Source organism: Xyrauchen texanus, chromosome 23 (genome assembly GCF_025860055.1).
Source record: "Xyrauchen texanus isolate HMW12.3.18 chromosome 23, RBS_HiC_50CHRs, whole genome shotgun sequence".
Lineage (NCBI taxonomy): Eukaryota > Metazoa > Chordata > Actinopteri > Cypriniformes > Catostomidae > Xyrauchen > Xyrauchen texanus.
Genome location: NC_068298.1, coordinates 32220851 through 32292939, shown reverse-complemented (window position 1 = coordinate 32292939; position 72089 = coordinate 32220851). Strand labels below are relative to the sequence as shown.

The following is a 72089-nucleotide window of genomic DNA, read 5'->3' as shown; positions in this document are numbered from 1 at the left end:
AAAATGCCATTCCAGTGTGGATGAGTGGCATCAACTCAGCAAAAATGTATTAGAGTGAAGGTGGCCTAAATAAAACAACAAAGATCTCATTTAAGTCTCGAGTACTATAAATAAGCATCCTCTGTGTAAAACAATTGTGCCTGCTTATAATATGATGATTTTTTTATTTCAGGTACATTGCCATCGTACATCCGACATCAGAAAAGAGGACCATTCAATGGACCATCATCATCAACATTATGGTGTGGATGGGCAGCTTCCTTCTGAGTATCCCTGTCATGATATATGCTAAAGTGGTTTCTAAAAAACACCTGGACATGTGTATGATATACCTAGATGGGCCAAAGGATATGTACTGGTATACGCTTTACCAGTCCACATTGGGTTTCATTGTCCCCTTGATTATTATCAGCACATTTTACACTCTCACATTGTACCACGTGTTCCGCTCCATTCGAAGGGTCAAGCGCAAGCAGTCCGTGTGGGCCAAACGGGCCACTAAGACAGTGCTGATGGTGATCGCCCTGTTCATGGTCTGCTGGTCCCCCTACCACGTCATCCAGGTCATCAACCTCAGCATAAAACAGCCCACCAGCGCATTTGTTTACGCATACAACATCAGCATCTGCTTAAGCTATTCCCACAGCTGCATCAACCCTCTCATGCTGCTCGTCTTCGCCCAGAACTACCGCGATCGCATCTGCCGCCGCAAGGAACTGCGCTCCCAGACCAGCATGTCCAAGACCACCGTTAAAACCGACGGAAGCTCAAGCGTCAGCCCAAACACCAGTCATCGATGCACTGTTATCTAATGGCCACCAAGCCCCACTTGACGTGCTAACTGAGAAAAACAAGAGAAAAGTGGAGGCCTGCATTTCAACACTAGATCCTAGACTCTGGACTGTTTTTCAAAGGGGAAATCTGTGAATGCCACAGTGAACAGAACTTTCAGGAGGGATGTTGAAGTGAATCAGCGGAGTGACTGAAGAGCCAATGAGCTGACAATTGAATCGACTGTATTTGTGGTATGTGGCACTCTGGAAAACTGACTGTATTGTCCTGGTACTGTAGTACTGTTCATTGATCTGTTGTTTAAAACCTGCCTGATGTCATGAATTTTATTTGACTGTTGCAGTACATTATATTACATGGTTCAATACATTTATCGCAGCAGTTTTTAAGGTTATTGTTCGAGTTTTCAATTGATCAATTTTTAAATAAAAAAACCTAACCACCTTCATACTCCAAACCTTAACCGATAGTGTCATAAAAGCAAATGTTAGATGAAAAACACAATTTCTGAAGCAACCATGTCATTTTGTGGCGCTTCTATGGTGCTTTAGGCTCGCGCGTCAACTCGTATGCTCCTCTGAACTAATTTTTCGTTTGAGCTGCTACAATTAGCTTGTGCATGTAGTTGGTTATGTAATGCAAACGTTAAAATGCATCGAATGTGCGATAGTAAAAGAGTTTAGATGTCAAAATATAGCATTGTGTGAGGAACAGGTTGAAAAGTAAGTGTTTCTGAACTGATAATCTGATATTTCACTCATGATTTGTGTGAAAATGAATAAAAGTCATTGTTGTTGTAGTGCCTCTAGTGTTCATTACACCTGCCGTTGTAATGAAAGGCTACGATCAAAGGCCATGTAAAAAATATTTATCAAAAATATACATTGTATACTGTATACAGAATTATACAAATTGTGTTTTCTTAAAGATCAAATGAGTAAACCATCTGACATGTTGCATCCTGCAGTAAATTTATATAAATATCCTTGATAAATGTACTTAAGAGGCAAAATTTTGTAAGCTAATAAGTCTTGTTGTCAGAGAATATATCCTATGTTATTGACTTTATTTTTCTTTCACCATTGGCAAACAGTTTTCAGTATAAACCTCACTAAATTTCGTTACATTTATGCTTAAAAGAAAAAGAAGGAAAAATGTGCCTTTAATTTCAATTTGCCAATGGGATAGGTCAAATATGTAGAATTAAAAGGAATATTTTCCAAAAATAAGTCTTAAAACTTTATGCAATCTTGCATCTAAAGTCAATAATATTTTAAGTATGTTTAAATTTTTTTACTGGAAAACAAGGCAAAAATACTAATTACGATTGTTATGTCACAATATGTAGCTTTCAAAAATAAACTGTCATTGTAATAATACATAATATCAGTGTTTTTATGGATATGTCTGGTGTTGAAAAAGTTCATTTGTGTCAGAGAAGAATAAACAAATATGCTGATTGCCCTAACTGTGCATTTAATCATTAAAGGGTAATGGTAAATGATTTCCATTCTGATATTATCCTGCACTCAAGTTCATTTGTGGATTTGTGAAAACTCCCATCTGTCTCTTTTGGCATGATCATGAATATGGCATTCCACTTTATATTTGTGCAAAAAGAACACATTTCTTGTGACTTATCTTTAAAGCATTTTACAGCATATATTACGCCTTTAGATGTCTACATTTGAAATGTTTCCAGATGTTATTGGAAAGCATCCATTGTGACCTCACATGAAGTCTTGGTGTCATACGCATAGAACTGTCTCTATAATCTTCGCTTGGAAATTTTTAAAAGATAAAATATCCTTGAGTGTAGAGCTCTCAGTGTTTTATTATGTGTATTCACAAAGATGTCCAGTGTGAAATGCCCCATGTTGCTCTGTTTTCCCCCTCATTCAGAGAAGCCCCTGCGGTCCCTTAAGAGAACAGATACAGTATGTTCACTGTTAATGTGTGACATTTCAACTATGTGTGACTGGTCACATTTCAGTCTTGCCACCCTCAATCAATACATCAGAATGATTGGCAAACAAACAAAGAACTGGGTATAAATGTTTACATCTTTCCTTTTACTGCCCTCATGAATTATAGGAAGGAATGATTTGGACTGACAAATGCTTCTCTTGGGGAACGCTGAGGGAAAGATAAGACTGAGCTGCTGTTTTCTGTGATATTCTGTTTGAAAATGGATCTCACTCAAATGAGGTACAAATGACTCCAAGATCAGTCGCTTTTCAGGGAAAACTCTGTATGCTTTATAATCTCCGATTGAACATTTACCTCCTGTTTTGAAACCTGTCATTGAGTACTGTTCTGTATGCTTTTGTCACTTCTGTGCTATGAATGTACAAAATAAATGCTAAAAAAGCAACACACCTTTTGTTTTACTATTTTAATGTAAAATCATGTAGTTCTTGTATCGTGTTCATATACACTCATTAATAAATCACTCTAAAATAAATGATTATGTAGTCTATTATGAGTCATTGTGTACTCTTCATGTTTTCAACAAATTATCACAAAACTTTTTTTTCTGTTGAACACAAAAGGACAAAATTTGTAGCTCTATCGTAGTCATTTTTCAACTCATTGCCTATATTTAGGCTTATATTTGATACTCTGTTGCTTTTTCTACTGTAACACATGGTGGGGTATCCATAAATATATAGGCAGCCAATTTCAGCCTCATTATGTTTGATAATTGCTCTGTATAATCATGGAACAGACATTTTACAGTGCCAGGTGCACCCTATATTGTAAACAGTCTTCACTCATAATGTTACCATATTCCAACATGATAATGCCCTCATAAAAATGGCTGAATGAATTCAAGAGTGGTTTAATGGACACTAGGATGAAGTGAGACAACTCCCCAGTCTAACATATTTAAACATCATTGAACCTTTATGGAAAGTTCAGGATCTCAGAGTGCAAAATAGATTTGCACCACCTTGATAGCACAAATAACTGGAGGCGTTTCTTCCTAAAAAATCAACCTTCTTATTTGTGAGCTTTGGAAAAAAAGTGTCAGCTAACTGATTAAATGTTGTCATAAATGTGGTCACATGTGGTGTGTATTACCTGACTGTACACAGTTCAGAATTGGTATGACCTCACAAGAAGAACTGAAGCAATGGGCGAGCACTTCACCTTAAGATTCCTTGGAATTACCCAGACAGTTCCCCCCAATAATCAGGTATGGCCAAATCCACCCCCTCCCCCCAATAATTGATATCCTTGTTGCTGTTCTGCTGCAGTCCATTATGCACTGCTGTCTAATTGTCATTAAGTTGTTGCAGGAATAACATCATGGTTTTAAAAAAGTTACATGTTTAGCGTGCTCACTAGCCTAACACGCCTGTCAATGGAATTTGAGATAGCAATCAAATCGATGAAGGCGGGAGTCACAGGACTCTAGTTTAAGAAGCTAACCGGGAAGCTGGAACACCATGGATTATTCCAGCTCCACGCATCAGCAATCAGTTCATTAGAAGAGTGTTAGTGTCATGTAAGATTTACATTTATCTAACTAAACATGCAATAGTTGCCCACTGTTTTATGATTTAAATGTTGTACCTTCCGACAGTCATTTCCAAGGGTGCAAAGTATTCTCTATTTGGATAAATTCGCCATTTCAAATTGAAAACATATAATGTACAGGACTATCAGCATATCAGGTTTAAGACAAAGAGTGTGTAGATGGTAAAGGAATTGAATGAATGTGGTAATCTGGGAGGCTTTTGAAGAAGCTTTTTAGAAAATTAACTTGACATTGTCCAAGAAAATGACCTATAAAACACAAAGTAGAGCTTTATCATCCATAGATAAGAACTAGAACATGTAAGACCTGCTACTTTTGGCTTCAATTGAGTAAGTATATTGTGGCAAGGACAGTGTCATATATTTTTAAATGCAAATACTGTATTATATAAGATTAGATAAGATTTTCTAAAGAATTTCTTGGTCTTTAATTCATTGTGAATTTTGTACAGCATCTCCTAAAAGTCTTCTTTTATTAGAGACCGTTTTATTTTGAGTATGTCCTTGTAAGGTCTGTGCTCCAAAAATTATCCACCAATTAAAGGAGCCGTTCACCTAAAAATGAAAAACGTACTTTTACTCACTAATTTACTCAACCTTATGATGTTCAAAACTCAAATGCTGTTACTTTTCTTGGTAAATAAAACATTATATTTTAAGCAGCTCTATTCCATAGAACAACAGTTTATCGTGAGCAGGAGCTGTCAAGTTTAATAAAGGACTGTGACAGGGCGGTGGGCGGGGACGGGTCGTGATTTTACACACCTGGCCCCAAATCAGGCTAATCAAGCCTCCGAGAGGGATAAAGGCCGACTGCAGATGGTGGTGCAACAGAAAGAGAACATTTACAGGCAGCTGTCCGTCCTATGTGTGTGTTTGTGTTTTTTTTTTTTTTGTCAAGCTGGTTCTCACCTCCTCCTTGCCCGTCTAAACTTCTTTACACTGGTGCCAAAAACCCGGGAACGAGGAGGGATATGCCGTAGTGGAGTTATCGCCGCTACCATCCTCCCCAACGGAGGAGCCCGGCCACCTGGAAGTGGAGGAACGGCCGCCGACCGCGAGGGGAGAAGGGGCGGAGGAGACCCCTACCGGCCGCTGACACACAGTGGGGTCTGAGACCACTGACCACGAGCGGGGAGGGGCTCACTGCCGACCGCCTGGAGCAGGAAAACAGGGGTGGGGGAGACCAATTCTGTTCCCCGAGAACACAGCGGGGCATTCCGTCCACTAGGGGCTGGAGGACTGCCTCCGATCCACCCGGGGAGGTGCGGCTCCCGTCCGTTAGAGGGTGGAGGAGTGGCCGAGGACCAAGCTATGGTGAATCGGAGAACTGGCAAGTAAGTGTTTTTTTTTTCTCTCTCTCCCACTGCCGCTCCACGTTGGCCTTTTCCCTCGCTTTAAAATGTAAAAAAAATTTTGTTGGACTGCGCTGTTACAGGGAATTCGGCCCCTATTTTTCATTATTGTTTCCCTCCCCCTGTCCCCTCCCAGATACAGGAAGGTGGGGATGACCTACCGGCAGACAGGGTATAAGGCACGCCCTCCCCCAGGGAAAGGGGAGGGGGTGTACGTTTACATTTACAGGCAGCTGTCCGTCCTGTGTGTGTGTTTGTGTTTTTCGTTCAGTTTGTTATTAAAACTATTATTTATATTGTCAAGCCGGTTCTAAATATAAAACTTAGCATAACGTAACATATTATATTATAATTTATAACATAACACAACGTAACAACACAAAAAATCATCACTTAACAAGTCAAAACATAACATATAATGTATAAAATAACCTAACATAAAAACTTATAACATAACATATAACGTAACATAACTTATAATTTATAACATAAAATACAATAACATGTAATGTTACTTAACATAACACACCTTATAACGTTATTTAACAATTTATAACGTAACAACATAAAGTATAACGTAACATATCATATAAAAACCTATAACACATAATTTACCATATAATATAATGTTACTTATAAAAGTAACATCACCAAACAACTTATAACATATAATGTAACATAACATCTAAAGTAACATATAACGTTACATAATGTAACAGTATATAACATAAACATTTCTAAAATAACATTATATAATATAACGTAACATAACAATGTATAAGATAATATTATACTAGTTACATAATCTTATGGTTATAAACTTGGATACAGGTATAATATGTAATCTTACAAAATGTAAGGTGTATGTCCATTAATGTGTTCTTATGTTGTCGTCAGTTATTTCATTATTATTACATACCTTAACAGCAGACAATAATAAAAAAAAAGAACACAGATGTTTACCTTTTTTATTGACAGAATAGTACTGAGATGGTAGGAAATGATTAGGAGAGGAAAGGATCAGGAAATGGCATAATCAGGAATTTGAACTCAAGTTCATGAGCGCTATGGCTCAATGGGTCAGAACATGTGCTCTAACCACTAAGTAATGGTTCTGACCATTGCGCCCTTTAAACTGGCATCTAGTTACAGTTCTTCCCATAATGTCTTATCTCACTGTTAAAAAGATAATATAGTTAAAATAAGACCAAAAGTGTATTTGAACATTGTAACTGCATTGAAATCCACAACAAGCTGTGCCTTGCCCCTCTCCATATAATACAGCCTGTAGTCCCTAAATTAAATTAGGAACAGACACAAAGATTATGATAAGATTATGATGATCTTGTGATGGTTTAATGTCTTTATAAATGTAAGTGCTGCATCAGTGATGCTCTGCTAAGAATCACACAAATTAATCACTTGACCGATGAAGCACGAATACATCTCGGAGGTTCTGCATCATCCCAAGTGTAATAAAAATATCAGAATTGGTTTATGACAAATTTTTAGCATTGGATAAAAGTGCCGATCTGTATCCTGTTCTTACTTCCAGGACAGATCTAAAGTAAATCTGCTCAGATGCACCCACACAATGATACAGTAATTACTGTAGTTTCATAAATCTAAATCGTTTCCACAAAGCAAAACATCAAACAAATTGAATAAAGGCCTTTTATCAAAAGGCCAAAAAAAGTTGTCTCCAATCTAAGAGTACACAATGGCCTGCATTGAACGGTTTAAAATATCTAACCACTGGCCTGGTGATAAAGATAAAAAAAATGGCAAACAAAGCATCTCTTTGCATGTCCTCATGCAATCCCACTACAAAAACCCTGCAGGGTATCATCAGCTAAAAAGAAATATATTTTTCATGTTTTCCATGACTATCCTTTAGAGACATAAGTTTGAGAGAATGGTTGCATGATAGAGATTTCTTGGAAATGTAGAACAATGAAAGCTGATAAAATTGTGAAAAACTGTAACCCGCACACACACACACAAGACGAGACAGTCACAATGTCGGAGGAAAAACTGCTTTAATAAAAATAAAGCAGGCAAAAGTACATAACAGGGTAAATCCAGAGGGAGAATCGTCGAGGGAAGCGTAGGGTCAAAAGCCGGGGAATCAAAGTATAAACAAGGGGCAAATCCAATGAGAATGGTCGAGGGAAGCGAGGGTCAAAGCCAGGGTAATCAGAATAGAGTAGCGGGAAGGACTAAACAGGGGAGCTAGGGGAACAAGAGAGCTGGCAAGCTAAGGGGTAACGAATCAAAGGGGGGTCAAAACTAGACGAGACTAGCGGGGGGCAAAGACACGGGAATCTAAATACAATAACCAACACCCGTGAAACGGATGTGCTGTGGTATTTATAGGGGAAGGTGCAGGTGTAAACAATGAAAGGTGATGAGATGAGTGCAGGTAAATCTAAAGTGCAGGAGGATTGGAAGCGCGTGAGAAACTCGAGGAAGGGAGATAACCTACGAGCATGTGAGCGAGTAGGAGCAAAGTGGGCGTGAGGGCTCGAGCGAGCAAAAAGAGCGTGAAAAGCTCGAGGGGGCGGAGCCAGGGAGTGAGGTCGAGGGAGTGAGTGTGTGTGCGACGAAGCGGGGATGGGGCAGAGGAGCGGGGTTCGTGACAAAAACAGAAAGCAATCCCACAAACCCTTGAGCTCCTTTCACCTCCTCAGCTGGAAGTTAGAGGAGGATGAAAAGGACAAAAGACAAGCACGGTCTCAGGTGAAAAAAAAACATCTCTCAAAGTAATTCAAGGTCACATGCAATGCAGCTTTGTCATGCTCAGTGGTCCTCCAGTGAGAGGGAATGTGTATTGACCTCTCCTTGGAATATTAATAATTTTTCAGTGACTCTTTATTTAACCGCTTGCTAAACCAAAACTCATTCCCTCATGGCAGAGACGAGGGTTGATTTCTGTGGTGTTAGATACTAATGCACTTTGAAAAATACAGGGCTGGCTGGTGGATACAATCTGTGGGGATTTTCATAAGGAGACAGACATCATCAACCAAACAGAGCTTATTCTGTATCCATTTTAGTAATCACCAATTTGCTATTTTTTATATAAAAGAGGGACGAGTTGGAATTATTTTCTGTGGTAATCAATATAATGCCACAACTGCTGTTGATTGAGCTTAACTTGTATTGAAAGCAAAACATTCCTTTAAAAGTCAACATGAAATCAAAAAACTGACCCTACTTACTTTCTTAATGCATACTCCTGATCTTAATGTGTACGATATATCAGTGCGTGTTAGTCCAAAATAAAAATACAAAGTTTTTGTAATCTTTATATACTGCATATATACACCAGTGGCGGCTGCTGGTCTTTCAAAGAGGGGAAGCTCATTTTCGGCCTACATTATAAACTTATTTACCCTATTTTTTGCACTAAATCAATCTTAGGTGTTGATCTGCCCTGCTGTTTAATTCTAATTTTTTCTTCGTAAGGAAGACTTTCAAATGGCTTCGCCAAAATCAGGTCGACAATATTAGCACCATCTGCCATCGTGCGCAGTTTCACCCGTACGACGCTAGCCTAGCCTACTGTATGAATGAATGAACGAACGAACGAATGAACGAACGAACGAACGAACGAACAAATGAACGCTCTAAAACAAAATATATTAAACTTGGTAAAACTGAAACAAGGAATGTGGTGTATAATTGTGTGAAATGTATTATGCAAATTGACTAGCAATTTCGCCAAACAAATATAAAGAAATAGGTTGCAGCAGTTTGTCTTTCGACTACACTTGAGAAATCCGCGATGGGACTGAGCGCGAAATAGCTTCAGTGACTTCTTATAGTACAGATTCGCTGTCAATCAAAAGGAGATGCAGTCTTTCGACAGATCCTCCAATCATCACGCGGAAGCCCGGAGTCCGGGCCAGCCCACTCCTCATTCACTTCCAGAGACGCTGAGCGTCCGTGGGCGGGACATAATCGCAGCATTTATCCAATGACCGTCTATTTTCGGAGCACTGAAAAAAACTGTTCAGAGCAGCCCCATTGAAGTCAATGGACGCTCAGCTTCAACAGGGAAATGCACTGACGCTACGGGAATGTATGAGAAGTAAATCGAGTCAGCCGACCTGCTGTATGTAATGTAGCTGATTCTGAACGAACTCGTCTTCGAGATGAACGTGTTCTAACGCATTTTTAGTCAATAAATTGTTTACACAATAGTACATATTTGACCATTATTTTTTTGACATTATAGGGGAAGCTGAGCTTCCCTTGCAGTCTTAAAGAAATCCCCACTGATATACACTGGTGGCCAAAAGTTTGCGATTATATACAGATTTTGCTCTTATGGAAATAAATTGTTACTTTTATTCACCAAAGTGGCATTCAACTGATCACAATGTATAATCAGGACATTAATAACGTGAAAAATTACACTTACAATTTGAAACAAATGTTCAGAACCTCTTAAACTACTTCAAAGATTTCTCATGCTGCAAGTCCACGTGTCAAGATACTCAGGTGACGCTTCACCCCCACACTTCCTGTAGCACTTGCCATAGATGTGTCTGTCTGTCGGGCACTTCTCACACACCTTACAGTCTAGCTGATCCCACAAAATCTCAATGGGGTTAAGATCCATAACACTCATTTCCAATTATCTGTTGTCCAATGTCTGTGTTTCTCTGCCCACTGTAAACTTTTCTTTTTCTGTTTCAAAAGTGGCTTTTTCTTTGCAATTCTTCCCATGAGGCCTGCACCCCTGAGTCTTCTCTTTACTGTTGTACATGAAACTGGTGTTGAGCGGGTAGAATTCAATGAAGCTGTCAGCTGAAGACATGTGAGGTGTCTATTTCTCAAACTAGAGACTCTGATGTACTTATCCTCTTGTTTATTTGTACATCTGGCCCTTTCACATCGCTTTCTGTTCTTGTTAGAGCCAGTTGTCCTTTGACTTTGAAGACTGTAGTGTACACCTTTTTATGAAATCTTCAATTTTATGGCAATTTCAAGCATTTTATAGCCTTCATTCCTCAAAACAATGATTGACTGACAGTTTCTAGAGAAAACTGTTTGTTTTCTTCCATTTTTGACCTAATATTGACCTTAAGACATGCCAGTCTAGTGCATACTGTGTCAACTTAAAAACAAAAACAGAGACAATGTTAAGCTTCATTTAACAAACCAAATAGTTTTCAACTGTGTTTGATATAATGGCAAGTTATTTTCTAGTAACAAATTAGCAATTTAGCATGATTACTCAAGGATAAGGTTTTGGGTGATGGCTGCTGGAAATGGGGTCTGTCTAGATTTGGTAAAAAATGAAATTTTTCAAATAGTGATGGTGCTGTTTTTTACATCAGTAATGTCCTGACTATACTTTGTGATCAGTTGAATGCCATTTTGGTGAATTAAAGTACCAATTTCCTTCCAAAACAGCTAAATCTGTACATTATTCCAAACTTTTGGCCACCAGTGTATATATAAATTAATATAGTTAAATTAATATAGTAGCCTACTCTTGTGTGGTGTATAGAGTTCCTGCCAACATAGGTTGCTCAACAACAGACAATTATTAAATTCCATTTCAGGTAGACTGCCTATGCTATGCCTATATAGGAAGCTGACAGCAAAACAGAAGGAGAAAGCAAAAGAGAGATGGAATGACTAATCTGAGAGATGATCAGGCCGCACATAGAGTCAATCCCTTCCTCTTCACACCTCTCAACAGGAAGCCACCATAATGTGATATAACACTTCAAAGAAAAATGCACTCTCAAAATGTAATTCTAGTCCAAGGGAACAATTTCAAGCTAAGAGCACTGAAGAGGCATAGATATTTTTTTTCTTTTCTCACTAGATGGCTTCATACTGAGAAGAATCCCACAGAGATGAGCAGTGTCATACATGAATGAACACGGCACTTTGACCTAAATCTGTGAAAAAAAATATTCCTTTAGCACCAAGTTTATAAAAAAACTTCTTCTTGAAACAGCCCACAGTTGTTTTGAAGAAATTTCAATAAATCTTCTTTAAATGTAGTTTAATGTAGTTAGGTGCTTGTTAGTAGCTTGACTGTAGTTTAAGTACTTTTAGTTATAAGTAGCTTGTATTTCGGGAGGCTGCAGTTTCAAAGTAGCTTCCCCAACACTGCAGTTCTACTAAATACTGTATGTGCACTCTTGGAAGGCCACTTTGTCCAATCAGATCAGAGGACCAGAACTTACTGTCGTTTAAGGTACAGTAAATAGCAAACCACTGGAAATCAAAGTTGAAAAATTCTGGCTTGAATATTAATGATATAAAAGAACAGACTATCTTTGCAGACAGTGAAAGGTAAAATCAGTTATCCACAGCCATCAAAGCTATTCATAACTTCATAACTCACTGAAAAGTGATGTTGGAGCAATTTAGTTGTCAAATGCTAGTACAATTCTTTTAACAGAGCTATTGAAAGGTCAGAGGAAAAGAGAAATGTTCACGAATAAAAGTGTAAGGACTTAAAGCTCTTCATAAGAAGCCGTAATGTTTCGAAACAATCCAAAATGCACTAAAATTAAGGACCTCTTTTCCTTCATAATGGACAATGCTCTTACCTTGTATAATACAAGGACATTCAGAGATAAATTTGCAATCTTTCCTTAAGTGAGCCCATTTCATACTCAAATGAAATTCCAATAAACCTTATCATTTGAATAATAGGTTGCTGAGCATACAATCCTTCACCAAGTTTCTTACTCGTTTTATTTGATGTACTAATTATTTAACATCCCTATTGAAAAGACCAGTATATATTGTGTTACATATATGGTATATGTGGTAAAACTGTATATGTGGGTCCCCATGGGATACTTTTGTCCTGGGCCTCATTTCCAAAAAGTATTGTAAGCCAAAGTAGATCTTGGAATCCATTGTACAATTCATCATAGTTTTGCTGCCCAATTTCCAAAAGCATCGTAACTTATGTAGAACTTGAAAATGCTCGTACATTTACGAGTGCTCTGGAGTAATTGTATAGCGCTAAGAACACCGTAAGCACATAGACTTATGCAGACACCTGCAGGACAAATGAGAAATTACACCTGATACAATTTAAACACCTACAGGTACAGCTACACTTTATGCTAAAACTATAATATCAGGATGTTTTATCTATTTTTATTTTAACAGATAAGTATTATAATAATAATAATAATAATAATAAAAGGAACAGAAGATTTGTGCCAAACGATTTGCTAATGTCTCCAGCCTTTGCTCGCAAACTGTTCATGTGTAATATTTAACTGTTTTTAAGTCAATAAAATGCGGTTACCACTTAAATTTAACCAAGGAACCGTGTTCATGAATCATTAAAGATTTGACACCATTTGCAAAACCCATTTAACCTAAAACAATGAACTAAAAGCCATTTACTTGTACTTTCATACTTAAGTACATATAATATCAGTTACTTTAATACTTAGATTAACTGAGGTTTTAAAGTTTTTGTATCTTAATAAAATGTATTATCTTTATTATTCTGACACATACAATAAATATGTCTGTGTGACAGGGCAGAGGGCGGGGCCGGGACGTGATGCTACACACCCAGCCCCTAATCAGGCTAATCAAGCCTCAGAGAGGGATAAAGACCAACTGGAGACTGCAGTGGGACACAGAGAGAGATTTAAGGGCAGCTGTCCGACACCTTTGTGTGTTTGTCTTTATGTTTAGTTTTTCATTAAACTATTATTTATATCGTCAAGCCGGTTCTCGCCTCCTCCTTTCCATTAATCACTTTACAGTCTGTCTCAACCAGGGTGAGAAATTAAGAGGGGCTCGGTGCAAAAATGCAACCAAAAATGATAAAAATACTCCAGAAATTCAAAATTGTGGGGGCAAAAAAAAAATGGCACTCATAAGGTTTGTTTGTTTGTTTGTTTTTGTATTATAACACCTGACAGTTCTTAATATTCCATTATAGTCCTAGTTAGACATTTTGTGTTATAAACTATGAGTTGATGTTCATTTAATTTTAGGTAGGGAGGCATTTTCAATCTTTAGAATTTCTATTAATGAATTGATTAAGCTGAAGTCAATGGATGAGACAGTTTGAAAAGGTTAGAAAAAAAAAGCCATCTTAAAGGTAAAATAATGCCCCTAAAATCAAATCCAGGGGCAAATACTGGCCTTTAATACAAAATTATTTTCTGACACTGGTTTTGACAGTTTGTATGCTAACTGTTGCAAACTGTTGAGCGTAGATATACTGTATAACAAAACTCAAACTATCATGCAAAGCACAAGAAGATAATACCCACATTCTCCTCCTCGTTGTCTATCCACAGCAAACAGAGAGAAGGGCAGATTAAATAAGAGGCAGTTGAATTAACTGCTGAAACTATCACTGCTGAAAGAGCTATCTCTGTTCCTGAAGCTAATCGAACCTCTCTTACTGTCTTCTGGCATGTTTTTGATAAGGAAGCCAGATTCTTCTGGCAGAGGAGATCTGCTATAATCAGTGTATTCAAGGAGAAAGACTTTTAGCATGTATAAGAACATTCCCAGCTTGGAGCACTAATGTGATTCCTGACCCTATTGAAGGTTCATCTGAGGTCAGCCACTGATCAGAAAATAGTGAAAAGTTGATTTGCTTAGCTAAGTATACATGTTTGTCACAAGATGCTCTTTATCTTCATTATGATATTCTTAAAACTAGTCAGAAGTCAAATAGAGGGCGTCATAAAATAAAACTCACATCAAAGTATTTTAGACAATATTCCCCAGCGCCCAAATCTTCCATTATTCTCCCCCCAACTATAGATTATGGACCTGCTCCATCACTGTAAAAACTCTTTGCCCGGTTCAAAACTGACAAAGGGAGGTTTATACACAGGCTTTTACAAGTTTAACATAATGTTCTTTCACATGAGAATGCCTTTGGGCCTAATTTGAAAACTGAAAGTAGAGCTGCATTAGTCAACAAGCTGCTGTCGTGAATTAGGAAAACATATTAATGTAGGAAGCCGAGCTGTTGTCCGCTGAGAGAAGAGCAGCCACAAAAACACACTGACAAAAAAGTACCAAAAAGTACCATGCTTCTACCATGATTTTTGGATATGGTACCATTATAAGATGACTACAAGATTTGTATGAGTCATTTAACATGGCAACATCAGTTTTTCAGTTACAATGTATCATGTCAAATCTATAGTACATGCATATTGTATTCAGTACAGTACCACTACTATTTATTATCTCTGATTACTCTATACTATACTTTATACTAAATGAAATAAAGATTATTAATAATAAACAATGACTAGGTGTTATCAATCTTGTACAGTATATGGGTCATTGACAAACATGTTTGTCCGAGATGATAATTTTTTTTTAAAGATCCAGTAAGAAATGTTTGTGTTGTTTCATATGTGTTTGAAAAAATCTGTAGAATCTTCTATAAAACAAATAAAAATATATATAAAATAATGACTTTACAAATGTGAAGTGGTTTCTTTTCACCTTGAATGAACAACCTAATAATTAATAACAAATAAAAAAACATACTTCAAAGTGAAAATTATATAAATTATTTGCATTTATATATTTGTTCAATTTTTTCAAGGAAATGATTTAACAAATATGTTCTTTTTAGTCATACATTATAAAAAAAGTTACTCAGTTTGACGTAAACAAAATAAGCCTTTTCATAAATATTGATACTTGATATTCATACATTATCTAATACATTATTAATGAGTATGCGTACCTGCATGCTACTTAGTTACACCACACTGACTTTAATGTTTTTCAAATATTAATTAAATTTTAAAACGAAATTGTTTCAAAGCTTATAAATATATATATATATATACACACACACACATACAGGGTTGGGAGGGTACATTTTGAAATGTATTGCACTACAGATTACATGTTGTAAAATGTAATTTGGAACGTACTCCATTAGATTACTCAAGGTCAGTAACGTATTCTAAATACTTCAGATTACTTCTTCAGCACTGGTAGATTTTTTTCACAGTTTTGACTATAAAATCTCTGCCAGTACAGTAAGACAAAATACACATGTTAAAAATACATTCCCTGAAAAACCTAAATATCATATTCAGTGTTGTTTCTAAAACAAGATAAATCAAATAGATCTTGTTTTAAAGATTTTTAGATATTTTTATAGGAAACCAATAAAAAAAAAATGATTATCAAGAATATGACTTTTGCCCTAATATCAAAGGTCTTAATAGAAAAAAGAAATTATGATCCAACGTGCATTTTGTTGATAATAAAATATGATTGTGTCTGGTAACATGTGCATGTAAAATGGCTAGAAATAGCATTTTAGCTTAGCGTATTCTAATTACCAATGATTTAAAATGTAACTGCAGTGGAATACGGTTACTTATATTTTGTATTTTAAATACATAATCCCATAACATGTATTCCGTTACTCCCCAACACTGTATATATATATATACTGTATATACACTACCGGTAAAAGTTTTGAAACACACTCATTCTTTATTATAATAATTTTTTTTTAAATGTTTTCACATTTTAGAATAATAGTAAAGTCATCAAAACTATGGAATAACATAAATGGAACTATAGGAATTATGTTGTGACTAAACCAAATCCAAAATAAATCAAAACTGTGTTATATTTTAGCATCTTCAAAGTAGTCACCCTTTACCTAGAATTTACAGACATGAACTCTTGATATTTTCTCAACCGACTTCTTGAGGTACAAGCCATCCATTTCAAAAAACTTTTTTTATATAAATTTTAGTTTTATAATGAAATAAATTAATATTAATATTAATATTTTTGTCTACAAAACTAATTTCAAACATTTAAGTGTATATCTTAAGATCAAAAGATTTTTAAGATTATGAGAAACATTTCAGTCAAGTGTTTCAAAACTTTTGACCGGTAGTGTGTATATATGTATGTATATATATATATATATATATATTGATTAAAATACCAAAAATACATTTTGAAAACAAAAAAACAGCTTTTAATAATACCAGACAGTTACACCACTTAAACATTGACCTTAAGCCCCAGGGGGAAATGTTTACTTTGCAATGAAATTGAAAGCATGTTCATCACAGTAGAGGTGCATTCAAGTAATGAATGATTTTGTATGAACAGCATTTTTCTGTATTTTTAAATAACTTAATATATCTGGACAAAAATAAATGTGCATCACGTCATTGACCAATATATATTTAAATGCCATAGAATTACCATCTAAGTACCCTGGTATTTTGCACAAAACTTATTTTCAAAGGTCAAAGAACACAAGAGTACAACAACAATCTCAATCCAGTGTGGCAAATGAGAAATACCCATAAACATGTGAAATCACATTGCATAAAGCCTCACAAGCTTGCTGTAAAATTGTAAAGGGCATCCATATAAAACAGACATAATGTTAAATGCACAAGCTGTAAACAATGACCCAATGTGCGCAACATTACATGTGAAAATATTTTCGGTTTACTAAAAGCTTGTGATAAAAAGAGGCGTAATTAGAGCTGCAAGAGCAACACTTAAATGGAAAAGAACCTTTTACATAAGGTAACGAGTGCACTGAATCAAAACCCCTCTTTTCATCTGTATTTACCAGAGATTGCAAAACTAGATTTTATGTAATCATGCTCCATTCATATCTTGAATTGCATAATTTTATTTTCCTATTTGCCATATCTTGCATGAAAAATAAAAACACAGAAGTACAGTTGGCATGAGATTCATTCAGTGGCGTAGATTCCAAGGGTGATGGGGAAAGGTACACCCCCCCCGCCGTTCAAGCCAAATCTACACCCTTGGATTCATTGGCTGTGTTCCCAAAAACGCTTTGATGGCAGTGTAAACACTCTGTACACATCAATAGTCTCTAGTATATATCAAGATGAAGTATCATACTGTGAAGCATCATCACCATCATTGAAATAAGAATATGTTAAGAACAGCAAAGCTCTCAATCACATTAACTAATCTTCCCATTAATTGAACAGCACTCTGATTCAATTGATTAAAGCTTCCTGGCAGCCACTGGAAATCCAATTGAATTATTCAATCTTCCAATTCCTCCATCCAAAATGTTGGACGGAGGAATCTCACACTAGAGGTAGAATAGCGTGAAATGTGTTGGAGATGAGATTCAAATCTGTAGGTCCATACAATGCAAGTGAATGGTGACCAGACCTTTGTAGCTCCAAAATTCAAATAAAGGAAACACAAAAGTAATTCATATGACTCCTGGGTTTAAATCAATGTCTTCACAAGCGATATAATCTGTGGGTAAGAAACAGATAAAAATGTAAGTCCTTTTTTTTTTTTTTTACTCTAAATCTCCACTTTCACTTTCACATCTGAAAGTCAAATGTGATGCCTGTTCAGTTTCACTTCACATCTGAAACTGAAAGTTAAATTGGAAATTTAGAGTAAAAAAAGGACTTAAATTTTGATCTTCTTCTCACCCACACCTATTATATCACTTCTAAAGAAATGTATTACTTTCATTTTTCCTTTACAAAGGTCTGACCACCATTCACTTGTATTTTGTGGACCTCCAGAGCATATTTTTCTAAAAATCTTCATTTGTGTTAAGCAGAAGAAAGAAAGATATAGACATCTGGGATGGCATGACGGCGAGTAAATTATGAGAGAATTGTCATTTTTTTGGGTGAACTATCCCTTTAAATTATAGATTATATAAATTGATAGTTCTATATTTTGTATGATATTGCCCCATTAAAGACCCCATGAAATTGCTTGACAAGAGCTGTTGTCTGGCGGCCTGATGATATCCCAGCTGTCAATATGTTGCGAGAGTCTTGTTACATAGGTTATGTTTAGGGTTAGATTTCAGGGTAGGGTTTCTGTGGGACACCAAATAAACACAGCGTTTGAACATTCCATACGGCTCTCACAAGATTTAGGGTTACATTCTAGACACTGCCTTTATCTATTGTGTTAATCTATTTTCTATTTAAACAGAAGTTTTGGGTGGGACATATCAAAGTAGTGATGCCTTTGCTTTCAAATAACCACTAGGCTTTAGCTATGCCACAGCCATGAACCGTGAATTGTTACTTTCTAGTGGGACGGAAATCTGTGAAGTGAAATATGAACCATTGACAGACTGTTAAAAAGGTAATTTTGTCTGCATTTAAGAGTACGCTAGCATATAGAAGGTCTCAAAGCTAACACTCATGGACAAGCAGTCACAAAGCGACAATGTTGATTTCATGGGGTCTTTAAATGGGTAGCCTGAGTGTAGTTTATCTACATTAAATTATGAGTAGCATGTAGCATTGGGAAATACAGTTTTAAAGCTTTCCCAGCACTGCACCAAACCAAGTGTTAAACAAAACATGTGGCTTTGTCTTAAAGATACATTCCTCTTGTCGTAGGGCAGTGTTGAAAACCCAAGCTCTCTCTGCTTTTCCCCTTCTGGCCGGTTACAGAGATAAAAGAGTTTCTCAGATAGCACACACATGAAAAGGCAAGGAGCTAAGCGCCGTCATGTGATGCCTCCTTCTTCTAGTCAAATGACGCAGCTTTTGACGCCATCACTGGCTGAATGGAGGCCTTTGTATCTGCCAAGCAAATGTGGCTCATATGGTTCATAAATAATCAATAATGAATGTGGGATTATTTTCAGATCAACACTATGACAATGATCACATTTGCTGTCTCACTTGACAGACTCATGAGCTGGTGCCACACGTGTAATAATTCACATTGAATTAACACACAAGTCTTACACAAGGGTTGCTTATCGGTTAGATGCAATTACATCAGACTTACACCTCGATAAAAATGTTAAAATAAGTATTTTAAAGCAAAGCTTACAGTATCTGGTGGGTGTCTTTTTCAGGATCGATGACAGCTGAGAGAATGTGTCTATTTAAATTCAAGAGACATTTAGAAACCAAACACTCAATAACTGTGCAGCTCATGGTCATGAGAATATGTTCACTGTTTTCTTTCAAGGACACATCTGTTTGCTTTGCATAATAAGCAATTTTATACTGTGTTGGGTCACCTCTTGATGTTGAATATAAAATCTTGGGCCTGATGCAAAACTACTTGAGCACTACAGTTCTACAGAATTTGTCCTTTTAAATGAAAATAAAGCTGCTCTTTTGAATTACACACATAAAACATATCTTATATAAAACCTTCACATAAAATAATGTTTTAAGGGCAGACATGATATGAACATTCTGGTTTCAATACAAGTTAAGCTCAATCTACAGCATTTGTGGCATAATGTTAAAAACAATTTAAGCAAAAAACATTTTGACTTCTCCCTCCTTTTCTTAAATTAAACAAATAAAATGAAATGAAAAAAAAAACTGGGTTACAGTGAGGCACTTACAATGGAAGTGAATGGAGTCATAAAGAATATGCGTGATAACATGATTTTAGTGTGATGAGATTGTTTACTACCTTTTCTGTGCAAATTATATCCAATTTTACAACTGCATTGCCATGACAACACAACACCTTCAACCCTACTGAAAAACTCCCCACAACTGCACAGCTCCAACAACTAATTTAAGTGCTTTTATAAAATTATAAGCTTGACATTTCTTTCTTAAAACCCTCCAAATGGCCCCATTTATTTCCATTGTACAGTAAGTGCCTCATTGTAATTTGCTTTTTAAGAAAAAGTGACAGGTTTAATTATATTATATATATATATATATATATATATATATATATATATATATATACTCACCTAAAGGATTATTAGGAACACCTGTTCAATTTCTCATTAATGCAATTATCTAATCAACCAATCACATGGCAGTTGCTTCAATGCATTTAGGGGTGTGGTCCTGGTCAAGACAATCTCCTGAACTCCAAACTGAATGTCAGAATGGTAAAGAAAGGTGATTTAAGCAATTTTGAGCGTGGCATGGTTGTTGGTGCCAGACGGGCCGGTCTGAGTATTTCACAATCTGCTCAGTTACTGGGATTTTCACGCACAACCATTTCTAGGGTTTACAAAGAATGGTGTGAAAAGGGAAAAACATCCAGTATGCGGCAGTCCTGTGGGCGAAAAAGCCTTGTTGATGCTAGAGGTCAGAGGAGAATGGGCCGACTGATTCAAGCTGTTAAAAGAGCAACTTTGCCTGAAATAACCACTCGTTACAACCGAGGTATGCAGCAAAGCATTTGTGAAGCCACAACACGCACAACCTTGAGGCGGATGGGCTACAACAGCAGAAGACCCCACCGGGTACCAGTCATCTCCACTACAAATAGGAAAAAGAGGCTACAATTTGCAAGAGCTCACCAAAATTGGACAGTTGATGACTGGAAAAATGTTGCCTGGTCTGATGAGTCTCGATTTCTGTTGAGACATTCAGATGGTAGAGTCAGAATTTGGCGTAAACAGAATGAGAACATGGATCCATCATGCCTTGTTACCACTGTGCAGGCTGGTGGTGGTGGTGTAATGGTGTGGGGGATGTTTTCTTGGCACACTTTAGGCCCCTTAGTGCCAATTGGGCATCGTTTAAATGCCACGGCCTACCTGAGCATTGTTTCTGACCATGTCCATCCCTTTATGGCCACCATGTACCCATCCTCTGATGGCTACTTCCAGCAGGATAATGCACCATGTCACAAAGCTCGAATCATTTCAAATTGGTTTCTTGAACATGACAATGAGTTCACTGTACTAAAATGGCCCCCACAGTCACCAGACCTCAACCCAATAGAGCATCTTTGGGATGAGGTGGAAAGGGAGCTTCGTGCCCTGGATGTGCATCCCACAAATCTCCATCAACTGCAAGATGCTATCCTATAAATATGGGCCAACATTTCTAAAGAATGCTTTCAGCACCTTGTTGAATCAATGCCACGTAGAATTAAGGCAGTTCTGAAGGCGAAAGGGGGTCAAACACAGTATTAGTATGGTGTTCCTAATAATCCTTTAGGTGAGTGTATATATAAAAAAATCTACATTATGCCACAAATGCTGTTGATTGAGCTTGATTTTGGGTTCATGTTAATATATGTCCTTTTGTTTATAAAAAAAAATTAAAATCTATTATTTACCTATAATACATTTTTGGATGGTTTAAACGTAGAAATGTGAAGCTTAGAATTTTATAAAAGCACTTACATTCATTCTTCTGTAAAACTTGTGTATTATTTGAGCTGTAAAGTTGTTTACATCAACACCTTTACAGTCATTTTAGGGTTTATGTCATTACATCGTCATGGCAATTTTCAAAGTTGTAAAATTGGCTATAAATTTACACAGAAAAGGTTAGCAAATAATTTTATCACACTACAATCACATATTGTTTACAGCTTTTAGCTATACTTTTGAATTAGTAAATATTTTAATATTTACGGATTGGCCCATAAAAAATTTAGAAAATGTATCCCTTTTTCTCCCAATTTGGAATGCCCAATTCCCACTACTTAGTAGGACCTCGTGGTTGCGCGGTTACTCACCTCAATCCGGGTGGCGGAAGACAAGTCTCAGTTGCCTCACCGCTTCTGAGACCATCAATCCACGCTTCTTATCACGTGGCTTGTTGTGCATGACACTGTGGAGACTAACAGCATGTGGAGGCTCATGCTACTCTCTGCGAACCACACACAAATTACCACATGCCCCACTGAGAGAGAGAACCACTAATCGCGACCACAAAGAGGTTACCCCATGTGACTCTACCCTCCCTAGTAACTGGGCCAATTTGGTGGCTTAGGAGACCTGGCTGGAGTCAGTCAGCACACCCTGGAGTCACAAGTTTGAATCCAGGGTGTGCTGACTGACTCCAGCCAGGTCTCCTAAGCCACCAAATTGGCCCAGTTACTAGGGAGGGTAGAGTCACATGGGGTAACCTCTTTGTGGTCGCGATTAGTGGTCTTTTTAGTTTTTTAAGAAAACAATTATTTAATCAACATTATGCCATAAACACTGTCGATTGAGCTTAACTTGAACTCAGAATATTCCTTTAAAAGAAGATGTGAGGGAATCAGTTTGTTGGTTCATTTGAGTTGAATAAGTTCTTTGGTGCATAACAAAAGCTCCCTGTCACATGTAATGTCATAATTGTAAGAGTAAAAGCCTGTTTTGGTGATACAGAACAAATAAAAGCATTTTCCCCCAATTTTGTCATATACAGACAAAATGATTGCTAAAAATCTTGCCTTCAAGAAAGTTGTGTAACTACTACTACTGATAAACAATATCATCTTTGAGAGAACATTAAAAAAAGTCGATGCAGAATGAGTCACTACAAAAATGTGCAGACATCCGGCCGGTTTCAGAAAGCAATCTATCACCAAACCATGTTATCTTTAAGGTTATAGACCACCTTCGAATATTGGACATCTTAAAGTCCCATCGAAATGTCACATCTCGGCTTTGAGACCGAGTAATCCAGTCAGGGTTCAGCCATATGTTGAAAGGGCACAAGGCACATGGGAAAGCAGATCAGAAGCTTTCTATGGAGAAAAAAAGGCTACAAAGAATCTCCCTGCTTCCAGGCAACACTGTGATTCACCTCCAATCTGCTGATCCTATCAAACATCCTCTCTGGAGAATATCAAATTCAGAAACTGAGACGAGACAGGCAGACACTGACAGGCGCAACCCTCACCCCCTGCCATTTAATTCAATATTTCATCATTATTTGACTCAATATTATTTGGTGGACAATGGAGGGGAAGCAGTATGGAATCTAATTGTAGCCATTTATCCATGTGTGGTGTGGTTATAAGGAGGTCTTTATAATTCCACTATACCGCTTACTAACATTCACAGCTTGATAGCACCTACAAAAAAGCATTAAAAGAATGCTAAAAGCACATTAGTTCCAGTGCTAAAACATACTGTACAGACAACTATAACCCATCAAAGGTGTACAAATAAACCAAACACAGCACAAACAAATATGCTTCATGAACACTAGCAGATGGTGGACACAGTATTTAATGCTGCATGTGGAGAGAGCCCTTGTCAAAAGAGCGAGTAAAGTGCATGAAGCATCTGGTAAATTATGCTCATGAAGTGTTTCTGCTTTACTCATGTCAGCAATACACATTATTGTACCATAGATTGAGAAGAACATGGCAGATCATAAAGATGATGATTAGGTAAATATCTATGGGAACTGCTATTTGAAATGGTGAAGGTTTGTCACCATCTAGTGGTCATAGTTAAAATGATCTGTATTTCATGTAATGTATGTGGCAACCGTACAATTGCAGTGGCAGATTCTGTACACAATTCCTACAACAGCTCTACTGTATAACTTATGTCACACAATAACTTCAACAGCAACTCGGAATAATATGAATCATTCTTGTAAGTTTTTTTTTTTTACTTGAAAGTCTCTAATATAGGCTACATCCACACTAATTTGTTTTAAGTTTAATAAAAACTCTGTTTTCATTTTCCTAACGCCATCTGTTTCCAATACATGCATTTATGGAGAGCATTTTTGAAAGTCTCGGTGGAGGAAAATACAATACTTTTGTGGATGAGAAACGTACCAAAGTTATTGAGTTTCAAACAACCCGGTTTTTGTTTGAAAATTTTGATTTCAGTTTCCAAACATCATTGTTTTTCATAGTATGCAGACATGGTTTTCCTGGAGGAAAATGTTGTTCCACTTTAGAAGAGAGCAGTAAAGGTACCACGTCCACACCAGGGTTTCCGTTGGGTTTTGACTGTTAAAACATTCCAATGTCCAACAACTATTAAGAAAAATTTGTCTGACAAAATTTTACCACGAAGCGTCAGAAAACCCTTTAGTTGATGCCACAAGTACACAGTGTGATGCATCTCAATGTTGTCAGTGCTTCTCTGCCACTGAGGGTTAAACTTTCCCTACAGCTTCCAAAGTTCTAATCCACGACTTCAGCAGATAGGGTATGTGGTTATGGTTATGGTGTTGTGGTATGTAAGGTAGTGTAGGCTAGGGTTAGGTAGGTAGGATACGGTAGGGTATGGTGTTATGGTATGTAGGGTAGTGTAGGCTAGGGTTAGGTAGGTAGGATACGGTAGGGTATGGTGTTATGGTATGTAGGGTAGTGTAGGCTAGGGTTAGGTAGGTAGGATACGGTAGGGTATGGTGTTATGGTATGTAAGGTAGTGTAGGCTAGGGTTAGGTAGGTAGGATACAGTAGGGTATGGTGTTATGGTATGCAAGGTAGTGTAGGCTGGGGTTAGGTAGGTAGGATACGGTAGGGTATGGTGTTATGGTATGCAGGGTAGTGTAGGCTAGGGTTAGGTAGGTAGGATACGGTAGGGTATGGTGTTATGGTATGTAAGGTAGTGTAGGCTAGGGTTAGGTAGGTAGGATACGGTAGGGTATGGTGTTATGGTATGTAGGGTAGTGTAGGCTAGGGTTAGGTCAGTAGGATACGGTAGGGTATGGTGTTATGGTATGTACGGTAGTGTAGGCTAGGGTTAGGTCGGTAGGATACGGTAGGGTATGGTGTTATGGTATGTAAGGTAGTGTAGGCTAGGGTTAGGTAGGTAGGATACGGTAGGGTATGGTGTTATGGTATGTAAGGTAGTGTAGGCTAGGGTTAGGTAGGTAGGATACGGTAGGGTATGGTGTTATGGTATGTAAGGTAGTGTAGGCTAGGGTTAGGTAGGTAGGATGCGGTAGGGTATGGTGTTATGGTATGTAAGGTAGTGTAGGCTAGGGTTAGGTAGGTAGGATGCGGTAGGGTATGGTGTTATGGTATGTAAGGTAGTGTAGGCTAGGGTTAGGTAGGTAGGATGCGGTAGGGTATGGTGTTATGGTATGTAAGGTAGTGTAGGCTAGGGTTAGGTAGGTAGGAAACGGTAGGGTATGGTGTTATGGTATGTAGGGTAGTGTAGGCTAGGCTTAGGTAGGTTTATTTTGATATTATTTTGATATTTCTTGGTGAATGAAAGATTTGTTGCAAATTGCAGTTTAGGGTTTTGCTATTTGTCCTGTTTTTTGTTTTGAATGTTAATTTTGTATTATTTATAGACTCTAATTTAATGGAAAATGTATTAATGGAAACTCTGGTCCACCACTGAAAACAGTGTGTCACAAATGCACTGCATTACTGTTAGCTTTGGAAAACGATGATGTAATGAAACACAAAACAGTGTTTCAAACAGCAACATTACCACATACTTTGAAAATACTTTGAAAAACAACAAAGTTAGGAACCTGAACATATGTTGACGTGGCTGTAGCGAGGTACATACAAATGCCTTTTCGTTTGAAAATGCATTCAATTGCTACTTCAGTCATGGCTACACAATATTACTATAGTAAAACCATGTTTACTATATGGCAACTACAATATTCCTACATAAAACACCATGGTTAATTGTATAAAAAAACATGATTTCTGCAATAAGAAAACAATGTTGACAACAAGGTGCATTTCAAACTCAACTCAATGTATATTCAACATTCAGAAGCTGCACATCACTTTAGAAGAAACAAACGTGCTATTAAAATGAATGCGAGCAAAAAGCAACTCAAGTATTTTAATCATATGTGGAAATTCTGCATCTTCATCAGGGTAGGGCAACATAACTTTGGCTATGAACACCTGAAGCACTATAGTTATTGTTTCATGTCGGTCCGATCTAGCACCGAGTGCCTGCATAAAGATGGAAGGGTTTGCGTCTGTGTGCAGTTTTGGGCTCACCTGCGGCTCTGTGTGCACCGTGCGCTAGCCTATATATCCTCGGGTGATGTCAGTGTAAATAGCTAATCAAATATCACTGTATTACCAGTATACAACACTCACGTCGAGCAATGTCTGCAAACAGTGCCTGTTTTGTAAAGGTTTTATGACCATCTCTGTTTTAATTGACAGCATAAAGAAAAAGTTCCCAGACAGGAGACTTAAATGACACGGGGGCTTCTCTCTTGTGGCTTGTTTTCTCCACTTGTCATTTTACCAACTATCGCATGCAGAACTGTGATGTCATCAACTAATTTAAAATACTAACAGTTAATAGGACAGCTTCTCTCTGTAGAAAGTTGACCCACGTGAAACACAGGCGTAGTGTGTCCATCTACAGAGCCATACAAGTGCATTAGCGGAGGTTATAACTGCGCATGTCTATTTACAGCCAAACTGTATGATCCAGATGCGTTATTAAACTAGAGGTGAACAGTGATGCAAATGATTACCGAACCATGGTTGTCAAACCGTACGGTTCTTTTTTTTTTTTTTTTTACCGAGAACTGTTACACTCCTAATATTTTCCTTTGTTTAAAATAGAATTTGTTGTAAAATAAATGTCCAAATGTTACATTTTCATATTAGGGAAAATAACCTTTTACTGCAGTGGATATTTCTAAGTATGGGTCAATTCTGTATAGGCACAAACCTTAAAGTCTTGACTACAAAAAAATCTATTGAACATACCGTTATTGCCCACAAAACAAGATAAATTTAATTTAATATCCAAACAGTGGGGAATGTTATCACTTTACATGGGGCGGAGTTATCGGGAACCTGCCTTCCTTTATATAGACTATTATTGCCTTACTGTAAAAGCCTACTTTATAATTACTGAGATATAGCCCTTGTAAACACCTCCCGTGTAACAATTTTTGAAGATTTGAGTCACATTGTTGGTAGTTTCTATAAAAACATTTTTAATTAAGTGATATTAAGATTAATGCAACCTTTATCTTTTAATGCCTTCCATGTCATTTAATCCTGAAATGCATCAGTGTCAAAAGAACAGGCCAACCGGTCAATTACATTTTAAAATCCTACAATTGTATGACCTTGAGTAAAATGAGAAAGAAGATAAATTAAATAATAAACATTAGGTTTACTGTATGATTGATGAGTTTAATTTTAGAAAACTTCAGCTGGCAATGCCACCACAACTGTAGAATGACCCATCCGTGCCACTGCATTTTCAATTAAATGTTTGAAAGATCTTAGATAAATGAGATTGAACCCAGAAAGTCATAAATCAATTTTATTTATTATGAAAAAGCATATCTTGTAACATAGTCTACAGTGTAACAGACCATCTCCCACAAGAAAATCCATTCATTGATGTTAAACGGAACTTTGGACAAGAGTTACAAAATACAACAACGTCAAAACAAAACTAAAGAAAACAAGTGGCATTGCTAAAATATTTCCAAACACATTCTTAATCCATGATCTTAACTTTCAAAAAAAAAAAGTGAGAAAAAACCTTATTAATTATGAGTGTTATTATGTTAGTACAATCATAGAATCATATAAATGGAGAGCAGAGAAAACGCTTTAGGTCCGCAAGTGCAAAATTCATTATCCAGTTCAAGAGGGTATTTTGGGTTGCAAATGTTGTGTTTTTAGAAAAAGAACGGCAAGTCAATAAACCAGTTAAAGCTCTGAATTTGACAGGACATCTGATTACTGGTAATGGCCTGTTTGCAAAAGAGTTCTAAAAAAGTGCTGCCCATAATAGTAACGGATCTGCTATAACAAACAATCCGTATTAAAATACACTAAAACCTTAGAAAGTGTCATACACCATTCAAATAACAAATCCACGTTTGCATTTTTCATTCCATGTTTTGTTTTTCAGCTTTCAGAGTATAGCTAAATAAACTGCCGAGATTGTAAGAGAAGAACTAGTTTTGTGTAGTTTATATGTGGTTTGTGACAAACTAAAGTTTTAGGTTTTCTAAAGAATGTTCACAACAGCTGCAATGGAGTTATGACTCCCACAATATTAATTTCTCCATGATGAGGTAGAATCCAAAGATTTCTGTTAAGACAGTTTGATAATTAGAATGGGAATGTAAACAAACAAAAAACATCATCTTAAAGGCTTTTGCAAATCCTATTTCAAAGCACATAAAAGTGGCAAGTGAGATCAAGACTACAGCTTGTTTAATCATTCAGAAAAAATGTGGATGCATTCACCGATCACACAATGTTCATCATTTTCGCAGTATTAACCTTTACGTTTTGTACAACAGTTCTGAATGTTGATTGGTTGACACACATTTAATGTGAAGTCAGCTCCTCTGATATAACTGTGCTTACATATTTGCAAACATTTCAAATCCTTGTAATGTAAAAAACTATCACAGCTGGTACAGAGAGAATCCAGTGGAAAAGGCTCACTGGTTTGAACACCCTCATCAAAAGCTGTTTATGATGAACCAGCACAAAAAAAATGCTTAAATGCACTTCATACAATGAAGTCAATGCATGCACAAGGAATGTCTATTTCACTTCACAAACACAGATTTGCAATGTTTTTCAGTTGTGTGCCTACAGTCAGACAAACATTAACTTTATTCACGTCAGTTTGAGCATTGCACTTTAAAGCATAAGTTATATATGACATAGCATTATTAAGAGGTGATCTATACATTCATGATATGCATGAGCTCCCCAAAGGGAATGTTGGGGTCTTTGTTAAAAAAACATTTAAATAAAAGTTAGAGACAGAAAAAGGCCATTGAAAAATAAAGAGAGAGAGACACAATGAGGGAGTGTGAGAGAGAGAGAGACACTGAGGGAGCGTGAGAGAGAGAGAGACTCGGGGAAGAACATAAATACCATATTTGGGTGAATCTCACAAAAACATATTCAGATCTTCACCCCAAAATTTAAATATATATATTTTGCAATTAAAGACAATAGAAAAAAAAAATATATATATATATATATATATAGTATTTTTACATTATTTTCATGAGCACTCTTCCCGTAATTCATCTAGATATTTCTCAGTGGTGATTCTCATAACTTTACACAGTAACTGTCTACTGTATTACTGTAAAATGTGCAATACAATGATGTTGAATAATTATTTAAATCAACAAAATAATACAACAAATACCAGCATGACATATAAATATTATATTTGATACATGAAATATTATAATTTTTTTATTATTTTGTATTACATAATGGGAATGACTTATATTTAGCATTTCGGTCATATTAATTCATTTATTTTGCCTTTGGTCATAAGAATGATTTTGAATTACGGTAATGAAAGTGATTTTTATTTTGCATTATGGTAATGACAATGGTTTGGTTTTCTTTTGGTTACTTTAATGAGAATTAATTTTATTTTACGTTACAGTAATGAGAGTGATTTTTATGTAGCATTACGGTAATAAGAACCATATTTATTTTGCGTAAAGGTAATGAGAGTGATTTGTAATTAGTATTACGGTAATGAGATCTTTCCGTAGTAAAAATAACTTATTTTTCATTTCAGTCACAAGAATTATTTTTATTTAGCATTACGGTAATCAGAATGACGGTCATTTTGTGTTACACTAATCACAATGATTTGCATTTTGTGATAGGTAATGAGAATGATTTTGTTTTGCATCAACAGTAATGAGAACTGGGGAGACAGAGATGTAATTCTTGTCATGAAAATAATCCTAAAAATAGGATTCATCTTCAAAATATAATTATTTACTCCTTTCTTTTATTTTTTAGATTGATATAAGAAAATAATATGAATATGAAAAATGTTTTTGTGAGATTCATCCATTTGGGGCAAAGAATAACAAAGGGGGATAAACATCATTTATAGCATGTAATCTGTCTTTTATATGCAATAAAAATATTTGCCTGCAAAATTCATAGGAGATGGAGTCAGCAACCCCTCTCCCAGCAAGACCACAGAAAAGAAACATCACATTTTAATTTTCACTTTGACACTTAACACAGATAATAATCTGATCTTATTAAACAGGCCTGAATCAGATCAGCCTGACATGCATGACACTCCACTGCGAAAACCTCCCGAGCATGTTCAACATATAGCACACCGGCCGTATATCGGCTATCTTTTTTGTACATTATTAGTGTTAAGGTCACGGCTCAATATAGACAACATTTGAATGTAGGGAGATAACACAGCTAAGTCAAAACTCAATGGTATGGTAGTGGCAGTGTGATGAATACACATCCACACACATATGCACATGTGTGCACATGTTCAAAGAGGTCTGCATTGCCATGCATTTGTTATAGCTGATAGCATGCAGCTCTCTTGCCTATGGCGTAGAGAGAGAGAGAAAGAAAGAGAGAGAGAATAGTAAATAAAGCTGTTTGAAAGGACATTTGGGTGACCATGTGCTCTGTTACTGCCACAGGCTTCTTCTATCATCTCAATAGGGCTCAATAAGGCATGTGATCATATGCACAGTCTGTCGATTTCATGTGCATTCACGTCATATTTATTTCACAAAGCTAAGTGTTTGTGCGTGATCTGAAGTGTGTTCCCTGAAGGGAAATGTACACTTCTCATGGTGTCTATAGAAAGTTCAGGTGGTTAGTATAGTGATGTATGTTTTCTATGAGTTAAAGCAGCATCATATTTATAATCAATTTTTAGTGTCACTACAGCATATTACTACACTCTAGCAGACTAGTGAAAATAACTAAATTCTAAAGCGAGTCAGGGACACTGGTCCTTTTAAGACACAGAGACAAAAAAACAAAAACAAAAGCTATACAGAGAAATAACAGCCTGTTTCTAAACATCCCTAACAGTAGTGGCAGAACTCACATAAATGAATGCATTACATGTAATTATCAAGTAGATTCTGATTGGCTGCCTCTGCGCAACAGATGGCAAATCAGAGGTAAGATTCAGGTTGTCCATCAACTCGACTGGCCGACAGACAGAACGCTGTGTAAAAGCTGAACCCACCCGAGCGAATAAAGAAATGCACCACAGTAAGGCTTTGTTTAGTTCATGGCTCCTCTGTTTAAAGTCTCAGTGGTTGATTTGTGTCATTTTCCATAAGCAAGTTGTCCACAGGTTAAAAAAAAAAAAACACCACCCGCTCTACATTATTCCCCAAGGTGAAAGAGAGTCTGGTGGCTGTTATAATGATGAGTTTCATCAAGAGACGTCTGCGATTTCATGAATAGATTGAACTGAGCGCGTCACCTCAATCTCTGCTTCTGAGAAGCTACCATAAGAACTTGTTTTCAGGAAAGACACCACAAAAAGAACAAATTATAGATGGAGTGTCCCTTTCATAAAGTCAGCTCACATCAAACGTCCACAGATTTAAACAGGGCGGAACTTCCCAGCTCAACTGCATGTAAACAGTGTTCTTTTGCAATTAACTCTCGGCTATAATCTCACAAGGGGGTGATGGTAAACTCTCCGCCTCAGCAAAAAGTCACCAATTGGCTTTGACTGCTCTGATGTCACTCACCAAGTTTTGAGCCAGACATATCCCGAAAATCTGCAACATATTACAAAAAATAAAAATCAGACACCATAGAGGAGAAATGGAAACTAAACAGAAAAGAATCAATATTTGCCTTCAAAGTGCTCTCATTTTCAATTGAACTGCTTGTGAAGCTAAAATATGGGCAACAGCCATTCACTATGCAGGCGCTTCAGATAAAGCTGAATTTTGAATGTTTAACCAGAAGGTGGCAGTGATACATCACATACATATGAGGCCATTTGAACAGTTTGGCAATCAGGCAAAGCGGTGCATACAGTACATAACTATATCTTTGAAGTAAACGTATGTGATTTAAAATTCGTTTAAGGCATTTCTATGAAAATTATAATTACCTGTAATAATGCAATGCCGACAAAAATCCCAGCTACAATGATCAGATTGTCCTGAAGCCACTTTTCAAACTGTCCCACACAGCCCTTGGTGTAAATGTACATCTGCTGATCCAACTCCTATTAAAAAGATCATTTGAATTAAGAAATGTACATTTAGGGCCATTTTGTACCACCTCCTTCTCAAAAAAAATAAAAAAAATAAATATATATTTAAAAACAATACAGAAATAATGCAAATGTACAACAATAAAATATACAAAACAAAATGTAAATAATAATACAATTTCCCAATCCACCATCGATGTCAGTGGATAAAGTTTCAGAAGGAAGCAGCATCTCTTGCCTAATGTGCCTTAATAAAAGACGTAATGCTGGATTAGTGTGAAAGTCACGTGAAAGAAGGCAGCACTGTCTAGTAGATTCAGAAAATCAGTCTAAAATGAGTCAAATTGGTGGAAATGGATGGACTGATTACAGAGTAAACAACTCAACTGAGACATCACAACTGTAGGTCACATCAGAATGGAAATTAGATAAAAATCTGAGTCAGTTTTTAAGTGGTCAAAATAAAGTTGCAGAAAATAAATGTATAACTGCATCCCTCAAAATATAGGCTTATTTATTTACCATATACCCTGAAAAAGGCTCATTACAGCAGTGTTTAACAAGGACTTGCTAATTATTAAAGTTAAAAGAACGTGACACTTAAGAATAATATTAGTGGAACAACAGTAGCAGAAACAGATAAAAGATACAAAATGTGAACATTACTGTTTTGAAGCAATAATAAAAAATAAAAAAATGCTAAGTTAGGTATAATGTACCTGGTTATTGCAAAATAAAACCTGACAGAGTGATCAGGACCATGAAGCGAACTTGTAGAGATCGCACAATGTTCCGAGAAGTAGGAACGGTGACTCGCAATACGGTTGTTACTTACAGATTTCAGACCACTAGATGGCGCCATTGCCCAATCAGAATTGAGTTTTGCAGAGACTTGTGTAATAACATGGGACTATCCATGCAATTTGTGTATCATATTCCAGGTTTTCTAAAGCATACTGTACAATAGGTTTCACTAAAAATCTTGAGATCCATTGCATTCATGAGTGCCCGACAGAAGCTCATTCACAGTGGCAGATGTGTTCATACAAGAACTTGTGTTTTTAGCAGTATGCTGATGAAAATTTGTCTAACATTCCTTTTTGGGTGAACTATTAAAAAAAAAATGTATGATACTTTGATGTGACTATTTTTATTTTTATACATATATATAACATACAAAAATATGATAGTTTTGGTTGTTTCTTAAAAGTCCCAAGTGTAAGGTATATTTAGATCCATAAGCCTTTAATTCAGAATCTGTGTAAACAGCAACTGGAACTGTAAATTAATTGATACTTGAAAAACATTTAAGGCACTTTGCCTCCTTATTCCAGAAGTTTCAGAATACACTTGTTTAAAAAGTCTAAAAAGTAACAAAATCTTCAAGTGCACGATGTACAGCATATTGGTTTTATCTCACTGAGCTGACCTTTAATCTTCAAACATGTCCAGGAAAGACAATTAGGCAGACCTGCGCATGAACTCTTTCCCCGCCAGCGTTTTTAAAAAAAAGTTGCCAGCCACCGCCAGGTTTTTTGACGATTTTCGCTAAACTTTAATGGCCCGCAGAATATTTTCTTCCATGAATATATGAAGATGCTATATATCAAAATAAAGATCTGGGCCTCTGCTTTTAGGCAAAAAATTATTTTATTTTATCTTCATTTGTTCTTTTTTTATTGCCACTTGAACAGAGGTAGGTTTTGTCAAAAACAACATTTCGGACAAAAAGCTGAGAAAAAGGCATTTTTATCAAACAAGTGCTTTAGTATTAGTATGGTGTTCCACTTCACGTTTGAGACGATCGCAGTCTGTTTCTTTGATCAAAGAGTTGCGTACTCTTTCAGAACATGCGTGCAGGTCTTCCTTACCGTATACCACCTAAAACACGGATACCCGGAAAATTCCGTGTTTGGCGGGGAAAGAGTTAATCTATTTGTGGACAAATTTCCTCTCTGGAATGAAGGCGGTACTCACTCCTGCTCCAAGTAGAAGAAATGTCACCCTGATATAGCACAGCTCAGCACATACAAGCTAATATACAGAGAAGACCCAGTTTGTATTACACACAAATTTAAGAATATCTTCAACTACTGTACTGTCTATCTCATTCTGGGGAGGAAGGGTGATGAAAAGGTGTAATTTGGGTTTGACTGTGACATTTGAAGGTGCAGAAAGACAAAACCGCACAAACCAGCTTTGGTGAACTATACAAACATGTTCTCTATACACTCTTTTGTCGCTCCAGGGAAGAAGACAGAAAAGACTTTGGAAATGTAACTCCAGACTAGTTGAAATTTGGAGGGATTCAGAGAAAGCCAGTGAAAGGCGATTCATCTCAGCTCTTTTAACTATCTTTCAGTTTCACTCCACACCCTTTCCAAACTTCCTCCAGAGGTTGAATACAGAAATTCAGTGTATTCCAGACACTTGAATACAGAGTACTGAAAAGCAAAATCCTTTGAGTAAAAGTTTGTGTGGAGTAGGGTTGGGCGAGACATTGAAAATGCACCATAAATGCACAATGAATTTGCTGCCGCTATAAAATTATACAACATAGTGAATATAAATACAATTTTAATGTTTAAATATTTCTTTTCTGTGAAAAACATGCCTGGATTTATTGATTTTTTTACTGTATTTTATGTCTTGTATAAAAATTTTGAATCAACTTACAACAGCTACAAATACACACACACACACACACACACACACACACACACACACACACACACACACACACACACACACACACACAGCCACAACATTAAAACCACCTGCCTAATATTGTGTAGGTCCCACTCGAGTCGCAAAAACAGCATTCTGAGATTATATTCTTCTCACCACAATTGAACAGAGCATTTGTATGAGTTACCATAAACTTTCAGTTTGTTTCTCTGTTGGGAGTAATCAAAATAAACTTGTTTCTCAACATCAACCATTCAATTTTAAAACAAAACTTAATAATAATAATATTATTATCACCTTTACAGGCTTAAACTGTTATTAAGAAGCAGAACAAGAGGAACTCAAATGCTCTCACAATCTCTCAAGCACATAACCCTTCTGTGCTCCCTGCTGAGGGTGGTCTGAACACCATCTTCTAGTCTTTCTCTACACAATTTATACACTATTACATGATTTGTTTTACCATTAAAGCATGTGTTACGGATATGTGCAATTGTAAAGCTTCAAACTAACCAAGTATTAAAACACTTACCCCTTGAAGCCGAACATCATAGCCACACTGTGTATTCAGGACATCCTCCTAGAAAGAGTACAAGAAAATATAGATTATAGTGGAATAGAATAGAACAGAATTGTAAAGAATTGCAGAGGACAGAATTGAGTATTTTTTTAAGAACATAACAGAATCTTTAGGATAAACCAGAACAAAGTAGAATCTTCAGAGCAAAACACAATCTATAGACTAGACCAGAACAGATTCTTTAAAACGGAACAGAATCTTTAAACAAAACAGAATCTTTGGGATAGACCAGAACAAAACGTTTAGAGTGGAATCTTTAGAACAGATCAGAATATTTAGGATAGAGCAGAATAGAATGTTCAGAACAGAATCTTTAGAAAAGAACAGAATATTTAGGATAGAGCAGAATAGAATGTTTAGAACAGAATCTTTAGAAAAGAACAGAATATTGAGGATAGAGCAGAATAGAATGTTTAGAACAGAATCTTTAGAAAAGAACAGAATATTTAGGATAGAGCAGAATAGAATGTTCAGAACAGAATCTTTAGAAAAGAACAGAATATTTAGGATAGAGCAGAATAGAATGTTTAGAACAGAATCTTTAGAAAAGAACAGAATATTTAGGATAGAGCAGAATAGAATGTTTAGAACAGAATCTTTAGGATAAACCAGAACAGAGCAGAATCTTCTGAGCAAAACACAATCTTTAGACTAGACCAGAACAGATTCTTTAGAACAGATCAGAATCTTTAAAATGGAACAGAATCTTTAGACCGGAACAGAATCTTTAAATAAAACAGAATCTTTGGGATAGATCAGAACAAAACATTTAGAGCTGAATCTTTAGAACAGATCAGAATATTTAGGATAGAGCAGAATAGAATGTTTAGAACAGAATCTTTAGAAAAGAACAGAATATTTGAAACAGATCAGTGCTCAGTTGCATAAAACACCTTAAGTTTTTCCCTTAACAATAACACTTAAAGGCATGATTTCCCATTACCAGAGGGTGTTGCATCTAATCCCTTAGATACTTCTTTTAGGTAAGGGAAACCATTAAGGTATTTACTACAGTGCCCTTTTGAGAAAGACACTTTTGAAAGACTGCCTGGTAAGCGTTGGATTAGAGGTGCAAGACGTTACTTGTATAACTGTGCAGAGAACTGAATGCCATCCCAAATTAAGAACATTAGTGGCAGTCACTTCAAGTGTGCGATATATATACAAATTTGCGATATATCGCAAATTAACTTGCGGTAAGATTTGAATGCATCCATTCATACAGTTTATAAATAGGCAGAGAGCAGATAATACTGGGCACACTTCTGGTTTGTGTGTGTTCGTATTAGATTGCCCTCCAGCTTGTTGGCGATTACTCATATTGCGTGACCATCAAATCTGTGCTCCTTCAACAGTTTTTCACCACAAAAATTGTCTAAACTGGGTTCTGCCTATTGCAAAAACATTGTCTAGGCACACTATACTCTTCAGTTGGTTATATAAAGGTAGCTATTTTATTCATTTTTAGAAACCTTGTAACTCTTAACCTATACTTAAGGTGAAGTTTTCCTAACCTTAGGAAATACGTTGGAAACAGGCAGTTAAGTTTCTCTATGCAACACTAAATGGTTTTCAAAGGCACACTTAAGTAAATAATTCATACTTAAAGCTGCACTATGTAAACATTTTTGGTTAAACAAATTGCCATTATTGATTAAGTTCATAAATAATCAGTGTTCAAAACAATGTCCTTAACCTTACCCACGATTTACTTCGGTAAGCCAATAGAAATGATTTGTATTTTGAGCTGTCGGGTCGGATTTGGCATGAAATTCATTGATTCAATTTGGCTTATGTCATTCCACCTTGCATTATTACGTCATGCCCATAAACATAGGAATGAAGTGATGGCTGTCTCATGTTCTATATGAGGACCCTGTTCAGTTCAGTCACAATCACACAGTTCAGACACCATCGCTGCAGTCTGGATGGATGTTTACCTGTTATCCGTTGACAAAGACGTTTACCTGCTGTAATGCTTGGATACAGTATGTTGTCTGGTAGGGCTGTCATGCTTTTATTAATCTAACATTAGGCTACCCAGCCGTGTGTTTATCGATCACGATGTATCTACGTTGTGCCGTGAAGTTACTGTGCATGTTTACTAATATGTATGTACTTCTGAAATTGACTTCTTGAAATTGTTATATTCAGGGTTCCCACTCTTTCAAGGCACAATTTTCCAGGACATTTTATGCACCCAACAAGGGTGATATTTAAGCAAAAACACATGCATCCATTTAAATCAAACTTTTATTTTGCCGTTTTTGACAGTAGTTTCTCACCTCCAGATATTGTCAAAATATGTCATATTCCATGACATTCTGGGTTTTATTGCGAAGGCCATTTTTATGACTAGATTCTGTATTTTCTGCATAATACATGTGGTATAAGCTAACTCTAATTGATGAATTATTGAAAATTAAATTTACATCCAGAGGTATTAAGCCCAAAATCAACATGCAACCAACCCAGTTTGAATTAATAAAAAATAAAAAAAATCAGTGGTCCGCCTGTTATTGTTGTCTAAAGTTTATAACTCACAGGGAGGCAAACTCATGAGAGGCGAAAACGTTGAGACAATCACTGATCCATGATTCACAAACATGTCCGGGGTTATTTTAGAATAAGAATACACTAAAAGCACCAACTTGAAGCTAATGATTCAAGTATAGAAAATTATCTGCACAATTGTGCAGAATTAGCTAACAAATAAAGGGTATTTTGGTGTGGCTTGCTTCTGTTTCACAAATTTGTTTCATTAATTGACCAGTTTAGTGACCACTTCTGGAGATACCAGTAGGTGGTCTCAAATGAGCATCTTATCTGCTTTGAGTGAGTTGAATCATTTTGAGGTGTTCATCTGCCAAGAGACTTTATATACATTATAAGAACAAAGCAGATCTATAGTTTTCCATCTGTTTGTGAACTGTCGAGCATGACTTTTCATCCAAAAAGACAACAATAATAGTCAAATAATATTAATAACTACCAATAACGTCCTTTCCTTCTCCTTTTTAAAATTTGCATGTCAAATCTAATGACTTTAGAAGATTTACTGTATAATTTTCCTACAGCATTTAAACTGCTGAGCATGAACTTTATCAGAAAATACAACAATAATAACCAAATGATAATCATTGTGAGTTTCGATAATGTCCTTTCTTCATTTTAAATCACATTTCACAGCGTCAAGGGCACTTTGCCCTCCACATGACAAGCGTTGCAGAAAGCATAATGGAGGGGTGAATTTATGAGCTTGCCACGCAAGAAAGCAGGAGGTGTGCACAATAAACATTTAAACATTTATTTGGAATATGGCAATTGATTTGATTGCAGAAAATAAAAAGGACTCGACCTGTTGATGTTTAGGTCTTAGCGTTTTATGTTCTTTTTTTTGTATCTGGATACTCAGAAACGATAAGGTAATAATTAATTAAAATAAATTATGAGATATTCAATATCTCTTTATAAATTTGGACAGTTTTTAAATATTTATTGTAGCTTTATACTCTCAAAGACATCATCTGTACATGTGTAAAAACCCTTCGGTTGGAACCGAGGATGCACTGACACGTCACTTCATAGACTTCAATGTATTTGGCGGCACTGACGGGAGTCGTGTGAAAGCCCCTAAACACGTATAAACATCAGTTATTTTTACGCATTAATAGCTCTTCTGCCCTTTTCTCTCCGTTATGAACAAGGTAGACAAACAACATACCCTTCTCATTCAGTCGGTTGATACATGTATAACCAGACCAAGAGAAAAAGGTCAGATGAATATAAACTAAAAAAAGAAGGATTAGGATAAATCAACGAGGCTTTTCTGCAGTGAAGAGACCTCCGAGAGGTAAAAGGAATAAAGACAGATGCAGAAGTTGCTCTTTTTCTTCTCGATAGGTGGGTAACATAAATGTTGCTATGTTTCACAGAACCCATATATACTGTTGTTGTGATGCTGGTGTGCGTAAAACCGTCTTGCGTGCATGAATTTTGGGGGGCGGAGCTTCAAAAGGCACACTGAAGGGAGGGGTGTGTTTGTTTTGGCAGCTGAGTTCGAATATCAACAGTTTCTCAGGAATCGCTGAGTGCACCTTTAAGGTGCTTAAGGTGAACAGAACAGATTTTTTTTTAGGATATACCGGAATAGAATCTTTAGAACAGAACAGAATATCTAGGATCGATAAGAACAGAATGTTTAGAACAGAACAGAATATCTAGGATCGATAAGAACAGAATGTTTAGAACAGAACAGAATATCTAGGAACAATAAGAACAGAATGTTTAGAACAGAACAGAATATCAAGGATCGATAAGAACAGAATGTTTAGAACAGAACAGAATATCTAGGATCGATAAGAACAGAATGTTTAGAACAGATCAGAATATCTAGGATCGATAAGAACAGAATGTTTAGAACAGATCAGAATATCTAGGATCGATAAGAACAGAATGTTTAGAACAGATCAGAATGTTTAGGTTATATTTTATGCATTTAAAGCTACACTATGTAACTTTTGCCCCTCTAGTGGTTAAAAAATAAACCTGCATGCATCTTGCGGAAGAACATTGTTTTGATAATGACGCAAGTTGTGCTTCGGCTCTGTTCCTCTACGTGGATGAATGTGGTTAGAGGCACCGTTGTACACATGAATACAGGACATCTTATCAGAGCGAATGGACAAATAATTAATATAATAAAGAAAAGAAAAGACGGATATCCAAAAACATGTCATTTGAGCAGGTAAGTGCCATATCTTATGCTGTTGTTTTGACTTATTGGAAACATTGATGTTTTTAAATACATTATGTTACAAAAGTTAGGCAACATTCGTTAACTTTTGGCATAACGATTGCTAGTCTGATAAGGTCAAACGTTGTAAAGTTTTTATAACTGCAGGATATTCTGGCCAAACAGACCACGGTACTAACTAATTTATAGATCGTCATTGTTAAAAACCAGAAAAAAATGCCATCTCTGGGCCGCTTTTAAATCCTTTCAGATCTCGGAGTTGTCGCCACCTCTGAAAAGCCAAGCCAATGTTAATTAGGGATTCTGTCGCTTTCCCTTTTTGCTTGTATACTCTGCTCTATTCAGGATTTCTTTGTTTTTACAAAGTGGTTCCCTGGAAGTTTGCGGTTTTGAATGATTCATGGTCAGTTATTCTTGTTCGTTTTGACACCAAACTTTCAGCTTCACGCCATTCCCATACACACTACAGTAGCCGGAACTTATTTTCTCTGTGTATGGATATGACGTCAACATGCACGGCTGAGTGCATGACCGCAAAATCTGTCCTGACAGCTCTAAAATATCATTATTATATGTTTATCAAAGTGTATTTGGGTAAAGTAAATGCATGGTTTGGAAGATGGATTTCATTAATATAATTTTGTCATTTTTTAACAAAAAGTTATAGTGTAGCTTAAATATTAAATATATTTAGGATATTTACATTTAGGATAAATATCTTTAGTATAGAATATTTCGATCAGAACAGAATTTTTGAGGATATACAAGAACTGAATCTTTAGAATAGAATCTTTCGAACAAAACAGAATCTCTTTAAACCAGCCCCAAAAGCAAACATGCAGGGAATTAAACCCGGGCTTCATACATTAAATGTACGTGTTTAACAACTGAGCTACATCCCCAAGCTGTGTTCCGTTTTCTCTGACACACAGTCAGCGGCTCATGCTAAAGCTCCAGTATAGAGGAAAACAAGCTAAATAAGTGTTTTAACTACACAATTAAACTGCTGGAACAGGACCATAAAAGAGCACATGTTAAACAGATGAAGTGATCGGCACTGGCACTCACAGCAGGGTCTTTAACGCAGCAGGAGAAGGGAACGCCACACCTCTCGCGGCTGGGGTTAAAGTCAGTGCAGTTGAAATAGATGTTCAGGTTCCAGTCGTTCGGCCCGTGAGCACCACAACACGACCACTGACATAATATATGACATCAGAGGAGAGATTATAATGATCATCAACACCATCAGCTTTAATTTTACATCATTGCACTAGTTTTCCATATAAAGAATGTGTCATAAACTGATGAGTTATCACATATCTTCTCATGTTAAGTGTACATTTATATTTTTATTTATATTTTGCATTCAAAACTATATACAATGCTTATATATAGTATATATATAATATGTTCAATAGCACATGAGAAAATGAGAGTAGAAGACAAATGGTGACTCACATATTCTTGAGCAAAGTCTATGAGGTTCTGGAGGTCTATGTCATCCCGATATGCTTTAACATTGTTGTTGATGAAGAAGTTCAGTTGGTCTTTGATCCAATCTTTAAATACAAAGGCTAAAATGCCAGCTGTGAGCTCCAGGAAAAATATTAGGCCCAAAAACACTGAAAACTAGAAGGGAAAACACAGAAAATGCAGTTAGAAAGTGATTACCCTTTACATCCAGGTAAATATCTCAACTGACTACAAGCTATTTTGTTAGCCAAGTTGCTATTAAGGGGACAGTTCACGCACAAATGTAATTTAAGTCTTTATTTACTCACCCTCTTGTTCAGCAGAATGTTGACACTGCTCTTTTCCATATAATGAAAGTAAATGGTAACCAGAGCCTGTCAAGCTCCAAACAAAGACTAAATACTCTAAGGAATTTGTTCTTATGACTCATGCACTATATCCCCAAGACTTCTGAAGCCATTCAACAGCTTAGAGTGAGTTAAAGACCAAAACTGAAGTCCTTATTCACTGATAATCTTTTGCTGCATCTCTCAAATCTCATTGTTCATGCATATTGAAATAGGTGTCAAGACTTGCATCTTAAGGACCTACTGAGCCAAGATATTTTTCTATTTTTCATCAAATGTGTTCTGCAGAAGAAAGTAAGTCATACACACCTGGGATATCATGAAGGTGAGTAAATATTTAGATAATTTTCATATTTAAGTGAACTAACCCTTTAAGTGATATGGACAACTGTTTTGGTGCTTTTTTGTCATTTTTAGAGCTTGAAAGCCACTGGTCACCATTCACTTCCACTGTATGAAAAATAGCAGTGTAAACAACACCTTCTGTGTTCCATGGAAGAAAGACATATATGTTTGGAATGACATAAGGGTGAGTAAATGATGATTGGTGGGCAAACTCTCTTGATGTGTTTTAATGCAATGTCTAATTTATTTAAACATCCATATCTGGGAACAAATAAACCTTGAAGAGAGGAAAACAGACTGGATAATTGGGAGGAAGAGCAGTCAGGCAGGTGGTACTGGATGGAACTCACAAATTTGAGCAGGAACGTGTTCTCCCGTAGCGCACCGATGCAGCCAGCAAATCCGAGGATGAACATTACCCCCCCTACCACGATGAAGAGCCAGACAGGATCGAAGCCACCCAGATCTGTGATGGAGGAAATGTTTGACAGCACTCCCTGTGGGCCAGACACATCAGAAGAATGTTGCAATTTCACATCCTGACCTTAAAATCCTCCACCACCTGTCAGTCCGCCGAATTGACGGTGTTTGTGCAACTCTCCCCCAGGGAGTCATGCCTTCCAAGTTTGGCTCTTCACACCAGGATGAAATCTATGTGACCCCATGACGAAAGACAGGCTTTTGACCATGTGAACACTGCATACAAACAAGGTTCTGTTTTGTGTTTGTGTTCCTCCCTGGTTTGTTTTGATGGTGTTAAGACGAGAGGCCCTTGAAATCTTCTTGAACGATTATTTAAAATAAACGTAATTTCCACAGATCAAATTCAATGATGCCAGTCTAATTCGTAACGCTTGATTTCCATGATTCACATTTAGCAAATGAAACATCAACCACTTTATTAATTATGTACATCGTGTTAAGGTGTTTCTTAATTGCATGACATGAATACAACGTGCCATAATCTCTACATATGTCCTTTATCAGAGCAATCAATGACTGAACTGGAGCAATTTCCAGGTTAATAATCAGCCAATTGACTTCTAGATTCATTATGTCACATTGAATTAGTGTGAAGAAATTACTTTCACCTTTCATGTGTGAATACATAACAGTGAACCTGACCTTTTGAGAAGTACGACAAATCTGAAAAATAGTCACAATAAAAACAAATCCTAACAGTTTGTGAGACAGAGTGTTACGGGTCTGACACCAGAACATAACTGAAATTAAGCTGCCATGGAAATAAAGGATGCCACCAATATGCTCACAAATGTCATGGTTTAAGAGTATTAGAGGGAAACTAGACATCAAAAGAAAGAAAGTATAATGTGGAGTCACAGAACAGCTTTAATCTATTTCAAGGCAAAAAAGCAACAACCATCAAATCTCATAGATAAAATTTAAAGCCTAACAAGCATACAACAAAAACTAAAGAGAAGAGAAGACGAGATGAGAGGAGATTTTGAATTACAAGTTACTTATAACAGACTGATTGCCCGTGTTGTCCATAGATGTTGGACTCTGAGAGTACAGATGTTTATTCATTCTTTTTAACAGTTTTTATCAATTTCTTTGTGTGAACAAATTACTAAAATGTGATGACAAAACAGAATCAAGAAGCTAATATCTACAGTACCATCTAAAACATACAAAAATCCTTATTTTTACAGATTTCTTGTCTTTACTTCAGGTTTTTGTAATATATTCTAAAATATTTTAAATTTTCATGAAAAAACTAAATTCAGCAATTTCAAGTACGTCATTTTAAATATGGCAAACTGTGTGATAATTATATTGACAATATATTGGGCATCAGCCACACTTTCTAGATATAGGCATCAGCATTTCAAAATCCCATATCAGTCGACCACTTCATAGATAGATTCTTTCGAGTGTTGTAGGATAGTGCGGAATAACATGGAATAGAATATTTAGAGAAGATTTGAATTCAATAGAACAAAACAGAACAAAATAAAAAAAATAGTTAGAACAGAACAGGAAAGAACCTTTCAAAGTGAATAGAATAAAATATGAATAGAATAGAACAGAATCAAGGCAGAATAGAATCTAATGACACTTTTAGTGCCATAAAATGAGAAACAGGAATAGACCATCATTAGGATAGAATATAACTTAATATTTATAATAGAATATACTCTTTGTGATGGAACAATTAGAAATGGGTCTTAAGAATAGAACAGAACGAAACAGAATAGAGGCAGAAAAGCATCTGATTTATCTATTAGTGCCATACAATGTGAAACCTAAAAGGAACAGAATATCTTTAGGATAGAATATAACGTAATCTTTAGAAGAGAATATACTCACTGTGATAGGACAAATAGAAATGGGACTTTATACAATAGAATAATATACAATAGAACCTTACAATAGAAAAAGTACAGAATTTGCCAAAACTTTAGTATAACAGAAAGAATACATTTGATTCAAAGGAGAAAAGAAAATCATATCTCTTCTAGTGCCATAAAATGTGAAACCTAACAGGATAGAATAAAACTCAATATTTAGAACAGTAAATACTGTTTGTGGTAGAACAGAACTGAGTCTTTTGGAATATACTAGAGAAAGTACAGAATAAACCAGAAATTAGACTAAAATAGAACAGAAAATAATTAAATAGAATCTTAAGGACAATATATATATATATAATATATGTTTAAAGTAATAACATGACGTGCCACAATGGCTTGAGGTGGTCTACACCATGAGCATCGAAGTGAACATACTAAATGAACTTCCGAGAAAAATTATAAAATAGATATATATATATAAAATATAAATAATACATTATTTAGAATAGAATCTTAGAACATTGCGCACGGAATAGAACAAAAACGTTAGAAAACAATAATTAGAATAGGTTTAAAATGTGTTTGTTCCAAGGCAAAAAGCATCTCATTTCTATTTTAGTACAATAAAACATGAAGCCCAACAGGAAGAGACATTAACTATTAATTCAGCTGTTTTATCAGACAGACTGCATGACAACAGGGTACTTGTGTGTTAAAGAGTGCCGTTGTCTTTGCATCTGTTTACATCAATGAGCATGTTGCTTAAGCAACAACACAGATAGTAAAATTAGGAATCTGAAGCATGTCACTGATCACTGTGTATTTGTGTTTCCAACTTGCCTTCTCTGCCCATGCCCAAAGTCCAATACCCAGGAATGCGGCTCCCAGTAACTGCAACACACAAGCACATAACAGAATCACAAATCACATTTAAACCACTTACACAATTCATTACTGCTCCAGAATGGCAAGAGGTTACATATGTGCAGACTACCATGCTCTCTTTATCTGAGGGCAACTGGAAAAAATGTTTCATTCAAAGATCCGGAAAGCGGAGATTTCCCTGCATGCACTGCCATCTTTGGCCTAAACACTTGGAAGGAAGACAAGACTTGTTTGTACCTGAGAGACAACACTTGGAGGGGTTGCAACAACGGCTTACAAGAGCAAGTTATTTTATTTTATTTTATTTTTTGCAGAGGTTTATGGTACAATTAAATGTGCTGTTTAAGATGTGTGCATCGAGTCAGAAAGTGTTTGAAAGATCAGAGGCAAATCAAACTCTGTCTACACTATTAAACTTAAGGAATAGCTCACTCAGAAATACATTTTCTATTATTGTTTACTCTGCTTTAAAAGGACCTTTGGGCACGACTGAGACAGTTCTTTTGAAACTACTGCGTGAAACATTCAGCACACCAAGAGTAGTCTGACAGAATTGTCTATAAAAGCATTGTTAATAGAACCATTAAGGAACTGTTCATTATGGGTGTTTTCACACTGGCAGTTTAGTTCAAAACAGAGCACATTTCGCATGAAAAATCAGTAATGTGAAAGCTGTCATGTGGGTGTGCGCACCACGGTACCGAACCCGAAACTACCTGTAGGAGGTGGTCTGAGTTTGGTTGCAATGGAACTGTAGCGTGATTCGCATGAATGTGAAAGCAACTCCGACTCGGGTGCGCACTCAAGTAAAGTAAAAGAAAAGGAAGTAAAGACATCATTAGTTTCGACAAAACAAGAGGATCCACACGTTCCTGAAAGTCCCAAAAATTTTATGACACCACAATGACATACAAGTACAATCAACACTATAAATACTCTCTGTTTGTCTGTCTATACGCCTTATAAATACTATATATAAATACTATTATAGGTTATAAATATAGGGTATAATAGGAGATGACAGTGCAGATAACTTAACCTTGGACACGAGCGTAAGCGTACAGTGTAAACAGAGGTGCAAATGAATTCCTTGCATTCGGCCCTCTCCTCAAAAACATTGTTTGCGAGCAGCAGCAAGCAGCCTTCCCCTGGACATCTGAGGAGTTACACATGAAGCGCACATATATGCAGTTGTCGTTCACTCTGCTGTGGCTAATGGCACCAAAATAACAAAAAATATGAGGAGTCGTGTTGTGTTCACCATGCGTGTTTGTGATGACGTAAGATGAACGCAAATGGACCGGGTTTCGATAGAATCAAGTGAGTGTTAAACCAGACCAACGGAACAGGCAACAAACGCACTCTGAATCGAACCGCTTCAAACGTGCCCAGTGTTAAAGCCCCCCAAGAGGAATCAGCATCAGTAAATTCTGGGGGCATCAGAAAATGGTTTGAGTTCCAGTGCTGAGAAAGAATGAAAGTAACATTGCTAATACCATTCTACATTACAGAGAAATACTAAACAGTAATAATGAGCCTTTAAAATATAAATTTTACAAGCGCACACACGAAGCGTGCCACAGCGGCACCAGAAAAGCGGTAATGATTCTGAATGTGTCGGAAAAACCAGCAAGGACACTGTCTGAACATTTAGTTAATTTATAGAGAGAAATGCACATATATATATAAATTTTATTCACTTCATTATTTTAATTGCTTTTTTGTTTGGAGTGCAATTTCAATTTAGAAATTTATTCGATTCAATTTTTCATTTTTTAAATAAATGTATTTAATTTTCAATGCAAAATCATTAAATCAAGAATATTCACGATCCCTCAGCCCGGGTGTTGCTGGTGTAATTGGATATTGCGATATATATATATACACACACACACACACACACACACACACACACACACACACACACACACACACACACACACACACTGAAATACCCGACGGGTAGAGAATGCACAGATGAGATTTTAATTGCAATTTTTCCCCAGTTTCATTTGAATCTTTAGTTCAAATAAATAAAAAAATTAATTCAAAGTTTTAAATCAAGGTGTCTTGCTTTATTGTGTAGGCTTAACGCTAAACCTGCTTAATGAAAATTACCCCATAGTACCTCCTAGAGCAGTGGTTTTCAAAGTGGGGGCCGCGGCCCCCTTGGGGGCCACCAGGGGGCGCCAGGGGGGCCGCAGCAAGTTGGAAGGATTTTTTTTTAATACATTTTATAAATATTTTTAAAATATTAAAAAAACATATATATATAAAAATATTTATATTATTATGAGTATTGTTATGAAATAGCATTATAATAATTTGTCGCGTATCTAAACATTAAACTTTTAATGCTAATCTTTCTGAATGGTTGGTACACCACATGTAATCTGTCAGTGTAGCCTTGGTAACAACCGCCAGTGCTCAGCTATTTATTTAGTTAGCTGGCTAGCTCTATCAAAATGGATAGATTTTTAAAAAGCCAGCTATCGAAACCTCAGATAAAAAAAATAAGAAAACGAACTCCTGGCCAAGTAAGACTCGTAGGTATGAGGCAGCATACATAAAGTATGGATTTACCTGTGTCACGCAGAAGAATGGACATGAGTGCCCCAAATGCGTTCTATGCTTTGAGATCCTCTCCAACGAATGCTTAAAACCATCTAAACTTCAACGTCAACCTGAACCAGAAGCATCCAGCAGTGGCCGAAAAACCAGTCGACTTTTTTAAAAGAAAGGAAGAACATTTGACCAGGCAGTCAGCAACATTCGTGCAGCAAGCTACTGTCCCTGAGAGAGCATTGAGGGCATCGTTTTTGGCTTCCTTTCACATTGCGCGAGCTAAAAATTCACACACAATTGGGGAGGATTTGATACTACCAGCTACCAAAGACATTGTTAAAGAGCTACTGGGTGAGGATGCTGCCATTTCTCCACTGATACAATCCCACCTGGAGCACCTCCAGGGATATTTCAGAGACTATTTCCCTGACCTTGACAGCACCCATCTAAACTGGGTAAGGAACCCATTTGCCCCTGATGTAGGCTCTTGTCTGGACTTAAAAATCACAGGAGGAGCTGATTGAGATGACTACTTCATGGGCTCTTTCCCTCTCTAACTACTGGATGTATGTAAGAAATGACTTTCCCATCCTAGCTGAGAGTGCTCTGAAATGCCTTCTTCCTTTTGCAGCCACTTATTTGTGTGAGTCTGGTTTTTCAACTTTAAAAGTAATTAAAACAAAACACAGAGCACATCTAAATGTGGAGAGTGACATGCGTGTTGCACTGACAGACATAAAGCCCAGGCTTGACAAACTGTGCCACCAGGCCCACCCATCCCATTAATATGCTCTCTCACACACACACACACACACACACACACACACACACACACACACACACACACACACACACACACACACACACACACACACACACACACACACACACACACACACTTGTTGAATGTTGCAACCAGGCCCAGCCCTCCCATTGATATTCTCTCTCTCTCTCACACACACACACACACCCTCTCGTTAAGATCTCTCTCTTTTTCCATTCACTGACACACAAAGAAACAATGTTGCATGTTGAAATTACTGTACCAGATTTGAAGATGTTGAAATTACTTTACCATATATGAAGATCTGACATACAAATGTTATTATTACAACACCAATAAAGGTTAATGGATGTTCACCTAAATGTTTTATTTATTTCTACATTTGCCGTAGTATTGTCGATGGATTTAATACCACATCATGGAAAAGGGGGGGCCTTGGCCAGAACCTAATGGTATTTGGGGGGCCTTGTCATGGAAAAGTTTGGGAACCCCTGACCTAGAGTCCAACCAGTAGTTTATTCTGCTACCAACCAACAAATCAAAAATTGGTCGACCACGACTGTTCCCATTGACTAACGTTTGGTCGACTATCAGGTGGCAGCCCTATAATGAACACATTTAGTGATTTTTAACCTAAATAATAAAAAACAAGAAATTTTGTTTCTCAAAGTCTTCTATGAAGTCTCAATTGAAGCCCCTTTCAGTGCTCAACTGACAGTTATTTTCCATGGCAACATGCAATGTAAACAAAAGTTGGCCTAAGGGGTATGCATTTTGGTCTTAAATTGACCGATCTTTGTTTTTATGCAACTGACTGAAAAGTTAAGACCAAATTTTAGACGACTAACTAGTAAGAATAGTCTAAAAAAGTTAAACAACCTGTCCCTGGAGGTTTCTTAGAGGTGTGTGTTTGATGCAAGCAGCACATGAGAGCAGATGGTGAGAGCCTAAGGTTGGGTATCAGCAGCCACAAATCCCATAATTCAATTTCCCTGTGGTCTCCACTAATCCCATTGGACAGTAGGTACAAAGCTAAGGGCCACTGCCCACACTTTCTGTCTCTCTCTCTCTCTCAATAAAGATGTACTGAATCCCACTTATCCTATCATGAAAGACCTCAGCCCACCTTCTCCAATCCTCTCATTCTTGATCTGCAGGGGAGTAGAAGGGGAGGCCGGGGTTGTCACATACACTTGGATATCGGGATTAGAAGAATTTAAGCATTACAGAGCCCTACAACAGCTTGTTTAGTTATTCTGGCCAATCAGAGGACAGCTGCTATCTCACAGAGTGGAATGATTATACGTACCCTTTCTCTATTTGCACAAACAGTAGCCAAATAAACTATTGGCTTAAACTCTCAGCTCTGTGACAGTAAGCAGAACCACTTTTTCCACCAGCTGTTACTTCAATAAGAACAGTTTTGCTTAAGCCTTCTGACTTCTTTATCTTTCCTTTGTGAAAGAATTGCTGCATCACCATGGAAACGTATGCTTTGGAAAGTCTGAGCACATACTAGTGATCTGGCTTTATTAGTGGTTGTTGCCAAGGCATTATTGTCCCTCTTACTTGGGCAAATACCCTAACTCTGAGGCCAGAAACATCCTTTACGCAAATATGCATACATAGATGCAAGGGTTTGGCCAAGGTACTGCTAACACACAGTCAGGCTGAACATGCTTAAAGTGCGTTCTTGTGTTTAGGCGCAGTCACACATACCTTCGAATAGCAAAATTTCACAGCCGGAGAAATCATGGGTGGATGTTGAGCATGTGTGATATAAACAAAAAGCAACCTCTTTTGATGCTGCACTAAATACTCTGGGAGAGTAAAGTTAAAAATAAACTCACCGCTAAAATTATATCCTTGTCCATGGTGAATATTCAGTGTAGTTGTGTATGAAACAGAGGTCGACCAATATATTGGATTTACCAATTAATCGAGGCCGATAGTTGCGTTTTTTTAATATTGGTTATCGGAAACAAATCAACTCCGATAGTTTCTGATATTTTTGGATTGATTTCTCCGTGACCGGCATTGCAGGGTTCTATAATCTAAATTCCTTCTAAAGTATAACACCCCCCTCTAGAGGTTAAAAGAAAAACAATCACTGACTGCATGGAGTTTGTTGTGCAACTTGGCTAGGCTATTCATACAGACGGATGCTTTAAAAGCAGATTTAAAATGTCGACAGAGAAAAGCCAAGGTAATACAATACACGTTATTATTGTCATAGAACAATAAATCAATCTTTTAACTCATCCAATGATGGTTTTATAATTAATTAATACACAGGAGAATTTAATTTAATAAATTTAATATATTGAATAAAATAAATTTGTGCAGATCCGTTGCGTTTTTGTCAAGTCAGGTTATAAACATGAGCGCTCCGAAGAGATTTTGTTTCTAAGTGAATTTATACATTAATTATCAGTAGTAAATCAATCATTAATGCCAAACATCACATGCTTCAGAAGACTAAGCACGAACACAGTGCATTGTGTGAATGCACAGAAACAGTTTTATAGTTTTATATTTTTTTAACTATAAAGTTTCCCAAACTTTTCTCAGTTTTGACTAAATGAACTTTTGTCCATGCTTTTTAATTTTATGATGTAGTTATACAAAATAAAATGTAAGAGCATGGTAAAATATATATACATTTGAAATTTGTAAGAGGGCACACTGTTATATAACAGACAATGCCATTGTAAAATTACTGTTATAAAGACTTGATTTTATTTTATTTATTTTGTTTTCTCCCCCTTTACTAACATAATTCATTTGTGGACATTGGTTCCACGCTATGAAATTGAGCAGTCTTAACATGATATTAAACTGTAGGCTCAACTCAAATACTTTGTGTAGCAAAAAACATAAATTAACTGAGTTCACCTAACTTAAAATTGAACTGTTCAAATAACTATGGAATGTGCAGCTTGTTGCTAACTAGCATCAAACACATTCGCATATGATATACAGGTGAAACTCGAAAAATTAGAATATCGTGCAAAAGTTCATTAATTTCAGTAATTCAACTTAAAAGGTGAAACTAATATATTATATAGACTCATTACAAGCAAAGTAAGATATTTCAAGCCTTTATTTGATATAATTTTGATGATTATGGCTTACAGCTTATGAAAACCCCAAATTCAGAATCTCAGAAAATTAGAATATTACATGAAATCAATAAAAAAAAAGGATTTTAAATACAGAAATGTCGGCCCTCTGAGAAGTATAATCATGCATATGTACTCAGTACTTGGTTTGGGCTCCTTTTGCATTAATTACTGCCTCAATGCAGCGTGGCATGATGCTATCAGCCTGTGGCACTGCTGAGGTGTTATGGAAAACATGCTTCAATAGCGGCCTTCAGCTCTTCTGCATTGTTTGGTCTCATGTCTCTCATCTTTCTCTTGGCAATGCCCCATAGATTCTCTATGGGGTTCAGGTCAGGCGAGTTTGCTGGCCAATCAAGCACAGTAATACCATGGTCATTGAACCAGGTTTTGGTACTTTTGGCAGTGTGGGCAGGTGCCAAGTCCTGCTGGAAAATGAAGTCAGCATCTCCATAAAGCTTGTCTGCTGAAGGAAGCATGAAGTGCTCTAAAATGTCCCGGTAGACGGCTGCGTTGACTCTGGACTTAATAAAGCACAGTGGACCAACACCAGCCGATGACATGGCTCCCCAAACCAACACAGACTGTGGAAACTTCACACTGGACTTCAAACATCTTGGATTGTGTGCCTCTCCATTCTTCCTCCAGACTCTGGGACCTTGGTTTCCAAATGAGATGCAAAATTTGCTCTCATCAGAAAAGAGGACTTTGGACCACTGAGCAACAGACCAGTTCTTTTTTCTTTAGCCCAGGTAAGGCGTTTGACATTTGAAGCCCATGTCCAGGACCCGTCTGTGTGTGGTGGCTCTTGATGCAGTAACTCCAGCCTCAGTCCACTCCTTGTGAAGCTCCCCACACATTTGAATGGCCTTTTCCTGACAATCCTCTCCAGGCTACGGTCATCCCTGCTGCTTGTGCACCTTTTTCTTCCACACTTTTCCCTTCCACTTAACTTTCTATTAATGTGCTTTGATACAGCACTTTGAGAACATCCAACTTCTTTTGCAATTACCTTTTGAGGCTTTCCCTCCTTGTGGAGGGTGTCAATGATGGTTTTCTGCACAACTGTCAGGTCAGCAGTCTTCCCCATGATTGTGAATTCAACTGAACCAGACTGAGAGACCATTTAAAGGCTCAGGAACCCTTTGCAGGTGTTTAGCTGATTTGTTATGTGACACTTTGAGCCTACAATACTGAACCTTTTCACAATATTCTAATTTTCTGAGATTCTGAATTTGGGGTTTTCATAAGCTGTAAGCCATAATCATCAAAATTATATCAAATAAAGGCTTGAAATATCTTACTTTGCTTGTAATGAGTCTATATAATATATTAGTTTCACCTTTTAAGTTGAATTACAGAAATTAATGAACTTTTGCACGATATTCTAATTTTTCGAGTTTCACCTGTATATAAAAAATTGAATTTGGTACTTCAATTCACCAAACAGGCATTCAACTGATCGCAAAGTATTGTCTGGACATTACTGATGTAAAAAGGTATTCCTGCCAATAAGCCAAAAAACAGTTCAGGATGTTTGCTTTGACGCATCCAGTGTAGACACCCTTAAGCCGTTGTGGCACGTCATGTTTATGGATGCACCCGGTGAAGACAATTTTGGAGCTGGGCAATAAAACAATATAGATATTTATAGAAAAAATGACATTCTGATAACGATGATAATTATTTGAAAAGGGCTGAAATGATTAGTCGATGTTAACGACAACTTTGACTATAAAAAATTGTCGACAAAAATGATCGTTGTTGAATAGTCGTTTGATCTAATATAACATAAAATGAGATCACATTAAACTGTAATGATGAGAGCAGCACTGCAGCTCACATCTGAATGAGGAGAGGAAGAATTACGTAGCTCACAGTCCAGATGAATTCTAAACTTTCCAAACAGCTTCAGGTGATGCAGATTGCAAAGAATGAGGGAATTATAATGCAAAAATACTAAGTAAGTAAATACAGAAGCACTCTCATTGTGGAATAAATGGAGCTGCCGATCCGCTGAAGCAAAACTTGCGTGTCGAGCGTCTTTAAACCCCGACGTTAAACATTTAATGCAGTTATATTTAATGCCTTATAACTTTATTAAATTTCAAATAATACGGAAGCAGATCATGTAAATAACTACAAACTCCGAAAATGGCAGTTTTCTCTGCAGTCAGCACCTCTTCTATGAGTTCCACGAACGTTGTGAACTAAGGGGAGAGATTGAAACTGCACCCGGCTGATGCACACACTGTTTCAAAAGCCACAACTTGTTTGTTAGATCCTATACCAACTTAGCTCTTAAAAGCGGTATCTCCTGTAATCTCAGAACCTCTTCTTAATATCATTAACTCCTCGCTATGCTTAGGACATGTCCCAAGAAACTTTAAAATGGCAGTTATCAAACCGCTTATTAAGAAGCCACAACTTGATCCTGGAGAACTTGCTAATTATAGACCGATTTCAAATCTCCTGTTTATGTCAAAAATACTAGAAAAGGTAGTATCCTCCCAAATATGTTCATTTCTACAGAGAAATAGTATATATGAAGAATTTCAATCAGGATTTAGGCCTCATCACAGTACAGAGACTTCTTGCTCTTATCATCTGATCGCGGCTGTATTTCTCTTCTAGTGCTTTTAGATCTAAGTGCTGCATTCGACATAATAGATCATGACATTCTCTTGAATAGGCTAGAAAGTTATGTTGGCATCTGTGGAGTTGCATTAGCATGGTTTAGGTCATATTTAGCAGACCGCTACCACTTTGTCTATGTAAATGAGGAATTGTCAAACCAAACAAAAGTAAAATATGGAGTGCCACAGGGATCAGTTTTAGGACCTCTGATTTTCTCCATGTATATGCTTCCCCTGGGAGATATTATCAGGAATCGTGGAATAAGTTTCCACTGCTATGCTGACGATACACAACTTTATATTTCTTCAAAACCTGATGAGATTTCACAATTCTCAAAATTAGCAGAGTGTATCAATGAAATAAAAGATTGGATGGCCAGAAATTTCCTTCTACTCAATTCTCACAAAACAGAGGTATTAATTATTGGACCAAAAAACTCTAAAAACAAGCCGCTAAAATATAATTTGACTCTAGATGGATGTACTGTTACATCATCTTCAACGGCGAAGAACTTATGTGTTATATTTGATACCAATCTGTTCTTTGAAAATCAAATTACAAATGTTTGTAGAACAGCATTCTTCCACCTAAGAAATATTGCTAAATTAAGGCATATGCTCTCTGTTGCTGATGCCGAAAGACTGTCATTAATGAAAAATTTAATTAATCTTACAGTTCAAACACAATCGATGTTTGAACACTGACCCTTAACCCTTACTTAGTTTAATCATTTTAAACCATGACTTTAACTATACATAAGTAATATTTACATTACATTCATAATGTTAGCCAGAGGGGAACTGGTCCCCACAGTGAGTCTGGTTTCTCCCAAGGTTATTTTTCTCCATTAATCTACATCTTATGGAGTTTTGTGTTCCTTGCCACAGTCGTCTACAGCTTGCTCACTGGGGTTATTAATACAATTTTTATTTAATTATTTTTAAACATGATTAAGAATCGTATTTTATCTAAATTGCACAATTATGATTCATCGACTTTATAGACATAACAGTTTTATCATCTGTTAATGCCTGATCTTCTGTAAAGCTGATTTGAGATGATGTGTGTTGTGAAAGGCGCTATACAAATAAACTTGACTTGACTTGACTGTTGCGGGGACTCTCGTCCCTCAAGCTCACACGCTTATTGCAGCTAGATTATAACGTGATGGCTCGTGACTTATTGAATCATAAAATATGTCACTGCATTTCTTATCGTGAAGAAAATTGGCAATATGCAGCTTTATTAATAATAGAAAGTTTGGTTTTTAGTGAGTTAAAGATGGATTGAAATGAACAGAGAGAAGAGAGAGATAGTATTTACCCCATTATACACTGCAACAAAATATGTTTTTGATTTGTTTTGGCTTTGTTTTGCAGTGAATTTCTTTACTGAATTAAACTTAATACAGTATTTTTTCCCTTTAATTCAGTGAATGTCATTTAGAAGTATTTTTAAAAGATGATTTTGTCCTCTTATTGTTAGTAAGCACGTTTAATACAACCTTTTAAGTCAGGACACAAGCAGAATAATCGTTTAAGAGCTAATGAAGCTCAGTGCAATAATCGCCGAATGATCATTCTAATAATCACTAGATTAATCTATTATAAAAAATAATCATTAGTTGCAGCCCTACTTTTGACAAATTTTCGATATAGCCAATGTTCTACACCTAGATGATTGGATCAAATACGTGTTAAAATTGCAAGCAGTTTGGTAATTTATACACACAACTAGCTAACCGAATCACAGTCACTGAAATCAAACTGTTCAGAAGTACAAGCAGGCTAGGGACTACCTCACCCTGTTGTCATGGAAACCAGAAATGAGGCTTGGTAGCCAGTAGCTAGCTATCCATCTAATATGATAACATTGTGTATGAAAAAAGACAAAACTGACGAGGCAATATACTGCTATCGACTGAACACACCAGCAACTCTGATTTCATTACCGAGCTGGAGTGCGGAGCATCACAAGAAAGTATTTCAGTGAAGTCAAACGTCTGCTGAGGATAATAAAATTGTCACAATTTAATCAAAAAGAGGTAACACATATTATATAGTATTAAATCCTAAACAGAGCACAAATTCTTTAAAAAAGAGAGAAAAATCCAAGGCACTCACGTGGTATGAATTAACAAGCCTTTATTTAATCGGGCTACAACATCTACTGTAAAACAAATATTATGGCCAACGCATTTCAGCAAAAAAAGCCTTCATCTAGAGCATACTTTAAAGTCATGCTGCACAATTAATCAGAAAACTAATTGTGATTACCACCGTCACGATCATGTAATCATGATAACTGACAATTACAGCGCTCAATTTAAGTCTGCTCCTGTTACATCAATGGTTTCTATTTACAACGTGTTTTTGCAGTGGTTGAGTATTCTAACCAATCACAGACATGTCCGTTGAGCAGTGAAACCACAATGGCCAGAGAAGCTTAAATTAGTCCTCTGTCCTATCAGTAATGAGAACTGATCCTAATGTGTTGCCATTACACGATGGATTAAAGTAGAGCTGAAATGATTTGACAAAAAATTGTCGACAAAAATGTTTGTTTTCTAATAGTTGCTTGATTTCATTTAACACAACATGAGATCATTTGAAACGCTAATGATGATGCGGGAGAGCAGCGGAAAGAACAGCTCATAGTCCAGACGCTTTTCAAACAGATTAAGGTGATGTAGATCGCAGAGTATTATAATACAAAAATGCTAAATAAGTAAATACAGAAGAAATGTCTTCGTGATTTATAAAAGCAGAGCCGTACATGGCGTTCTGCAGAAGCAAAACGGAGATGCACCCGCGCACACGCTTGCTGCAGCTATATTATAAAGTGATGTATTGTGACAGTGAATCATAATATATGTGTCACAGTGTGTATCTTATTTGTAAAAAATTGCCGATACGCAGCTCTATTAAGAAGAGAGAGTTTGTTTTTGAGTTTAAGATGGAACAATTGAAAATCAAGTGAACAAAAAGATGAGAGGGTGTAGTCTCAGCCTATTATACAATGCAAACATTTAAGTATTTGTCTTTTTTGGTTTGTTTTCCAATATAAATTTCTAAAACCACTTACGTACATTTACTTGAGCTATAATGGAGAACACAAAGTTATCGCAGAATGTTGAATATAATATTTAAATGTTTTAAAATGTCTAAAAATCCTTGAGATACATTTACCTGAGAAGCAACATATAAGATATTTAGACTTGCTTTCAGAGAATGTATCTTGAATACAAGTATATTTTGTGTTTACTGCACTGGCAGAAGTATAAACAAGTGAAAAAAATACACCTATAGGCCTATAGAGATACATTCTTTTAAAGCAAGTCTAAATATATAAAAAAGAAAAAGAAAAAAAATAGAACACACTCATCCACGCTCTAAAAAACTGCATTGTTACCATACAAAAGCTTGTTAGAATGAACATTAAACAATGTTCTATTACTCAGGTAAGTTGCTATAAAAGCATTGACTTCAACTGTACTTGCTTCCCAATATTCTCTTCATGTCCATTTTCGGTCTTTCCCCATTCAAGTAGATAGGAGCTACACTGTCACGACTGGAAATGGCCTCCCGAGAACTCAAACGCTCGTACGGATGAGGGCGAGCCTCAATGCCCTGACAGTTTAAATGGCCTGGATCACCTGCTTGGGTTGTCGTCATGAATTGTGAATCAGAGGAACTTTTGATCCTGAAGTTTTTATTCTGGCTGATAGAATACACACTTCAGAGAAAGATATTAGATGAGCACTTGACGGGAAGAAAACGCTGGATTTTCTGTTTAAACAAGATATCTGCATATTTGCCTTTTATCATTTGAAAAGTGACAGGGAACTGTTGAGGAGAGACTGTTAACGTGCTTTAGAGAAAGATAAATGAGTGCTCCACGGGATGCTGTAGTTGTGCGAGGTTGGTATCAGTTTTAAAGAGATATGTGGATATTAGCAGCCGTTATATGGTAAATGATATTATTTTTATTGATATTTGCCTTTTTATCATTCGACAAAACAGTTAAAAGTTACAGGGAACTGTTGAGTAGAGAGAGTAGGAAGAATAAAACGTTATGAACTCAACCGCGGCTCTGATATGCGGACCGTTTAAATGAGACTGTGTTGCACACCGGTCTTATTGTAGTAACATGATGGCACATAACAACAAAACAAACCGTGACTGGTCGTTTACATGTCTCAGTCGCTTCACATGCAAGCAGCCAATTTGACGCCCTCTAGAAACAAATTGGCAAAAGGGGAAAATGTATTTATCCGTCTCGGCGATATATTGGTTGACCACTACAAAAAACAATTTGTATATTTTTTTTTTTAAATCACACAAAACACCTTAGCAATGCCCTGGGGAAAAAAAAACACAACAAGCATTGTGGTGACGAGTTTGGCACCTGCAAGCAACACTCACATTTTCTTTTGAAATTGTAAAAATTTGTATTGTCTTCAGGTGCAATGCTTACACATAGAAAATGGGATCCTATTTTTTGTCCTAGTTTGGTTCAACATAAATACTCTGGCAAGGATTACAGAAAAATTGATGACTGGTTCACGGTTTCCAAAAGGACGCAAGAGATTGTGTTGCAAATATAATTTTTTATATTAAATTCAACATCCTCAGATAAAGTAAATGTACATTGTTTTAAATTTTGTTGCAGTATATAATGGGCCGAAGACTACCTCTCTCACCTTTCTATTCACTTCAATCCATCTTTAACTTGCACACACAAAAAAAACCTCTATAAAATAAAGTTGTATATTGCTAATTTTCATTATAAGAAATGCACAGTGGCATATTATGATTCAAAAAGTCACGAGCCATCATGCTATAATCTAGCTGAGTGCTTAATCGTTTCCTACACCCCATCAAGGGTACGAATCTACAACGCTCCCTAGATACATGAGCCATAGACTATTCGAAATCAATAAAACAATGAACAAAGCACGTCGTAATTATGTCATAATTGCAAAATTTCAGCAAGAGCTCAATATAAGCACGTTAGAGTCATTTTTAATAATTGATGGAACAGCAAGAGTGACTCTGGTTTGACTAATTTGTGTTTTAGTGAAAATGACTCAATTTGGGGAGTGTGTATGTGTAAGTGAGAGCCAGGCCTGCTGGGAAATGGCATGGAAATAAACACCATTGCAGAGGAACAGGAAGAGGGGGAACAGACATGTGGTTCCCATCTGCCGTAACAACCTGGAGGATACGAACAGGACAAAACATACAAAACACAGGGCTGCACACACTCGAATGAGGACATGAGCATACGCAAGGTCACAAACGCACACAAAAAAAACATTTTATCTCTCTCTGAACAGTGCTTACTACACAAATTTGCATTCTTTTGTAAAAGAAATATGCATGCCACGGACACTCACACAGCGTGCAAGCAAACACAGCAGTCAAATGCTTTTGTTAATGCAAGGGCAGTGTGTGTGTGACAATGGTCGCATGGCCCTGTCAGCTCCATAGCGTAAAGCTGAATGGGGTCCACTGAGAGACACAGGGCCATGGCTCATTTTCTAGCCCCTCAGGCACTGTGGGAAACACCATGTCCCGTTGCACACACGCCATTCCCTCACCCCCAAACATCTTCATTTACATATAAGACAGAGGGGGCGTGAGGATGTGTGAGCACAGGGAACCTTCTATTCATTCCAAATGGAAAAGAGGAGGAGAATTTGGAGAGGAGGAATTAAAGGCTACTGGGGTGGAAGTGGGGTTGTATAGTGACCATTTACTTTTGAAGTATGGAAACATGAAGCAATCAAAGTGAATGTGACTGAGGCTAACATTCTGCCCAATATCTTCTTTTGTGTTCCACAGAGGACAGAACAACTTAACAGTTTGGAACAATATGAGGGAGAGAACATGATGACAGCATTTTCATTTTTGGGGGAGCTATCCCTTTAAGATGTCCCTGCGAAGCCTCCTGGGTAGATATCAGACTCTGGTTAGAGAGCAAGGCGTCTGTAATTACAGGTCATCAGCTCAGCCCAGCCTGAAGCTTGTGAAATGAATGCTCTGTAGGGATCAGGTAGGTTTCTGCCAGATCATGCTGTCTCCACTCTAAACCAATCAGACAGGCATTAGACAGTACAGGCACACAGGGGTCAAACAGTCTACAAAGACAAAGGAGTCAAGAGACAAAAGAAGGCTTTCAGACAAGATGGGAGGGACAATACGACGGCAGCAGAAAGTATGGAGATCAGACTCTGTTAATTAAGGAAGCAGTCTTCCCTCCAAACTAAGAGAGCCATTGCATTAACCTGTAATGTTAGAACAGGTGTGGCCAAGGTTGGATGTTATAGGAATCAGATCAGCACTTTGACTGAACTGCCCCTGAAAAGATCCATCAATATCTAAATGTTCTATTTGCCTACAAAACATAAAGGGATAGCTCACCCAAATATGAAAATTCAGTCATCATTTACTCACGGTCATGTCATTCCAAAGATTGTCTTTCTTTCTTTCTTCAGCAGAACACTTAATGAGAAATTCTAAATGTGTCTTCTACTTTCCCATCTAGCAAAAGCATACAGTGACCAAAAAGGGACAACAAAATAACCATAAATGTTTGTAAGTTTCATACAGCTCGTGCACTATATTCCAAGTCATCTGAAGCCATGCGATCATTTTGTTTAAGGAACAAACTTGTTATTCAATGAAAGTCTTCCACCCAAGCTCTAAAATCTCACCCAAACTTGGCAGCACAACGTGTATTGTAGTGTTTGGTCTGTTAAGGGATGCAACGATATAAAACATTTTGGCCGATAAGATACGGATTTTACCAAAAAATGTAAAAAAACTATAGGCTAACACTGATATTTTGCCACTTACCTTATTTTGAAATTAGATGTTTTGCTTAAAACAATAACCTGTGTTCAATACAAGTTAAACTTAATCGACAGCATTTGTGGCATAATGTTGATAGTCACAAACACTAAACACTTCTTTTCTCTAAAAAAAGCTAAATTCTGGGTTCCAGTGAGGCTTTAAGTGTGCACTTTTCCCTCCAAGCTAAGACACGTAATGTACTAACTTGTAAAGTCAAAACAGGTGTGACCAAGTTCGATTCTAAAGAATCAGATCAGCACTGTGTGTAAATGTCACCTGAAAAGACAAAGTCAGGTGTTTAGCTCTGCTGCGAAACTTAGAGGAGGGTTGATTTCATCTTCCTGAGTTCATCCTGACATTCTGCATACGATTTGGTGGAAACACTGGCTTCTATGTTCCAACAAAACACAACAGGCTATCTATAATGTGGGAATAATGGGAGTAGGAGGGCGAGCTGTACCAGAGGGCAGCGGATCATTATGCAAGGTTAACATTTCTGAAGGGGCGTCATTAAAGCATGAGGGGGCACCAATTACCACCACACCCTCCAGAGGGGTATTCATTGCCCATTCAACACAAACCAATGGGGAGAAACCAGGCCGGAATGGATGACATCAAGAGACTTACTAGAATCATGCTCCAGGCAATGTGCTCACCCCAATAGTGACTCATGGATGCTTTCCCGGTCCAAGTGTTTTCTTGTATCTCACGCATGCAAACCACAGTGGATGCTACGAAGAAATGTCCACATTTATCACACTGAGAGAAGTCAGATTGGCTGGATCGTGTAAAAGTCAATAATGCACAGAACTAAATACCAAAAGATAAACAGATAAAGAAGAAAAACAAATGGAAAACAGATGCAGGAAATGGATTTCTTCATTTGGCATCACAATCAATCAACACCATCATAACTGAACTGCTGAATCCAGGAAACTCCACAATATCAGATTGAAAGGCTGTCAGATTTTAAAAACAGACCATTTCCAACAACGAAATGCAAACAAACCTGAATGGTGTGAGACGATCTGACCCAAGCTCCCCAATATAATGATACCTTAATCTTATTTCCATTCCACCCCACTCACAAGTGAATGGGATGTACTCTCAAGTCCTGGAGAGGTACTGAGAAATCAAGAACCCATGGGAAACAGAATATATATATATATATATTCTCATTTAAACTCCATTAACATCAGAAAGATGGTTTTCCAAACACAATATGTATACAATGCCATCTCATATTTAAAACAATCACAATCACAACATGTTGAGAGATGAACACGCAATTGTCTATCCTGCTGAACTTGTTTCGCAATTCATATAATGAACAACAGACAATAGCAAGATTATGAGGAAAATAAACAGAGTTTGAGAGGCTCAACAAAAAGGAATGGACTGTTATCATGAGTGTTTTACCACAGCAGCACCTGAGACTTACCCAAAATATGATGTTGAATGCGAATAAAAAGTATTTCACACAGCAGCTGACCTCTGCTCCTTTAAAATGATGATGTTTTCTGCTCATTTTGTCGGGCAAGCTAACGCTGTTGTGTTGATTCAACGATCAGCTGCGAATAACAAAACAGATCGGCAAAAAATACGACTCATGCATCTATGTGTTAGCCGAAGAGGCGGCAAGCCTCTCTAAAAACATCAGCGATGCATCGTCAACCACAACAATCGACCACTAACAAACGCTTTCTCACAGATCTGCAGCTGTTCTTCTGTTTTTCGAGATGAAAACAACGGGTGATGAGTCAAATGGGTGACAATATTATTGCTCCAGGTCCACCCTGATAATCCCGCATCTTTTTGGACAGGTGTCATGAGATTTGTTTGGCGTTTTAACCTTGTGGCGAACGTCCCGAGGAAAAACAATCCCTGGCAATCTAACAATTCAGCAAGAACAGTGAAGCGCAACATTGCAATCAGAGGGAACGAGCCCAACGTCAACTGCACAAACGTTCATAATAAAAGTCCGAAAGGAGCTGTTAAATGGGGGTTTTCCTTGGACTAGGAAAAACATACTAAATATATTTGTAAATACTTATATAACATTTATTTATTTATTTATTTATTTATATAGGATAAAGGAAGCGAGATAAAAATATTGATGTATACAATGTGTTTTGAAATTCTTATTTTTTTTTCTTTTCTTTTTGCAATTTGTCACGTTAACGAAGCAAAAATATCAATTTAATTGTCGATCAAAATGTGTAATGTTTGATGACATGGCTGTTCACGTGTCTAGTCCTATTCTGGATTTTTCTGGATATCTGCTGGGGCATATATATTATGCATTCATCAGTAGTCTTAAAACTACTATAAACGTAGATGTGGTATTTCTAGATACACGTGTATTACAGCATACATGTAAAAATCGATGAAATGTATATACTGCATGGATTTATGTGTTGGATTTATTCTTGAGCTTGCAACATGTCATTCTCTTTTGCAACATGTCATTTTTTTTTGCAATTGAGGTGGTTGCATAAACTACATACATACATATTAATCTGCATAATCATTTTTTTTTTTAAATGTGCTACGCAAATAATTAATTTATAGACGGTTGGTTTATTTATATTACAAAAAAAAAAAAAAAAAAAAATCCCATATTTAAAAAAGAAAACGTTTTATTTTGGCACTTCCGGATGTTGTTGTTATTTTTCGTTGCTTGTTGCTGCCATTGGAGCTGTTCTTGAATGCGGCATCTATGCAGTGTTGAGGCTCTATATCAGGAGACGACTATATGCCTATTAACCCTGTTTTGCATGAGTGAATTATCTAAGGCAGGGATGTATGTATTTATATAATTTAACTTTGTTTAAATAACTTTTAAAATGATTAATTATCTTTAAAAAAATATATAAAATATTTTCATATTTTATCAACTTTGTACACAAAACATTGACATGACTGACATGCAGAAAATCACGTATTCATTCAGCCCCTCCGAGTAATTCAGTAAGTTAATTCACTGAAGGACTCCTCAAACTGATACAAAAAGAGAACTCGTGAGCACTGTTTTAAAAGTACTAGCGCACCGCGGTACCGAACCCGAAACTACCTGTAGGAGGTGGGACGTGGTTCGCATGAGAAAGCAATCTGTACTGGGGTCCGCACTTGTTCAGGAATCGTTTTTGCCGATTTGTTTTTTTTTTTGCATCATCGGTTGCAAAAAACAAACAAACACACATGTGCATCATGAGTGGCGGGGAAACGTTGCGGGACACAGAAAAGGTGAGGTGCCTTTTATGTGAGTGAGCGTACAACCAGCTGTGTCCTCAAAACAGATAATTTGTGAGCATCTATATAGTCTCCTTCCCCTGGACATGTACAGCTGCTGAATTACAGCACGCGAAGCAAGTGTCGTTCACTCTGGTGTGCATAATGACACACAATAACAAACACTCAAATATAGGGACCCGCGTTGTGCTTTCCAACATGTGCACGTTTGTGATGACTTAAAGCACCGGGGTTCGACAGAATAATACACATTTATGCATTTGGCAGACGATTTTATCCAAGGCGATTTACAGTGCACTTATTACAGGGACAATCCTCCCGGAGCAACCTGGAGTTAAGTGCCTTGCTCAAGGGCCCAACAGTGGCATCTTGGTGGTGCTGGGGCTTGAAGCCAGGATTTGGTCAGTAACCCTGAGCCTCAACCACTGAGCCACCGCTGCCCCCAAATACACGAGTCTGAAACCAGGCCAACGCTGGATTTTGTTACTTTGGGCTGATTGAGCGACCATCCAGCCAATCACAGGTGAGTTTCATGAGCCTAAACAACCAAGATAGACCTGCTGTGTTCTTAGAACACTTATTTTACTGAAGCGAATAGATATGTAGACACGCTTTCGATATATATATATATATATATATATATATATATATATATATATATATATATATATATATATGAAGGAAGAGTTTTCATATATATATGAAAACTTACGGACGTTATTGAAACTCATAATTATTATAAGACTATTATTGTTGTCTTTTGATAAAAGTCATGCTCAGCAGCTCACAAACTGTAGGGAAATTATAGATTTGATTTGTTCTTATAATGCATAAAACCTCTACTGAAGTCTCTGTAGGTCTGTACAATTTGAAGAATTAAAATCTTTTGATTTGTTGATGCAGTGACTAACTCATTTCACATGACACTCATTTGTCACCACCTTCTGGCATTTTAAGAAACAGTCAATGAATCATTAGATGGATCTGAACGAATTTAGGTGAACATAGTCAAAACATCCAAGCCACTTGGATACATTTAAATCCCTCAATGCACAAGCACAGAGTAAAAAATACAATTGTGTACACAGGGGCGCCGTATAGGGGGGGAAAAGTTAGGACCATTCCAAGGGCCCCTGAATGACAGGGGGCCCCAACAAATAGGTAAAAACTAATTTAATTAATTACATTTTTTTATTATATTATACACTATATAAACCATCATCATTGAGTATATTTCAAATAATAATAAAATTATTATGTCTTTGATTTTACTTATTTTGGCAATAAAAGTTATATATCCCCATTGACCAAAAAGTAAACATCCATATTGACCGACCACCCCCCTGTATCTGCATGAAATGGTTTGGTCCTGCCTTATCGCGCTCATCAGTGAGTGAATGACGGTGTTTAGTTGCAGACAGTTAGTCGATGCGCCAGAAACACAGATTACAATGTTGAATAGTTATAAGAAAATCTGGTTTTCAAAAAAGGAAAGAGAGAAAAGAGAGAGAGAGGAAAGACAAAGGAAAGGGTGTCAATCTGACATGATACGCGACATGATATTGTAAAAAGAAAAAAGAAAAAAAAACATTCATAATTTTAACCATGTCGTTTGCTTATTTCGCCACCCTATGTGAACCTGAGAGGAGGAGATATATTCAATTTACCCATTCTTCCTTCTGATGCTTCACGTCTTATTGCCTGTATCTACTTTTGTCTCCTTAAAGGCTGGCTTTTACGGTTCTGAAGCTTTGTTGTTGGCATATATGTGCAGTTAAGTTCAAAAATCTGCTGTTTTCATTGTTTTGAGATGATGATGTTAATTTACTTTGAATAAAAAGTTAATATATATTTAGTTTTTTTCTTTTTTTTATAATCTGTCATTAATTTTACAATAAAAATACATTGAGACTGTAAAGGATTGCCTTTTTTATGGTGGCTTTTAATCTTGCATCAAAGAGTGAACTGCATACTGTATGCAGACTTGCATTTACAAATCACCAGCAGTAAATATTGTGCTAGTACTAGTATTGAACTACAAGAAACAAGACAGTTGCAAGCCTTTGATTAGAGTTATGTAAAGCTTTTGATGGCAAAGTTAGGCCCTAGAGATGTAGTGACAACAGCTGCGCAGAAGGGGCCCAATTAGATTTTTTTGTCATGGGGCCCAAAATTCCTGGCGGCACCCCTGTTTGCACATGCACAACTGTCAATAATTTATTCAGGACCAGCTTGTGCTTAGTCTTTAATTGTCATGTGTGAAATAGAAGCAAGTTGTCCTTTATTTATGCAGCTAATTTTGCTAAATTTTGCAATACAGAATCTTTAAAATACTACAAATTAATTGTAATTAAAAGAAATTCCACTGATCATGTAAGCTATAACATAGCTACATGCAACAACACAAATTTAAATGTTTATCTGTTCTTCTGTTGCTAATAAAATAATAGTATGAATACTATGAAGTCAAAATTGTGCCTAAATGATTTGCCTGTGAAGAGTAAGATTTTTGAAAGCATAAATCAAATGGCAAGCATAAAAATACATTTGGAAATTTGTTTATGGAAATAAACACATTGTGATCTATATATTGTATTTTAGATTATTTATCTTAATAGTGAATGATCTGTCACATCATTAATTCATTTTTGATATGTTCTTTAAAACGTCTATCCTGAATTTACCCTCTGCAGTGATGGAGTGGGTATGAAAACAGAATTTACTTTCACAGTCCTATAGGTGGCAGTATTGACTAAGCATTTATAGTCTTTTCTGATCCGTATTGCGAGACTGGATCCCTTCAAGCAACACTTACTTTTAATTGCGAGTAAATTACATATGCCTTAAAGGAAAAGTTCACCCACAAATGAACATTCGCTAATCTTTTTTTCACCCTCATGCCGTCCCAGATGTGTATGACTTTCTTTCTTCTGCTGAACACAAATTAAGATTTTTAGAATGTTATCTCAGATCTGTAGGTCCATACAATGCAAGTGAAAGCTCCAAAAAGCACATATATGCAGCATAAAATAAACCTATATGACTCCAGTGGTTTCATCCATGTCTTCAGAAGTGATATGATAGGTGTGGGTGAGAAATAGATAAATATTTAATGGAATATTCCGCGTTTAATATAAGTGAAGCTCAATTCACACCATTTGTGGCATAAGGTTGATTGCACAAAAAATAATTTCCACTTTTTTTTAAAGAAGCAAATATTGAGGTTACAGTGAGGCACTTTCAAAGTGAATGTGGCCAATCTTTGGAGGGTTTAAAGGCAGAAATTTGAAGCCTATAATTATATAAAAGCACACATTAATTCTTCTGTTAAAACTCATGTATTATTTGAGCTGTAAAGTTGTTTAAATTGTAATTTTTACAGTCATTTTAGGGTTTGTTGGTATTACATCGCATCAGCAACAAAGTTGTAACAGAAAAGGTTAGTACGTTTTTATTACAACCTCAATTCCAAAATAGTTGGGACACTATGAAAAATGCTAGTAAAAACAAAAAGGAGTGATTTATAAATTATATTCACCCTGTGTTATATTGAAAGCACTACAACTACACATAATATGATGTTCCTTTACGTCCCTTATTAACGCATAGGTGGAGTGCCTACTTTACACAACCTAGTTGAGTCCTCTCTACTATAACGGCAATATTCTAATATTGGCTATGTTGTTTGAGTTCCGAAACTGTCAACTATAAAAAAAAGGTGCACAAACACCATTTCCTCAGAATTTCTTCCTTCAACACAGTGATCATCTCTTGTCTGGAAGCCCTCTAACTTCGACCGTCATTATACACGAGTCAGCGGGTGGAATCTTCACGGGAAGACTTCCACTCCCCTGCAGTGCTCTGGCAATCATCACACCGCCTCGTTGCTTGCTGCTTCACTGGTGAATAGGCCTCAGCATCCTGATTACCCGCAGCGCTTCAGCAGGTTTTGTGTATCCTTACATTGCAATTGTATATTGTGTATTGCATATTTTGTGATATAAATATATATTTATTTATACATTTATATATCTAAAAGAGTCACTTACGTGTTCGCATCTTTTTGAAGATGTTGTTCCGTAAGTGTTCCTTCTGCAAGAGGCATATCCCGCCATCAGATCAGCATGAAAGCTGCGTTTACTGTCTGGGCCGCACCCATGTAGAGTCAGCTCTTATGGAGACAGACTGTCCTTACTGCGAGGGTGAAGATGCCCTCATTCTTAGGGACGATTCAGCCTCATTTTGTTTTTGTGTCTTGCACTCAAATAAATGCAATAAAAAAATGCAATGAATGCAAAAAAGAATACGGCACTCATTGCAAATGCACAAGATGCTCACACATTCTCAATAAAGAGCCCTTTTCTTCTTCAAAGCACATACATTATGCGCAACCACTTCCCTATGGTGAGCGACGGATTATATCATACGGTGAGCAAACCAAATTTCCCTATGTCCATTTATGCGGACGCGTGGCGAGCCCCAACAGGTATTTCAGAATGGGTGCAAAAACGATCAACATGGTTATACGATCCAATTTGCATGCCGGCCACCCCATTTCAGCAGCGTTCTGTCTTCCACGGTTTCGTCTGAAGACGCGCCACTGTTACAAGCTGAAATACATAAATCTCCTTGTGAAAAGCAAGACAGAGGTTGTGCCAAATTGTCAAGCCCAAAAAGGGTTTTACAGCAGTTATTTTCTTGTCCCAAAGAAAGACGGCAGGCTTCGGCCGATCTTGGATCTGAGACATTTGAATCGCACACTCATAAAGTGCCCATTAAAAATTATTACTCAGAAACGGATCTTATCGCATGTACGCCCACACGATTGGTTTGCAACATTAGATCTGAAGGATGTGTACTTTGTATCTAAATTGTACGACATCACGTAGCTTTAAGGAATAGAGTATCAATTCAAAGTCCTGCCATTCATACTGTCTCTGGCTTCTCGTAACTTACAAAGTGCATCGATGTGGTTCTCGCCCCTCTGAAACTGAGCAGTGTGCACATCTTGAATTACCTCGATGACTGGCTGTTACTGGCTCTGTTATGACAGCACAGAGACTTACTGCTTCAACATCTAAACATCTTGGTCCTCAATGTGAACTTGGTGAAGAGCACGCTCTCCCCATTCAACAAATCTCCTTTTTGGCAGTCTGTCTCGACTCCATGAGCGGGCGCGCAGCTCATGAGCGAGCATGTTCAGGCCATTCTACAGTGTCTGTCTCAGTTCAAACTGGGGAGAACACTTCCACTGAAGCTGTTTTCAAAAAGCATTGGGATTTATGGCAGCGCCTTCCTGCCTTTTACCAGCGAGGTGTTGCAGTGGTGCAGGTTGTCATGTGGAAAGTGGTGTCTACAGATGCAGGTTTGGGGGTGATGTGCGATGGATGCCTGACTTTCGGCACCTGGACAGGTGTGAAGAAAGCGTCACACATCAACAACCTTGAGCAATCGGCTGTATTCCTAGTCTTAAAGGCTTTTCAGTCAGAAATAGTGAACTGTTATATCCTGGTTTGCTTAGACAACATGACAGTTATGACATATATAAACCACCAAGGTGGAATTAATTCACCACCACTGTTGAGACTAGCGTGTCACCTCCTCCTATGGAGCGAGCGCAATCTCCTCTCCCTGAGAGCGACATATGTGCCAGGCTGCCTGAATTACGCCGTGGACCTATTGTCACGCTAATGGGTGATACTGGCCGAATGGAGACTTCTTCCTCAAACTTTATTGAGGATTTAGGAATGTGACAGCATGGGCATGGTCAAGTGTCCGTCCGAGAGAGAGAGAGAGAGAGAGAGAGAGAGAGAGAGCTTACTGCAACTGCAGTAAGGGCAGTTGCACCTGAGCTAAATTATGTCTATTACCTGTCTCTAATTCCAGTGAACATGGGGAGAGCAGCCTATAAGCAGCCTTGCCACCAGCAGAGACGGGGAGAGAGAGAGTCTGGCACAAGGAAGGCCACTGTGCTCCTGAGGCTGTTGCGTTTTAATCTGTTATGTTTGTGAAGCTAAAGTAACTACGTGCCTGTGAAACTAATGTGTTTAAGTGACTATGCGCCTGAGAAGCTGATGAGTGCCACAAGGAAATATTCGGCAAAGAAGAAATCGATCTATTTGTGGTATTCCCCACTGTCCCCTCTGGTACTCGATGTCCCAAGGCCCGCTGGGAGTGGATGCAGTGGCTAACAAATGCTTCAAATGCTCAAGCTGTTGAACCTGCATGTGTGGCCCCTGAACGGAGCATGTTAAACTTGCCAGCACTTACACATTCAGTCATGAACACCATTTTACAGGCCAGAACGGGCTAAAATGGAATGTGTTCACTGATTGGTGTCTCTCACATGGGAAGACTCAGTAAACTACCCCATACATGAAATTCTCATATTTTTTCAAGAGCAAATAGATGCAGGACTCACTCCATCAATGCTCAAAATGTATGTGGCAACTATATCTGCTCATCACGCACATGAAGCTGGCACCACTCTAACACGTATGTAACCTCAGTTCCCTGTGTCGAAGGAATATTATTCTAAAAATCATTGTTTGTGTTTAGCAGAAGAAAGTGAGGGTGAGTAAATGATGAGAGAAATTACATTTTGGGGTGAACTATCTCTTTAATCCTAGTACATCCATGCAATTCACAGACTAGATCATTTGAATTTTTGAAATAACGTTTTTCACGTTTTAACTGCCTGATTCTACTTATAAATGTTAAAGTATAATTCCACTGGTGGAATTATTCCACATTGTGGGGCAAAGATAGTGTGTCACAGTACTGCAACATCTGATGACACATAACATCTTCCTCCCATAACCTGGAACTAAAGGAATAAACTACACTCAAAGCGCTTCATACAGCGAACAGGGGGCTCTCCTCAACCACCACCAATGTGCAGCATCCACTTGGATGATGCGACGGCAGCCATAGTGTGCCAGTAGGCTCACCACACACCATCTATTGGTGGAGTGGAGAGTGATACAGCCAATTAATGGATTGGGATTATTAGGAGGCCATGATTGAGAAGGGCCCAAGGTGGGAATTTGGCCAGGACACCGAGGTTAAACCGCTAATCTTTACGAGAATTGTCCTGGGATTTTTAATGACCACAGAGAGTTA

The 72089-nt window shown here is 37.0% G+C and overlaps 2 protein-coding genes across 2 annotated transcripts in view; one reads left to right on the top strand and one right to left on the bottom strand.

Moving 5' to 3' along the window:
- The window catches only part of LOC127617310 (melanin-concentrating hormone receptor 2-like), a 6290-nt gene extending 3049 nt beyond the window's left edge, over positions 1 to 3241 (top strand). The window contains exon 2 of the mRNA XM_052089281.1: positions 173 to 3241. Coding sequence (XP_051945241.1) covers positions 173 to 812 — 640 coding nt within the window. The 3' untranslated portion in view covers positions 813 to 3241. The remainder of the gene's footprint in view (positions 1 to 172) is intronic.
- A 24426-nt stretch (positions 3242 to 27667) lies between these two features.
- Positions 27668 to 63606, bottom strand: LOC127617320 (tetraspanin-17). The gene is made up of 8 exons (XM_052089297.1): positions 63157 to 63606; positions 45706 to 45756; positions 42901 to 43047; positions 41844 to 42014; positions 41454 to 41579; positions 35582 to 35629; positions 32257 to 32373; positions 27668 to 31915 (listed from the first exon to the last, which is right to left on the bottom strand). Exons 1-8 carry the CDS (start codon positions 63241 to 63243, stop codon positions 31850 to 31852), a joined length of 813 nt encoding a protein of 270 aa, XP_051945257.1. The 5' UTR covers positions 63244 to 63606; the 3' UTR covers positions 27668 to 31849.
- Positions 63607 to 72089: the final 8483 nt, after the last annotated feature.

What these genes read in the sequence shown, in the direction of transcription:
- LOC127617320 (XM_052089297.1), bottom strand. Translation starts at nt 63,243, where the DNA reads ATGAGCAGAAAACATCATCATTTTAAAGGAGCAGAGGTCAGCTGCTGT. An exon ending in ACACGTTCCTGCTCAAATTT is followed by an intron (nt 42,015 to 42,900) that starts GTGAGTTCCATC and finishes TTTCCCTTCTAG; the next exon opens with TTTTCAGTGTTTTTGGGCCT. An exon ending in ATGATGTTCGGCTTCAAGGG is followed by an intron (nt 32,374 to 35,581) that starts GTAAGTGTTTTA and finishes TCTTTTTAATAG; the next exon opens with GAGTTGGATCAGCAGATGTA.